Source organism: Athene noctua, chromosome 5, assembly GCF_965140245.1.
Source record: "Athene noctua chromosome 5, bAthNoc1.hap1.1, whole genome shotgun sequence".
NCBI classification, from domain to species: Eukaryota; Metazoa; Chordata; class Aves; order Strigiformes; family Strigidae; genus Athene; species Athene noctua.
Window position 1 is genome coordinate 62833955 of NC_134041.1, and position 72089 is coordinate 62906043.

A 72089-nucleotide genomic window follows, 5' to 3' on the forward strand; every position below is an offset into this window, starting at 1 on the left:
TATAAATAGACTTGAACTTAAAAGAGGGATATGTTCCCCCCTGAGACCTGTGCCAGCTCTGTACAACCTACTGTGCAGGTAGGGACTGAACTAAGGGGCTGCTTTGAACACAGCTGATTTTGGAAAGCTTTGAATTTTGAGCGACTCAGATCTTGCAGGTTTGCTCATATTTACCAAAGTGAAAGGAAACATTAATTTGGTCAATAATTCTGCACTAACCCTGTGCTCTAATTGGTTTCAGCTTTCAGAGTGCTTTGTTAAACTTCAGTGTGTTCCCAGATGGAAATGACGTTGTCAATTAATTTACAAGGATGGTTTGTGTCTAACCATGGAGATATGACCAGTCTCACTCCCTTCTGCAGTGTGCTGGGATCAGAGCCGAGGAGCTGGGGTCAGATCTACCCTTCAACTTGTTGGTCTTGTCCATGCAAGGATTTTTTTTTTTTTTTTCCCAATCCTGCATTTTTAATACAAATAAAAAACTTGATCTCTGCCACTGGGAAACTGCATCCATTTTTTTTCCTAACAGAAAAATGGGAATAGGTTTCCTTTAACTAGTGGAAGGGTCTAGACTCTAAAAAGGTTTTTATTATTGTGTGCCCGGGGTCCTTAGTTTTAGACATTTATCTTCTGGTGAACCAGTAGGGAACTAGAAAGGCAGTATTTTGCAACTCTTAGACCCCCAGCTCTAAATAATGACTCAAAGCTGAAATTGAAGCAGGTGCATCATCTTCTTCATTGTGTCACTTTTAGCACAGACATTATACTTTATGGGCTTCCACTATCAAAATAGTTTGTGCAACGGACCCTAAAAATGGTGATGCATCAATCAATCAGTCACGCTTTATTGCTTCAACTTTCTTTACAGCAGACTTATAAGCCCTATTATAATACACGATGAGTAACACCACAGAATACAAATGCATTGTAATGCAGTACCATTTCTGTGTATTTACTTCGAGGTCTGTAGCTGCACTCTTAGGAATATCCCAGAACATCAGTCACACTGAGCCAAATGCATCCCTGGTGTAACCTCATCGATTCTGCCCTGCCACACCAGCTCGGAGGGACGGATTCAGTCAGCCGTGGTGGCTTGCACAGGCTCCTGGGGTAAGCCATGCGCCGGCTGTGCTGGTGTATAGGATGGGACACGGTGTTTAAAGAGGACTGAAAAATGGAGTGGAGTGGCTGGGCAGGCAACCAAGTGCAGGGCTGGTCTTACTGCAGGGCTGCACCAGAACCCCAAGGTCTTCATCCATCAGCGGGATATTTTCACATTCTGGATTTGGGACGTGTGACCAGTACCCCCTGCTCCTGACCCCTGGGTTTTAGCCACATTAGGAGGTCCTCGTGTATAGCAGCTGCTACTGGGAATTGCCAGGGTTGCCTTTGCCCTTTCCAGTTGGCTGCTTTGGTGTGGAGATACCTGATAGGCTTGCTATAATTATGTGTCGGCATTAGTTTTGTGTGGGACAGACACATCTATAGTGACACTGAAATAAATGCAAATCTAGGTATGACCTTCTTAATGGAAATATGGCCAAAATCCAGGAATATTAAACTATTAGTGTAAGTGAACAAGTGGTCATCGATGAATTATTACTTGGCTATTGCATGAAAACGCTGCAGTCTAGGCCTCAGGTTTTAATGTATGAACGTTGGTTTAAGATGGTAGTGGTTATGCAAGGTGATTGGACCCACATTAATGCTTACATCAGACACACGCACTAATAAACCTTACCTTGAAACTATACGCTGACATCTACACAACTTTGTCATATCAACCACTTACGCAGTTCAGAAGAAATTAGAAAAGGTGAATTAGGAAAAAAAAGATTACTACGGTGAGTGAGAAAAAAAAAATTGTCACTTGAATATAAAATTATGTAGGTTATATTATAAAATAAGTGCAATACAGAATTCGGTGCCTTGGATTTTTTTAAGGAGGAGCATAATTTTAGGTAATATTTTAATAAAAGTTGTTTGTAAATATGTAACCAGTATCTATTCTGCCAAACAGAATATTTTATAATACTTGTCCCTTCCCCAAATACTCATGTTGTTTATATCAGCTCACAGAGTTTATTATAGTATTTGTAGTGGAAATCTCTAATTTGATATTTCTCTAGTGAGTTTAATGAGCCTGAAAAGTGACATTTAGAGCTAGTTTTCTCTTTGTGCTTTGAAAAATGAAATACAAGTAGTTATCTGTTAAATGAGATAATTACATTGCTACTTTGCTAAAGGCACATATTAGTGATTTTTAGCTTGTTTCACTTAATTAAAGCTTTACAAAATGTAGAGTGCCAAACCGTTAATAGACCTGTTGGAACAGTTACTGAGACTGTGAAATAAAACCAGTTGTTCTAAACAAGTCACAAAAAGAGATTGATGAAATGGCTGGCAGCTCAGACATAAATTTAAGCCTTGGCTGCATTAGAGCAAATGTAATAATAGCAGCAAGTAACCAATATTTTTAATTTTACTGATCTTTCTGCAATAATTATAAGGAACTTTTAATGTCTGTAATTAGAACGTTAGAGATAGGGTGACTTAGACCAGTGCTGCACTGTGAAAAATTGGATACTTACCATAATTGAAAATTAATCACTTTTCATTACCAGGAAGGGATGCAGTTATTATTTTGAGTGGGCTGAGATACATCATATTAATTATGGGCAAACAAATTCACATATTTGAAGTTAGCGACTTTGAGGGCAGCCTGTGCCAGAAGTATCTCTGCTGACGTAATATAATGGATAATGAAGATCAGGCTAGGTTTGTTTGACTGGTAATTGCAGCTCAGAATTTTGCTTTGCTAAAAGTTCTGATGAAAGGATCGCTGAGTTTTATCAGTCATCCCTCCAGCAAACAAGCTTTGGGCATCGTCATTTTAGACATCTGGATGGGCAGAATCACCTATAAATCCAGATGAAATCTAAATTAAATTTATGCAGCTCTCCCAGAAGCCTCTGAGCAGATTTGAGGAGTGAGCTAAGGGATAAGCGATGAAGGTTTGTTATATGGGCAGAAAATGGTGCAAGTGCTTTGCTGGAAGTGTGAACCCTTAGCAGTTAATGCTCTGTTTGGTGGCTGTGCAGGAGAGGTGCCTTTCCCTGCTCACATAATGGGAGCATACAGAAAGCCAGCTCCTCACCCTGCGTAAACAGTGAAATCTCTGGAGTTTGGGAAAGTTTGATCTCCCTGACAGATGGAGCTCCACTGGGGAGAAGGCAAAAGCAGCTTGCAGAAGAGAACAGTCTTAGGCATGGTACTCTGATGAAATAGTTTATTTTGTTGGCATTGCATAGTCCAAGCAGAGGAGTCCCTTGTAATTGAGGATGGTACCAAAAATAACATTTCTGGAATGGCAGTGGTTTCATGTGAAAATATATTTTGAAAAGCTAAGCTTTTCAGGTTAAAAATGTAGATGAAAATTAGCTTTTCTTCTGTTTTGCTGAAAAAGGTCTCATTTTTGTTTTAACCATCTCTTTTGCTGTCTGTATTCACTGACACGAGATTTATGACTTTAACCATCATGTGTGGCACCCTCAGCACCCTATAGTGCCTTTACATTTAAAAGGTGGCATTTAATGTTCAAGAGATGATGTGGAAATGTCACCATCTTGCTCAACAATTCTCCTCGCGCATCTGTCACTGATTCCAGCTGCCAAACGCAAGGGCAGCAGGGATACAAACTCTGCTCCAAACATTATTTTGTAAGTCAGAAATAGTCTCTTGCCCAGTGATGAATTTCCCAGAAAACACCTAATTTTTGGAGCAATAAATGGGCATATCTGTGAGAGAGATGCTTCCTTTCTGCTTGGCTCTAACAGTTTTGTTGTGGCTGCAGCAGAAAAGGTAAAATAAAAGCATTGGCTGTCCCTGCATTTCCATATGCACAGCTGTACTGTCCGGGCTATACACCTTCCTTTCCTGTCATTAGGCTGAGCAAGGATGTGGCTGCTCATGACTGGGTGATTGATGTCAAATGTAGTAGCAACATTAAATTTTTCTGAAATGGACAAAGAAAAGCATTATTCACCGTAAAGATCTTGTCTAAAGTTCCGATCTAGCCAGAGCTATTCCTAAATTACATTTGTATGAATTTTAAAATGGTTTTTTACATTTCTTGGCCCATGGTTGTTCCCAAGGTCACAAAATCAGAAAGCTGGGATCTAAGGCTTGTTAAAGTTAGTAGTGAAAAATGTACCTGTAATATATCTTCATATTTGCAAATGTATTTTATTGCTGTCCATATCCTGTGAGAAAAATCCAATGTTCTTAAAAGACAAGCACTGCTTGTTATATAGACACTTATTAATGTTTATTAGAAACTCATCTCACTAACATCCATGGCTTTATTGGAAGTTCCTTAAGTAGCAAATCCAATTTCCTTTCTTATGTTTGTGTTTACTTAATTAACATCAAAAATTGAATGAGGCAAAACGAAGTTTGATATTCATTTTAATAAGTTATATAAAGTTAGCATAATCTCATTGAGGACATTCTTCACTGCTCCAGCTGCATACACAAAGTGCCTTTGCAGCCATTTATAGTTTTACATCATATAGGTTAGATAACCTAGCAACTAATGAGACAACCAGTAGAAGAAAGGAATGAATTTTCAGATAAACCCTTTACCGCCCACATTCTGGGGATACAGGACTTTGTGCTCTGTACTGGTGCGTGCTTGGCAGGCAGCTGGAGATGCTTTGACATAGAAAAGGGCTAGGATCTAATCCTGGGTTATATTTTGCAGAAAATCCTTCAGAAAACCATCAAGGAACCACATAGTATCATGCTTATAAGGATAAAAAGCAGTGATCTACAGCACGTTTCTGATTGTGACACTTTTTGTGTGTGCATCATCCCACCCTGTGGTGAGTTCGGTCCGACACGTGCACCAGAGTAAGACCGCGCTCGCTCCGGCACCTCACTCTTATCAAAATATTTACCTGATCATGTGATGTCTGTTGACCTTAGAACAAGCGTTATCATATCGGAAACTAATGATAAAAAAATACCGTACTACAGTAAAGCTATTATAAGCTGTAGTGTTTGTACCATTACTGGGGAATATGGTATTGATTTTTTAATAAATTATGCCATAGCCTACTTTTTTTGCCTTAGGTTAACAGTTAACACCATAAGCAGAAGAAAGGTTCAATATTATACTGATATCAGAACTAGATTTACCCGACCACACATTTCAGCACGTGTTTTAAAATGAAGAGTGGTGGGGCCTTGGTCACCTTTTTTTGTGATGTTCTCCTGTCCCCTTGCTCCTGGGCAGGGGGTAAGGACACAGAGGAGCAGCAGTGTAGCCCTAAGTAGGTTTGATTACCCTGCTGCCCCATTTCTCTTCCAGGTGGTGCAAGATTCAAAAGCAAATTGCAACTATTCCTTAGCCATAAGATAGCCTTGCTCCAGTAGCGCTGAATTTCAACAAGGGGCATCTGAGAAGTAGTTTTATGGAAGCAAAAGAAAAAAGAAATCCAGCCTGATAACTGTTGTGAGTAGATGTTTTTGTATTAAAGTGAAACGTTTTTTCTGTGAGAGTGTTTAAATGAGGGTTTTCTTGATAACTTTTATTTTTGAAATTTCTTTTTAATTTTGGAAGGAAAAATCTCTACCGTCAACTTTTTCACCCTTCTCTTTTTCCAAGGAAGGGGGGTGAAATAGTTAAGAGTGAGAAAGGAAGTTTTGCACCGTTCTTTTAGTGGCTAAATATAAATATCCGTGTAAACCTTGATCTGTGTCACAAGTATTCTGCTGGTAAATGTGAATTAAACCCGAGAGTCTTTGCTACAAGGGTTTTTAGTGCAAGCTAAAAAGCAGCTCTATCTGTGGGTATCAATATTTATCTCAGAGAGATGGGGAGGGGTCCTCTGTATTAGCAGATATATCTGCTTTGGATGAAGACTTGCTGTGTTGTAACCTTTATTCCTGAGACAAATATTTCAAAAGCTATTTTTGCCTCCCATTTTCCACCCCGTTAGCATCAAACAGCTGCTCTTTTCCTTCTAGGCGATGTGATGTTTTCTTGGAGGTTCTGAGAATATTGCTGCTTTACACAGATTTGTCATCATCTGGGACAGAGGTCCCGTAAGTAGACACAGGTATGAAATTATTGCTTCAAAATGATGGAATAAATGTTTTTATGCAAGTACTTGTGCATATGCTTTCTGTGTTTGTGTATCATGGAAAATTCAGGAGTGCAGATAACCCCGATTTGCAGTAGAAAGGACAAAAATGCAGACCCCTGAGCCTCGTCTTCATTGTCTGAGGAGGCCAGGACACCTGTGGTAACAAGACCAAGTGTCCTAGAAGCTAAAATTCCCGAGAAGTTCGAATGGAAGGTAGTGAGGGATGTGTTTAAATCTATTACATATACCCACATCACGAGAATATGCCATAGGGTAAGCTAGTGAGAAAGCAGCTGAGCAAAGAACGGCAATGAGTGATTCAGAAGATTATGTGAAGAGCTAATGGGTAGAACGGAGATGGACTCACCAACACCGTAAGTGAAGGCATATTTCCTGTTACGAAGGTATCTTATTAATGCTATACTGACAAGGGAATTAACTCTCCAGGATAACAGTTTTGGCTGCAAGATCAAAATCTGCAATCACGAGTACATTTGTCTTTCTAAAACCTGCATTTGTGTATCACCTCTACATGCATACTTAGAGATTACTGTGGAAAATTTTCTCCCCCGCTGTAGAAATAAACTCAGACAGTTTTTAGATACTTACCAAAATATCCTCTAAGTAAAAAATTTAAAAGTCCCCATTAGTATTAAACATTTCCTCTTCATGCTGTCAGTGCTGCCATAGAAAGAGAAATGTACCTCAGCTTGGCTCAAGCTTAAATTCCCTCTTTTCTTGTACTCTTTAAATAGCAGGTTGTCAGCTTAAGAAACTTGTTGCTGTCGATGACTATGATTCATGATCCATCTAAAAGAACTGGGAACTTAATGGCTGTTTTTCATATCCTGATAACCACATTGTACTCTAATCCCCTGGCTTCTAGTTTTAAATTCATTTAGATGTATTGTCGGGGCTGTTTCAGCTTTCAAGCCCCATGGGGCCTAGTTTTATATTCCTCCCAGTGCCAAACCTGGCTTTAGTGGGGCTGCTCCTGGCCTGACATACACTTGTGGAAGAGCTGATCATGAGGCTGTTGGCTTTAATGAAGTCAAAGAGCTGCAACCAAAGCCGGGATTTTTTCCTTTAGTTTAAGATACATGGACAGTTGTGGAGCTGTGTTACTTTGAAATACCTGGCTGTAATATACGGGCCATAACAATCTAAAATTAAAAAATCATATTTGCAAATTCATATTAATTAAAAAGGGACGTCTGATGCCAAACAAAAAAAAAAAAGATCAATGAACTAACTGGTCCTTCCTCAGTTAAGTAACATAATTTGTTCAATTTGTTTTATGTCTTGAAGTGAAGAACCTTTTACTCACTTTGATTCATGGACGGAGGTTAGAAAATGGTACAGTAGAAAGGAAATTAACATTTAACCTGCCTGCCTGCATATCCTAGCTGATGTCTCAATGTGTCTGCAGCTGTGAGTAAATTCTCCCAATAAACTAGACTATCTATAATATTCATATGGCTACCTGTGCCTCGAGGAAAGCTCAGACTCTTTCGTAGCTATTACAGACCAAATTAGGAAAAATAATCTGAACAGGGTGTACTACTACTTGATACATATCATTTTTTTTCAGTTAAAATTTAAGGCACCACACTTAGCCAACATACAACATCACAGCTTCACGGACTTAAACCCTGACAGTGTCTGTGAAAATTGCCAACTGACAGCCTGGAGATTACAAAGTTTTTTTCTAAATACAGTTATATCAAGAAGAAGCAATGGTAAAACAAAACAGTGGCATGACTCCGTAGGATCATACCAATTAAACTTGAACTCTCCTTATTAATCTCAGTTTAGGAACAGACCTATGTAGGTCAGACTTGAGGCCTTCCACATGTTCTTCCTTTCCTCCCCCAAAATGTGTTATAACATGACTGGCTTGACCTTAGAGAGCCAATATGAAATAAATATACTCAATATGATCACATAATAGTTTATGTCATGATCAAGACTTTTACAAGTGGCACATGGGAGACTCGGTATCAGAAAATGTACTGCATCAGTTGCTGGGAGAGTGGCTAATAATTTAAAATAAAAGTGTAGAATACATTTTGATTTCATCAGGAAGCTCTTGAGGATCCTTCATGATGTTTCTCAATCTTGTTAACACTGTCCTGTCCAACATGTCTGCACTGCAGGTACGGTAAAGGCCAGCCCAAGGCATCTGAAGAACAACAGACACATTTTAATTTTTGGGTTTTTTTAAGAAGAACAAAGAGGGATTGTGTGACAAGCATTTTAAAACGAAAAATAGAAAGTTGAATAAAAATCACAAATCCAGCTTCTTTCTGCCTAGCTGCAGCTTGCCATCTCCCTACAGAAACATGACTGAATTTTTCATTGCCAAGTTGGAGATACAGTTTTATTTATTTATTTTTGGTTGTCATTGCCATGGAAGCAATTGCAATACTACATATACTAGATTCTGGCATCTGAGAGAGAATCAGAGAAGAAAAAGAGGGAGATGACTGGTTATAAAAGAAGAAAACTGGTGTTTACACTTAGTGATGTGTACCTTGAGTAATCAACTGTGATGGGGAAAAAGGCAGAAAAGGCCTGTAACAGTTTAATGGGTGTCTTGACAAAATATTACGTATTTTTTTTCAAAGTTTGACAGAGTGAAACTGTGTTTAATAAGCAGGATGATTATGGTCTTTTCATATTCATGTTTATGCCCCCTTCCAGGTAATAGTAGCCTAATCATAGAGTAATAAAAATAGGTTTGCAAAAATCTTATTTCCTTGTAAATTCAAAGCCTGACTGCCTGAGAAGTTGGGGAGGATACAGGAGCCTATTGCTTCTGCAGAGCATTTCTCAGAATGGGTGCAAGACGAGACACGTACCTGGCGCATCTACAAGCAGAGATGCTGCCTACCTATTAAAATTCACAGTGGCTCGAATTTCCCTGACTATCTGTATAATCTTGTGGCCTTCACTGTCCTCCTTGGCTGTACTGCTATGTTTTGTGCCATATTAGCCATATGCTTTTGGAGTTTAGGATCAAGAGCTTGCTCCTAGCCCCTAACAAAACAGCTTCGCATTACTCCAACAACACGTGACAGCCTTAAAATTAGGAAAGCTGTCCCATTTAGGGACTCCCTGCACGTCTCTGATGGAAAAGGTTGTGGTCATCCCCCAAGTCTTTATATTTGGAAATAGATTTGTCCTCCACGCTGCTGGCTGAGCTCTTCAGGTGCGCAGTTCCTCACCCGCTGTTGGTCAACGTGAGCTGGGTGAGCTGGAATGGTTTAAGTAGCAGATCTTTGCCAGCACAGTTACATTTATTGAAAGGCGTTCAGGAACAATCACGCAAGCAGGACAGTTTGCAGATCTGCAGGGTGGTGGCTGTGGCAAGTAGAGACACAAACCAGTACAGTTCTCTCTTGACTTGCTAACTGGAACCTAGGAGGATGCAGTCAGTGGTGTGAGGTATGTGGATATCTTAGCTCAGTGCTGTAGGAAATAAAGAATATCAAAGAGACTTAAGGGTTTCCTCCCTCCACTTTTCTGACTGGAGAGAAGTGATTTTTGTATGACTTTGTATGGTTTTAGGACCGTGCTTGATATACTGGGTGCAGAGTCTTAGCTCTGTTTGTGACCCAGTTCCTACTGAAACACTTTGAGGATGTGGAATGCAGAAAACAAAAATAAGATAATGTCAGGATACAACAGAGTGGCGGCACCTTATACTGTACAAACACATTTCTGTTTCAAATGGATTTTGGTTTTGTTCCTTTGTAACTGTTATTAGAACTAATTTCAAGACAGTAGCTTCCTATGCTGTTTTCAGAGAGACGTTGAGTAAAGTACCTGTCTCTATACATTGCAGAAAAGGAAAAAAAAAAAAAAAAAAGAGAACTACAGAACAGAGAATAATGGTGTTTGAACCAAAAGGAAAAACGTTGTGTATGTGCTGTTAGATGCAGCTTTTTTGTTTGCACTTCATTTGATTATCAGTATTTTCAGCCATCTAACGCATTAATACTTCTCTGCAGGGAGGGGTAGGGTTCATAGCCTTTTCAAAGCAGCCCTAATGAATGCCTTTAACTTAATAAAATGATCATTTGCCAACTACTTACCATAATGTGAACTAGATGCTTTCAGTACAGAGATTAAAAGGAGTTTTCTTTGTAAATGCACTGTAGTTACTATTACTTTGTAAGTCATATGCAGATATATGCTATGTTCATTGGTTATTGTTTCTGAAATCTTGGGATCTCGTAAAATAGGTTGGAAGGAGTTGTTAGAGTCTATATTGTTTCAATAATATATGGATTATCACTCTCTAAATACGCAATGACATAAAAGGCAATAATGCCTTTTATGGATCCCATGTGGCCTATTACACTAATGATCCATGAATAATGGGGTCACGGGATGAGTTTTGAACAGTGCCTTTCTTTGTTGGTTGTTTTTCTCATTTATTTACCCAGGAAAATTCAGTTTTAAGTATCTGCTTTTCAGCAAGGTCCTACCATTTACTGAGTTTTCATGTGGGTTAATGGATACCAAAGAGGTCAAGTGACTTCCCAAAGGTTATACAATGAGTCACTGAATTTATTGAGAATAAAATACAAGAACCTCCTAGTTTTCTGTCTTTTGCTCTGACTGATACTAAAGCAGAGAGATTTCAGATCAGCACGACCTCTACTGAATCCCTGTGCTGCTGCTTTGAGGAGGCATCAAAGGTTGGTGTTGACTGGAGAAATCTGAAGCTCCTGAAGCAACATTTCCCCTATTTCTCACTGAAACAACCAGAAAGAGCAGAAGTGCTGCTATGCAAACAGGCTGCTTTGATCCTTGTAACATAGATTCTCTCTTAAAAAAAAGCCTAAACAACACAGAGTGGAATAAACACACGGAAGCCCACAAGCACAACTGACCTAGTGCTAATCCAACACAAGAAGAGTGTTTGTTTAGAACTAATTACGTTTCCTGTCTTGCTGCAATGGTGTCCCTTTCGCCTCACATGGAAAACCTCCACGTTATTCCTCTTGATTAAGGAGAATGGTTTATCTCCTTCCAAAATGAACCTTGGCATTGCTCCTTCAAGTTCTGTAGACGTGGAGGCTCAGCTGCAGAGGGCAACTGAACTCTGCTGCAGAAAGGAGGAGCGTCCTTGAGAGCATCACCCCTGTTCTGGATGCACTGGTGGATGCGACAAGCACAGTGCCATCACCCTTGTGCTGGCCTTCTACCTTCTTCTCAAGTCCCCGTCGGGAAGAGAAGGGCTCCCGTGTTGAGCTGAGCTTGGGCACTGAGCAGTTACATACCCCTGGGCACGTCTCTTACCTGGCTGTACCCGTTGGCTCAGCTGCAGGAGTGAGGTACCTCTTGCTCTCTGCCTGACTGTGTGTGTATACAGAGCTCTGCAGCTCCAAAGGGTTCACTATTAATTATTATTATTACTAGCTACTGAATATTATTTTATGCATTTAATATAGTATAAAGCAATTACAGAATGTAAGGTACTGCGGAAATACAGAAAGATCTGCCTGGAATGATAATTTGATTTTGAAACTTTGTTGCTAAAAGACTTCAGGGTAAAATTGTAGTACAACATATGAGCTTTTAATGAAATGACTCCCATTACTTCTAGTATAAATGGACAAAACCTACATAACACACGGAAAATTTTCATTTAATTAACAAATAATTTGTAGTAGAATATAGTTGTCAAATTCTAATTCATCAAACTATTCAGCAATGGACTGAAAATGTTTCTAGCATGTACACTTCCATATTTATACACCTCTAAGCTGGAAACCGTAACAGATAAATGCTGTTGCTTATAGGTGTAGAAATAATAGAGAATAGTCACAAGAAATCGGACAACACATCTCTGATCTGATTATATTTTTATGCTGCTGGTATCTGGTGTTTTATGGGGGGGTGGCTGGAATATATTCAGGCAAAGGGGCTGAGGCCATGGAGTGTGTTTTAGCTGTTTCAGATTAGAAGGAGGTCGCAATTAATTAATGTTGCTCATGACTCCTTAAGCTGTGCGAATACTCTGCTTTTTGCGTTGTTTTCCCTTGCCTCTGAACGAGCTGATACTGTCGCTCTCACTGTAAGAGCTGAGTGCCTGCAACCATCTTACTTAAAAATAGATTTAAGACCCACACTGTTGCGAAGTCACACAATGGCTCGCTGACAGCCCATTGCAAACGCTGATCAAGGCACTGGCTTTGAAACAGTTTGGTTTATAATTATATCTTTACAGCTAACTGGGCTACCCAAATGATTTTCTTCTCTCCCCCTCCCCAAGTCTACTGACCTGTGGCTAATGAGATTTGTGTTTCGATTAGTTGTAGAACATAAATTAACTAATCAATGAGAATGGATTCACATCCTTTCTTGTAAAAGAGCTCTGCTGCAGTGATCTGTATTTAATATTCAAATCAATTTGAAATTCTCAGGATGATTCTGATAATATGGCAGGCTGGGACTCACAGCATCTGTATCCTTGCCACAGACTGTAAATATGGAATGTTTATGGAATCTCTCACTGACCTCCAAAGCCTTTTCTGGTCTCATTGATTTACTATTTCACTTAATGGTGATGATGAGAAGCTTAGAGGTTGGCAATGAAGCTTGGAAAGTCATGTGAGAGAGCATTTTCTTTTTACTTACAAGAGTGTTAAGACTAAGCAGAAGTCACAGGACTTTGAAAAAGGCTGTTTGGTTTTGATATGAAAATTTTGGGTCAATTTTATGTTCCAACTCTAATTTCTTCTGTTCTACAGATGAGGGTAAAATATAGCCATTACCAAAAAGCAGTTTTCTAAGGATGAGGTTCTTCAATTTCCTTTCAAGGTAGAGAGAACTTTATCTTTTGCCTTGCTGCAATTGTCTCATCTGTACAATTAACCAGCATCTTGGCATAAAACGTGAAAATTTGTACAGTGTTCAAAGCATCTGTGGCCTTTATGGTACAAGTTCTGTTAGTACTGAAGCCACAGAAAATTAAATGTTCCCCAAAGAACTTCCAGATGTGTTTTATTCTAATAGGGTCATTATACAGTAAATTAAAAAGCAGGGTAAATGGAACTGTAAAATTTAAATTACTCTAAAACCACATCTCTTTGCTTTGAACATTCATTTGTGGGGTTGCATTTGCAATAAATGTGAATTAGGCAGCTGCAATAACTGTTAATCATATATTTATAAAATAGTAATGAGGAAATGAATAGCAGAGTAAGACAGCTGCACATTTCTCTAATAGTATGTCAACTGTGAACATAATAAGATGTAGAAAATTGTTTGGTGCTATGCTGATAATGCAGCCGAATGTAAGAGATCACTTCAACCTCTTAACTTTACAGGAAATTATATATAAAATCCATAAAAAGCCATAATAATACATTAGGCCTCTGAATTGTAGTCAATGTTTTTCTTTGCTTTGATTTTTCTGAAATGGGCCATACTTTTCCCAAAGTAATCTGCCAAAGATCACTAAGGCTTTTGTTTCAGGCTGCACTTTATTCACCATCTTGCAATTTTATTTAAAAGATAGTGCTTCTAAAAGCCCAAAGTGATCTAACTTCCCTGCTCCAGGAGAGCTACGGGAGCTCCCACCTCCCTTTCCTCTCAGAGTTTTGCCACGTCTTGAGCATCCCACCTCTGAGCCCCAGCAATGTTCTCACTGCTGAAACTAGTGTTTCAATTCAGAACCCCACACGAGGCATAGCAAAAGGTGAAATTCAAGTTTTACATACATATATACATGTATATATATATATATATATATATATATATTAGAAAAGTAAAAGGTTGTTGGCATGGCCTGAGTCCATCTGGCTGTCTTTCATAGCCATGGTAAAATTACAAAGAGGTCAAGATAATTGCAAGCCAAATAACCTAAACCCAAGCAATAAATTGAAATATTTGAACAGCCTTTTAGTTTCGCTGCTTGTGCTAGTGGACTTTGCAGCCCACCCTTGTGCCAGGCGCTGCTCACTTACACTTGCAGTTTTTAACCAGCCTTAATTGAATCTTGCAACTGAATTGGGGTGAAGAGGAGAATTAGAAAGCTAACAGGAAAAAAATTAGGCAAGTGTTGGGCTGCAAACAGCTTATCAGCCAAGCAGGGAATAGGTGCTAAATGTGTAATAGGAAGGCTGCCATAGGAAATGTCACTTATCAAAGTGACAGCGTTTTGCAAGGAAAAGCAAGAGAAAGAAATGAGGGACCCAATCCCAGCACTCTCTGACACCACGGTGAAAAGTCCCTGTGATTTAATAAGCCGTACGCTGGGCGTGTGGTTTTGGATGCTGGGTTAAAACTGATGGGTTTTTAACCGGCAGCTGCTGGGCTGTCAGCAAGGTGCTGAGCAGAGCTCGGCGGGGAGCACGGGGATGTGGTGGGCACAGGGAGCCTGACTCCTGAAAAAGCATAATGGGGTAGCAAACATCCTGAATTTGCCATTGAATAAAACCGTGTTTGTTAACGACTCTGCTTTCACTATCCAATATATTTTCTTACTGTAAATGTTTTTTGCTGTACCACATTGCAATGTACTTTTAAGTTTTAGATGCGTTTTCATTTGGAATGACACAATCAGCTCAATTTTTGTTTTTTAAATACATAGAGAAAGGAAGACTTGAAGATCTTCTAATCATCAGTTTCAGAGACTCAAATTTTTTCAGTGCTCAGAATCCACGATACATTTGAAAGGTCAGTCAATGAAGGAGAAATTCTCTCTTGGCAGAAAGAAGTACTTTTCAATTAGTCCTGTATTTTTAAGGGCAAGGTGAGGGGCCACCACAGGTCTGGGTGGACCGGTGGAGGTCAGGAGCTCTGCAGCACCATCAGCTCTTTTAGCCCTTTATAAAACCTTTATGGTCACTTCGTGGACCTGACCTTTAGCCTTCATCAAGCTGTTGCCTTTAATGGACATGGCTTTTTCAAATTTTTTTTTTGGTTAGGAGATGGCACAAATCTTTTCAGCCATCATAAAAACTATAAAGCTATTGCACAGTGGCCAGATAGGAAAGAAAAGCGTCCTTGGTGTTACCCTATCAAAGGAAATATTGTTCTTACAACATCACCATATTATCCCCAGCTGTCGTGGGCAAAAAGAGGCAGAAAGGTGTATACAGATCGAGACATAGATATGGAGAGACGTTGAGGTTGAATTTGTCCTATAAAATTTTGGCCTTCTACTTGCCAAAACAAAGCAAAAAAATGTTCTTCTTATTAAATATAAATTAAAGGAGAAGCAATGGAAAATGGCTTGTTTTCAATTTTTTTTTTTTTTTTTTTTTTCCCTTTCTTTGAAACAGACGGTTCAATTCTCCAGGAGAAGCAAAGTTCAAGCTCTCATTTCCCATTGTACATTTCTGTGTTAGTGCCTCACAAAATAGCAGTTCATTTCTGGAAATCCTATTACTGTCCACACTCAAGCAGCAACTTTAACAGATACATCTGTTACCTGGCAGCTTCTTCCTACACAACTCCCACCTCTGAGAGTTAAAGCTTATAGTTTTAAAAGGAAAATTGAAATAGCCCAATTTTGAGCAATGCACATTTTGGAGGGGGGAAAGAAAAAGAGCACATGCCACTGTCAGCTACGAGAGCCTTATTTTGTCTTCCATTCTGATCTGGACAGATACAGAAAACAGAGTGGTGCATTATCATTATCTTAGAGATGTTTATTTGGTGTGTGGACACTCAACCACAGAGCTAATGCAATCAGAAAGTTAAAATATATGGGCTGGAAATACAAATTCATTAGACGTACACAAAATGTATGCAGCAGTGGATCTGTCATTTAAATTAGATTTTGACAATTATATGGATAGTCTGGTTGAGATGATATACGATTTGCTCACTTTATCTGTGCCATGATTTAATTATTACAAAAGACGTGTAGAGTCAGGACCCTGTTGTTGTCTCACGAACCTAAGCTGAAGTGGAGCTGGGCCCATTTTGCATACTTTGTGTTAGCTGCTCGCAGGATTTTTGTGTGTGTGTATATATATATATATATATTTTTTTTTTTTTTTTTTGTTACATGAAATTACTCTGTGTTTGCACCCACTGGAATTGATGCAAATCTTTCCACTGACCTCAGCGGGGCTGGGCCTCACTCTTTCCCTGCACATCACTTTCTCACCCTGCATGATGCTCCTTGTGTGGAGACCTCACGTTTCAGTGTTCAGGATCCAAAGCAGGCAGTGGGGAGCCAGGTCCCCTCTGGGCTGCTCCCGTCCAAGCCCTGGTGCCTTGCACCCGCGCATGAGCGCAGCCATCCTCTGCCTTGCCCATCCTGGGCCAGCAGAAGGAAAGAATCGGGTCTCCATCCCTTCTGCTCAGAAAGACCCTGGCTTGAAATGCTGGCAGCAAACTCAGCTGGACCATTTCAGACTTCTGGAAACATCTTTTTCCTCCCCGGCATCCTCAGAGGCTTAGAAGAGACATCATCAGCGACATGCTGCCAATTGCTGGTGTGTCATGGTGGAAGCATGGCCAGCTCCGTGTTGGAATCTCCAGATGCTCGTATGTCTCCTGGATGGTAATTGGTGCTAAATACTGCTCTGGCACTAAATACTGCTGGTACCAAGTGCACCTCAGCACCTCTGGCTGCTGGGGGTGGCACCACCCTGCTCTGCCTTGCCCTTGCCTGACACTTATTAGCAGTATTTATTCGTATTGTAAACACGATCATGTGCATTAAAAAAATGCAGCATCAGACATGATCATTTAGGCAGACAAATGGCAGTGATACCTCTCCTCTGAACGTTGAATACGTATTAAAAAACCCCAACTATTAAAATGGAAGCATGATTTGATAACTTCTTACAAATGCAGTAAATGCCACTTCTTACAAATGAACACTAGCAATCAATTTAATTTCTCAAATAAAATGATTAAATTGCGGTTATTGTGGAATCATTATTTTATTGCTAAAACCTTTTAAAATGTTAATTATTGTGCCCCTTGAAAAGCTTTCATCTTGCCTGACTTTGCTCTTGTACAAAAAATGTCTCCTGGTTGTGACTTGTGAATTGAATGAAAATTCATGCTTTACCTTTTCTCTCTCTCTCTCTTTTTTTTTTTTTTTTTTTTAACACCTGCAACTATTCTCCTTTGCTATAATATTTATATGAATTTAACTTTAATTTTTCTTTGCTTTCATCTTCTGAATTAGTCAGTATAAAGCATAGATCACTCCTTCTCTGCTGCTTTCCTGTTTATTTGCTTTAACAATAGATTTATTAACTAGATTTTGGTGCTCAAGCCATGCGGACACATCCATTTCAAAGGAGGCTTTAATGGCATTTCATATTTTTCTACATTAAGGAAGATTAAAGTATATTACAATACCCTTTACTGCTCTATTTTCTTCATTTTAGAAGTGGTCAGTTTTTAAATTTTTTTTCCCCTTTCTTTCATCTGCAGTGTTCAATAAATTGTCCAGGCCTTTCAGATGATAGTTCCAGCAAATTGAGTTCTATATTACAACTCTGAACCATTGTTTAGCCCATCATCAGTCAGATAAAGCACTCCTATTCACACAGGACATCAAAAGAACAAATATATGTTCAAAGTGGCTAAAAAGATTACTGTGACTTGGATATATCATTTCATTAATTGTTAGTGATTATTCTACTAGTTTAGAGGTGGTAAATTTGCTGACTCTGAACTCGTGCTTGTGATGTAATCAGAGTGTAATATATAGATATTCATGGCTGGAAATTACACCATTCAAAAAGGGTCAGGTCTATCATCTTCTAATAGCCGTAGGTGGACTAATAGCAACATTTTAATAAGAAGAAAGTTGCAGACTGATGTCTTCATTTCACATGTACAGTATGTTGCAAAGTGCTCCAGAGAATTTCAGCCGTGCCGGCGCTCGGATGAGTCAGGTGATGACCATGGGGGGTGCTGAGCCAAATTCAGCCTTGGTGCGACTTGAGATTGGTTGGGTTGTACCTGGGAGGAATAAAGGCTGAATAGAGGCTGTTTGTTTGGTGAGAATGACTAAAGTTAATGCATTCAGGTCCTGATCCTGCAGAGATTGATTCACATGTATTTAACGCTCTACGCTCTGAGCAATCCCTCAGAAATTGCTGGCAATATTTTAGGTATTTTAGCAACGCCCAACACCACAGTATCACCGTACACAGACCTGATATGTTTGTCCTCACAGCTCCAGATGCAATGGTGAGGCATTTTAGAAGTGGGAGACAGAGATGCAAAACCTGAGACACTCTGAGGTACTGAGGTGTCCAAATCCCAGCGGCCAGAGAGACACGACTGAGCATCTACCTCTGAGTTAAGGTCACAAAGAAGGTAGCAGAGAAGGGAAAAGAAATGAGCCCATCTGAATTTCCAGCTCCCAGACACTCATGTTTCCTCTGCAATCACTGACACGTGAGTATCTCAATAAAAACGTGCATATTTGCAGCATATAAAGTGACGCAGATCTTTACAGGCTCCTGCTCTTCGAAAGTAATTTCAGAAATCTTGCAAATGCACAAAGTTTAAGATGAAATTTTGACTAGACGCTGCCTACAATTGCATGCTGCATTTCTTTTCTCATGTATTTTCCCCTGCATCGGGTAAAATGTAAAGGCAGCACTAAGGATGCCTGATCATATGTGAGGCTACTGGCTGGAAGACAGATTTTACAACAGAACAATCGCAGGGTGTAGGTTTTAGGCAATAAGCAGGTAGCCTCGTTCTCTCAAAAGAAAAAAGAAAATAATGGAAAACTGTAACATTCATTTGGAGGCCTCAAAGGCATAAAAAACCCAATTCCAACTGTTATAGGTCCCTGCAGGAGTCTACAAAAGAACTAAGCTTTTTAAGTAAGAAAACTAGATTTTGGCCCAGAGGGCCCTGTCATTGCTGCTTAATAGATGAAACTCTTTTGATACAAATATGCTGTTTACTTCTCAGCTTCAGCTTTCATAAAATATAACCTTTTTATGATTTACGACCCCAGAAAAAGTGCAGGATGGATTTTTAGCTCTGAATTGGTTGAATGTCAACAAGAAAAATATAGATAACATACAGAAATAGCAGGGTGTTAATGCCACACAAAATGATGAAATTATTTTTGTTTAGAAAAGTTAAGTTTGTTCTTAAAGTTCCTTGTGAGTGAAACTGAGGAAAGGGTTTGCTGGCAATGCCACAGGAAGCTTTGCATAATGCTTCCTTTTTGCTTTAAGACAGTGTTTGTTGGCCTAGAAATTATAAAACTGAAGGCACAGATTCCAGCTGTGACTTCACGGAGGGACAGATGGTGTCAGTGTGGCTAGTAACCCTTCTGGTAACGGCCAAAACTTGCCCAAGTTTTGCCCAAGTAAGCACTTCAGATTCTGTTCTTTAATGATATTTAAGTTTAAAGACTTGTTCCAAGACTAAAGTGGTATGAAGACTCCTATTACTTGTAGTGATTATTAAAATCAAACAGAATGACATAATCTACCTTCATTCTTTATTTGCCCAAGTTACTATTTTTTCCCTCTTGACAACCATATTGATGCCTATAGACAAGTTGTAATATCTAGACATGTTTTAATGTATTGGTCAGTGATTAAAAAGAAACACAAATCAAATGTTGGTGATGTGAAATGAAAATGAAAGCATCAGAACTCTGAAGACTGAGACAAAAATCTGAAGATGAGGGAATAGCTGTTGTCAAGATGACTGCACACATTTTTATAGTTTTCCACTTCGTGTTATCTTTTTTTGCAGCTTCTTTGCTTAGCATTAGCGATGTGCTTGTTTTTCAGGTGGCTTTTCTCATGTTGTTTGTGAACCTGCTGAACAGAAAAAGGTTGATTTTTCTGGATGCTTGGGGAAATAGCCTGATCCCAGACAAATTGCCCAGGAAGTCTCTGAAATGACTTAGCCTGCCACAGAGGCAAGGTTGTAAAAATTGAAAAGGTTTTCACTTTTGACTCTTCCAAGTGTTGCAGAAAGAGACATTTGCTAGTGTATGTTCTCTGAAAACTGTCACTGAGCAAATTAAAATAACAAAAATATCCATCTGTGAACCCCCACACATCCAGCTTTTCTGCCCTGCTCTGCTACAGGGTATTAATCAGCCAGGGTATGTACGTTATGTTCAGCAAGGGTGGCTGCCAGGAGGGTCAGGCAGCTGATACCCAGCAACTGCAAGGTTTTTACAGGAAATATATGCAAGTATTGGTGCTGGAAAACACCGTACTCCACTGATCTGGATGTTCCCCCCTCATAGATTACAGAAAAGAGAAAAGGAAACTGAAATGACTAGGAAGGCTTGGGAGAAACTTGTGGCAAGGCATGGGAGAAGCAAGGCTGCTGGAGTGTTCTCTGTCCTGCCCAGTTGCTTACACATCTGTGCAACATTTTGATGGGGTCTGAGGATAAGAAAACAACCTGGAGCGCTGATTGCTGAGCAGGAATGGCCTGAGGGACTAGGTAGGTATCTGCAGTAGCCAAACCAAGGCTATCCAGGACAAGATTTTCCACCCATGAGACATCTGGGATCCTGTCCCAAAGCAGGGAGCTGGGCAAGAGCCCTGTGAGTCCAAACTCTTAGTTCTGAGACCTTGACTTGCTTATGGTTGGTTGAAGTAAACAGGATGACTCCTCTCCTAAAAGGCAGTCTCTTTTGGATATCACTCACCTATGTACAGACAAGACAGGCAGCTGCTAGTCTTTCATAAAAAAAATTGAAAATAATGCCCTTGACCTAGCCTTCAGGCTGGAAGAACTAAAAAGAAGCATCTTATATTGTCATTGAACATGCTTTTGAATAGCAGTAGCCAGTCAATCTCCAGAAGCTGGACAGTGTGGCACAATTTATAGTGTATTTTCCTGCAAGTTCCTCAAGGCATCTTACAACAAAGTAATGAAAAATTGGCATAGCTCACCCATAACTTTCAATTTAAAAAACCCTACTAATATTATTTTTACAGCAGATAATAGTGATAGAACAATTTTTTTTTTTTTTTTTTTTTTTCCATAGCTTCAGAAGTGCTTCTGGTTTAAAGCTTTGGTGAAGCCATGACAGAAATCTGAAACCTGTTAATTTTGCAGGGAGCCTCAGCACAACTCCATGAGAACTGGTGGTGCGACAGGAGGGAAGTCCTGACCAGGGTCCTTGTTTCTATACAGCTCATCTGTGGTTAAGAGCCGAAACCAGTCCTCACCTTTGGCTGATGATGGCTGTTGTGGATCAGGTCCTTGGTTCCCTGGGCCAGAGGCACTGAGCAGGGTGGTGCTGAAAGATCTCCAGATGTTGGCTGCTCTGGCTTGTTTGCCACAGGGAACGCTCCCTGTGCATCACACTCTCAGCTTCTTGGGCACAATCTAAAGCCTTTAGGCTGTGTCTATGTTTTGTAGCATGTATTTAAACTGTGAAAAAAGCAAACAAAAATACATCCTTAAAATACACCCCCGAAATACAGACTAAATGAAGAGATGCCATTAATTGCATGCTTCAAACCTTCAGGCTCTTTTTCCTCTTTATTGACTTCTGAAAAGCCTGTTGTTGAGGAAGGTTTTAAGCATGTTGTTGAAGTTTAGTACATAGTTTAAGTGCTCACCTGAATGCCTTTGTTCATTTTCCCATTAGTCAATCAGTCAATATCTGCACAGAGCTTTGAAAAATGCCGTGGAGGAGGAGGAGGAAAGGAGACAGGTAAAGATGGCCATCACCCCGATGTTCAAAGTTACTTGGGAAGCAGACAAGGCAAATATTTGTGCCATTTGATCTCCAAAAGCACGAAAACAAATGAATGCTGCAGAATTAAACTTGCTTTGATACTTGCTGTGCTAACTTGTTGGAAGCGGGGTTTAGAGGATCCCCCAATCTGTCAGGCTGGTGCATGCTCAGTTGGCCAACCCAAGAAAATAACCTCAGAAATGTTCTAGACTGAGCAACGACCAGGCTGGGTTACTATGAGGCACTATACATACTACATAGATAACCTGACTCCCCTTTGACTTCCCACTGCTTTAGTCAACAGTCTAACCATCATGATTAAAACACAGCGTCAAGAAGCTTTTCACCTGTATAATTTTCAGTAATATGCATAATTATAGAACTTCATCCTTTGTGCTTTTATTCTGCCAATCTTTGGACTTTCAACCTTACTTCATCCTCCATAGTGGAAGACTCCATGAATCCCAGTGAGTGTGGCTGTGTGAAAAGACCACTGGGAGGTCAACACCTGCCTTTGAAGGCACCCTGAACCCTCAAAGTTTGCCTGGTCAAGGAAGGAGTTGGAAAGAGGAGACTTTAGACAGTTGTCTGGGGACAAGATCGTTATAGTATTTCTGCAGCTCTTGAGGTAAAGTATAAGTCTACAGTTGGGTCTTGGAGATGAGAAGTGCAGAAAGCTTCAGTTAAAACTATCTTACAAATGTTAATTTCCATTGGGAATACTCTTTTTGAACTTTTCACTGCAGCTGTTTCTCATAAATTAGTCTCTTCCTTGAGTATGTTAGTGAAAGTAAACAAGTACATCTATTCTGTCTCTCTGAAGAGATGTTGTTGACAATTGATGTATTTCTATATGTTTAAATGTAACATTCCATCTGATCTGCTCTCGTGCCTTCCTTAAATGTACAGACATATTCACGGGACATTATAGTCAGCAGCAATATGTATGAAATCAGATTGCATTCAACCTGGAAATGACCTACACCATGAACCCTATAGACAATATAAGTTCATACATATCAGCCTTAGAGCTGTGAAAACAGGAAGGAAATCAGCAGCAGGGTGGTTTATACCTGCATGGAAAAGCAAATATTACCTGAAGGAAAGCAAATGTTACCTGTTCCTTTCAGTAGTCCTTCCCCTGGTCCCAGCCTTCCTTAGTCATCTTGCTTCAGTGTCTTTCTCCCAGGTAGACTGAGGGTCTTTTGGGGATTGTTTGGGAACTATTCCTGAGGAATAGTGTTTTAAGAACATGTGGTTTACTTGAAGTTATACATATGAAAATGCAGTAACTGGCCATTGCAAGACTTTATCGATGGATGCACTTCAATCAAAATCCGAATTGGATGTCATTCTCAGCATTTACTCAGTTCATCCACAAGTTACTGACAGAGAGCAGGGTTTGATTGGTGTGCATAGTCTGGCAGCCTGTGGGGAATCAGACGTAAGAGTGTTTCTTTTTGATCCTACTGTTGGGTACAAATCTGACCTTGTAAGTTTGGCAGGTGGAGCAAGTGACCCTCTCTGATGTTTGCACAGAAGAGTTGCAGGAAAGGCTGTCGCTTTCCATGTCAGGAAGAACTCATCAGTAGTCATTTCAACCAACCTTTCCCACCGTTAGAGCAGCCAGGTGTTGTGATGGGTGCCAAAAAGGTATTTCACCGTTCCTTCCATCCTTTTCTTTATTCCATCCTTTTATTTATTCTTTTTTGTTTTTTACCATTTTCCCCCCAGTTATTTCAAGGTTGCTTTCGATAGGAAAAAGTCTCTGCTTAATAAGAACAAAGCTAAAACCTTACATCTAAATGCTGAATGCCAAAAGGCAAATCTGGTAGTGTGATTCATTGGTACTCGCAGTACTCGTTTTATTTGGGGAACTCATTTAGCTGAAGGCACTGTGCTTATGTCTTGCTCAATGGCCTTTGGATAAAGTGAATTTACTTTACTTGTCTACTTTGAAGACTAGAAATTTGGTAGTTTCATTTTCAGGCAGAAAAGCAAAGAACTGTACAGATATTCTCTTGAAGCTGTCCTGAAAAGTGGCTCATAATGACAAAATCGTAAAGGTCATGTGCTATTTTCTTTCCATAAATCTGGCAGTAGAAACATTACAGGTTTTCCTGGTCTTTATCCTCTCTCTTTCTGCCATGAGGGTGTCAAGATTGTTTTTGGCTCCTGTGAAATCCAAAATGTTGGAAATAAAATGCAGAGCACAGATGAGTGCTGCTGCACCTCCTTGTTGTTAGAGGCTGGGACTGGGAATAGCAACTGGTAGGAACGCAGGCTCATTGCAGCATGAATGTTTGTGGATCCTCACAGCCCGCTCTAAAGAGTTCCTTACACTGCTAGGAATGTGAAAGATGACAAAATGTCTTATAGCATCAGATGCAACAAGGAAAATTAAATGGACATAAGGTTAGGTCTTAAAATTTTGGTGCTAGCCTCTACTGAAATAAACTGGAAGTTATTAGAGCATGTGGTCTGCTAAATCCCAGTAACCTGGTAAATCCTGTAACCAGTTCCTGTGGGAGCACTAGAAAAACCAGCAAAAGTGGATCTGAAATACAGCCATGAGAGAGAAGACACTCAGGAACAGGGCTACCCTTTCATCTCACGTCTGTAGATCACAGTCAGCCATTTCTGAGGACTGTATGTTGAACATTCAAAAACTGAAATCCTGCCTTCAGGCACAAAGCACGTTTCATCTAAGTCTACCAGAACTGCTGGCTGGGCTCAGCTACTGGGAGAAGCTCTGTACTGACATAGTTCTATGTCTTCTGGAGCAACTCAAGGTAAGCAGAGGAGCCCATCTTTGCTTTTTCTTGGACTACCTGTTTTCTTTGAAAAATGAAAGGAAAATGAACTAATGGCTTTGAAAACATTGCTCTTAATATCTGTCAAAAGTCCATATAAAATAAATTGCACTCCTTGTTCTGGAATAATGTGTCTTTTTTTCCCCTAGCTTAGAGCGATATTTTTTTTTTTAATAAGAAGAGCTCGTGTGTAAAAGGGAGTGAGCATGGAAAAAGGGTGGGGTTTAAATTTCAAGCGTGATAATGATTCCTCAGTAACTCCCAGTTTAGACACTTTAATACTGCATTCGAAGTGTCTTTGTGCAGTTTAGCATCATGGACTCCCCAGAGGAGCTTGAAGGAGCTATTGGAACAAGGATGTCCGTAGAGTGGGAGGAGAGAGCCCTTGGAGAATTAGCTGTTCTGCAAGAGCTGCTTGGGATTATTTCTCCAGACAGACAATTTCTAAATCTGGTTTTCCTTGAGTGTTGAGACTACAGTTGTGGCTGGTTGTGTATATGTGAGTGAGTGTAAGTAAACGGCTTTTGGCAGGCAGACAAGCACCGTTGTTTATCCCAGACACAAACCTGGCCAGAAGCATGGGTTTCTTCACATATGTCGCTTCATGGCCATGACCGTGAAGTCTGCCAGATTTATAAACTTATTGGTCAGAGAAGTGAAACATTAATTAAAGGTAGTAACTGTGGTTGATCCTATAAAATACAGCATATGTTTGCATTTTTAGGACTGTATGACTTTTTAAAAATTTGTGGCCTGGTTACAAGTCAATTTGGCTCAGTGTCCAGTTTATTCAATTCCTTCTGTGATCCAGGTCAGCATCCATGCTATTCATGTGGGCTTGGTTAGTGACAAAGAACTAAATTAATCTGAATCTTAATTGATATTTATGGAACTGTGATATCTGATGTGATATATTCTCATAAGTAAGCATGAATGGAGACCAAATTTTGTTTTAGAAGAGATGTCTTATCTTTTGTCTCTTTTTTTTTTTTTTTTTTTTTCCCCCCTGTTTTTCTGTGGTCTGTCATGTGTTCATGGTTTGGATATTCTTAAATTCATTGATTCTCTCATTCTTTGATGGTATAATTATTTATGCCTGAGGGTGAGTAGGTCTAAAAGATAACATTTTTGACCCATCAGTACGGTGTCTGTAATTCACATAGCTCTCTGTAAAGAGGTATTTAGTGATACAGGGGCAGTACCTAAATTCTTGGAAAAAAAATGATGTGTTACAGTTATCCCAAGGGAATCACACTTATTTAATACCAACAGTGAATTTGGTCATTTTTTTCCTGGCTGTTTTTGAGCCAAAGCAAACATCCCAAAATATTTACTCATGGAAGAAGTCCAGGTGAACTGCACAACCTATCTGAGGGTTTCGCTTGGTTTTTCTTTATGTCCTTGAGGATCAGTTACATCACCAGGTCACAGGATAGGCTTTGGTGGTGTTGTAGATACTTTTAAACTTCGTGTCACCACCAGTGTGAACTACAGAGCCAAAGATGTGTCTGGTTATTTTTTTTTTTTTTAACATTTCCCCATGTTTGTAAAAATTAAACAGACCTTTAATATGAAATAATTGTTAAAGCTTTCTTAATGAAATTGGTATGTATTACCCCTGTTTCATGACTACAAGTTCATTCCTGAGACTGAACTATTATAAAGTTTAAGACTCTTCTGTTGATGTGTTTGTTGGTCTGGGAAACACTAGGCTAAATCTTCATCACAATTATCACATCTGTCATCAGTAATGGCATTTTGGAAAAGAGTTCATGGATAGGTTTTACTCCACTCCAAAACTGGAAACATCATTTTATCAGAAATGGTACCACACTGGTAACCTTTCAAGTGCTAGCGTGTCTGCTTATCACAGCTGACCAAGTCAAAAGTTTCTGCACAATAATAACAGTTTAAGCCTTGACAGTTTGTCTGTGGCTCTCACTCTAACAGTGCAATAGGACATAAATAAATGAGATGAAAGCAGCCAATAGCCTAAAGATTACTCCATTCCTTTGCAGCAATATCCTGGAAATCTTCAGTTTATTTAAGACAATTCCACATCTCCCTGACAGAGTAACTCACAATGCTACTATGGCAAAATTGACAAATAACTTACTCTGAGAATTTCCAGTTCTCTTCCGCCGTTGTTATTTCCTGTTGGACTCAGACCTACAATCATTTGCACATGTGAGTAACAAGCATCTTGCATATATTTACTCTCTCTTGCAAGCATTTGTGGTTTGAGGTTTTTAAGAGTAAATGCAACTCAGACAGGATTTTTGTTCTCTTTGTAGGGAAGTGCTTAATCTTGGACCTGAATCTGGCCCTTACAGTAGAAACAATATATATATAAAGGAAATGCTGAGAAGAGTAATAAAGAGCAATCTTCCTGTGAGTAAATAAAAATTACAAAAGGAAACAATAATCAATACATTTTACAGTTCAAGAGTTCAGTGTACGCTGTTTCAGTACAGTACAATGGATAGGCGGCATCTGTGGATTATGAATTCCCACGTTTATGTGGAAACAGAAGTAAATAACTGAAACAAGAGTCATGTTGCAAGAATGTAAAACCAAGCTGGACGTAATGGCGTGCTATATTTAAAAGAGTGATGTGGTCCAAGGAGTATTCACTTCATCTTTTCCTTCAAGCTTGGCTGCCTGCAACCTGCTAGGACCAGCTAATTCAAAAGAAATAATTTCTTCTCTATTTCAATCACCAGTAAAATACAATATGCATTACACTTTGTTGCCCTGAATCCCAGAGCCTGATGTTACCAAACAGCAATGTGTTATGGATGTAAATAAATGGTGCTTCTCCTTTGAGTTGGGAGAACCATTCCTCAGACCAGATATAGGGGAAGAGCAGGACAATGCGGTGGTGCCATATACTCTTTGCAATAATTTTTTTGGAGGGAGCAGATGGCTGACAGCTTTTTGACATCTTGTAAAACCTTTTAGCTTTACGAATCAGGTGCAGAAACACCATCAGAAGCCTGGTTTTAGATCACTTATTCAAAATCCGACTTTGTGCATGCTTCGTCACCTCTCCTCCTTTCCCAACTTGCTTCTCCCCCTTTTCCTGCTTCACATGCTGCTGCAATTATCAGCCAGGGGGTGGTTGATAATTTGTGCCCTTTCATCTCTCCATCGGTATAAGGGAAGTGTTTTAACTGGCCCATCAGTGATTCCTCTAAGCAAGAAGGATCTTCCAGAGGGTTTGAAGTGGTGTAATTAGCTGCCAGTCTTGCCTGCCATGAACGCTCTTGGTCAGGCAACACGCAAAGGGACTACTCATCCCCAGGAGGAAAGCAAGGGTGGGTGGATCTGATGTCACCTGGGAAGCAAGGGATGTGGGTGGCGGGTTGCCCTAATGCATCATGGATGAAGGGTGCGGATCAAATGTTCAACAGCATTTTGGTCTGGAAAGGCTGGTTAGTAAGCCTTTCGTATAACTATAAATCTCATTAGCAGAGGGTTGCCAGCACCTTGCAAGAGAAAAAGGTGAAATCCTGGTTTGGTTAAAATGTTCCTGTTGCCAGGGGTAGATCCATTTTGCTCTAGTTGATGGTCTTGTTCCAAACTGAGGCGTCTCATGCATAATGTGAATTTTGATTTGATGATACATGTCCCATTTTCCAGGTTAGCATGTGTTTTATACAGTAAAGGCTATATCTTCTCCCACATTAAGGGTCTAGGCTTGTACATCATGTCTATGTGATAATGCAATCCAGGACATTATACACGAAAAAAATTCTGACATAAATGTACTTTCTAAAACCTATATTAAAAAAGCTATAATTTAGAAAAGTAGTTCTTGCAATGCCATGTTAAGAATGAACAATTCTGAATTAGAAACCACAAAAAAGAATAAATTTTGAGTGCTTGGCATTGTCAGACAAATACCATTCCTATAATCTTCATCAAAATCAATCTTTTACAGATAGTAACAGTTGTGCCCTTGTTCTAATATAGTAGAACCATTTTGTTAATTTCCCTGTATTTTGTGAGGTGCATGGAAAATACATTTTATGAGCAGGTGCTCTCTTACTTTATATAGGAAGTATTAAATTTGATACCACTTTCCTTTAATAAGACCAGATAATGGCACAAAATCTGAATCTATTATCACAAGGAAGAAAGTAACAAGGACAGAAAACGAAACAAATGTAATTTTTTCTTATTACAACATTCACATTTCAAACTTGTGGAGTGTCCGTGCTTTACTATGTAATAACTACTGTGACTACATAATACTAGGATAGATATTGTTTAAAAAAAAATAATCACTGATAGCCTATTCAGGGCTGTGTCTTTGTGTTCTCATGGTAGCCCATCTCTTTAAGTAGGTTGAGTTGAACAACTACCCAGCAGGTGAAAAAATGTTCTGCTACTAGCATATTGCAATCTTTCATTAAATGGTTACCAAATAATCTTATATAGCAGTGAGAAAGGAATGCATTTCTACCTGCTGGCAGATATCTTTACAAAGTGCAAGGTAACAGTATTGTGTGGATATAGAATGATGCCTGCAATGAAACTATGTGCATTTTCTCTGGTTCCCCCTCTCCCCCAGCACCTGTAACATGCTATGAAAATCAGCCAGCAGAAATAACGCAAATGAATGCAGGCAATGATTTTTTTTTTTTCTTTTTTTTTTTTTCCAGTGCATACAGTATTAGCCATTAGGCTGCAAGCAACGATGGTGCATTCATATTTAGGGTAATTTTCACACTAGTGTGGTATATGCAAGCCAGATCTCTCACCAGAATGAGAGGTTTAATGGCAGAGTTTAAGCAAAGAAAAGAAGTCTGATATTTATTGGCAGATTTTGCTTTCAGGAGTGGCATAAATTTGTGGTTTACATTTTTTATGGGAAAAAACCCCAAAGTTCCTTCATCTGCAGAAGTGAATGAAACTTATGTGAAATTAAAAATAAATAAATATAGAGGACGTTTTGTGCATGAAATTTTACTACTACATACCATTTCTTCTCCATATTGTGTGAGAGATGCCATTTGGTAAGGTCTTTCATTTTAAATTCCTAAGAAAAGACCAATAAAAATGTTAACACAAGTGATAAAAGGTATAGTTTGCTCCTGTGATGAATGAGATTTGTGCCATAGAGTCTGCAGAGACCTCTACACCGTCTTTCTGTGCTCTTAGTTTATTTCTCAACGGAGTCCCAGGGCTTGACAAGGTTGCTTGATGTGATCCCAGATTCTGGCTCCTGTACTCAGATAAACCCTTCTTGGAAACTCATCCCTGTTGAAAGCTGGGCTCTAAGTCCTGGTGCTTTAACCTCACGCCTTACAGCTGCTGGTTAGGCTGGACCTCTGGGATCAGTCCCACTTGTAGATGAGTACAGCTCTTAGCTGTGACAAAACTGTGTGTCTTCCTCTCCCAGTTTTCATATTCACATTCTCCCATATCCACTCTCTGCAGGACTGCAAAGGGAAGCTGGATGCCCTGAAACTGTAGTAACCTTGATCCATTTAACCGTCTATCCACACACTCAAAACTGATGTCTTTCCATGCCTTGAAAAAAACCAAATCAATTCAGAAATATGGGTAACAAAGGAAACAAAAGAAAAAAAAATAAATTAATGTCTATGCTGAGAACTTCAACATAAAGTTTTGCCCATTAGGAAATTTTGGCTGACTGAATTATTACCTCTCAAAAAATCAGCATTCATAATGGAAATCCTGACACAGCCTTAACCACGGCTGTGTGAGTGGCACAGCTATAATTAACTCTGCCTTCAGACGCCTTCCATTAATATTTTAAGGATTTTTTAATTAAAATAATTGTATTAGTTTATGAAAAATACTCTCTCCCTCAAGTTGCTTCATACAGAAAATATTCCAAACACTTTTCTTCTCCCTCCTTTTGCTTTCTAATTCCCATCTGCACAACAGGTTTCCTCCTTCTCTTCATTTAATTCTATTGCTAGATCCCCATAGTTTCCCCCCAGACCCCCAAACATGAAGGTTTTCCCTTTGATTTTGTGTCTTTTCAATTTTTTAAAGCTCTGTGGGACAAACCCCATGCGTACTTTCTCTGAATCGTTCTGTTCTCTGCTCAGAAGCCTGGTATTGGACATCTGGGGTCTTACACATCCATCCATCCATCCATCCATCCATCCATCCATCCATCCATCCATCTCTGCTCTGGGGCCTGCACTGGGACCTGGGCGTTTCTGGGCAGAGAGGATGTATTGCTTTTCCTCATAAAGCTTGGAGAACCTTGCTCCGTGAGAGCTCTTTCCTTCTCAGTTCATTTGTGGAGGAATTGTCACTGGGTTTATGTCACAGCGGAGAGGTGGCATTTGCAGGCTTCATCTGGGATGTCCTCAAGCCCTGGAAACAATCTCTTTTCTCTTCAGTTCTCCTTGGCAAGGTCTAAATCTCATGTGCCATGATAAAGGAATAGATCTACTAATAACAACCATGCAAACCTGTTGCTTGTACTTTAAATATTAGTGGTTATTTCTTTACCTACCAGGCCATGAAACCCATTATTTTTAGCTTGACATTTGCCTTTTTTACTAATTCGAATATGACTAGAACTCAGAATATGCCTTTAATATTTCACTTATAAACAAGACCATATTGATCATCCTTGGTGCAGATGAAGCAAGGCAAAGATTATCTAGGAGAAGTGATGTTTTGTTTTGGAAGAAAAACTTCACGCGTACAAAGTCTTCAGAGAACTCTGTGTTCGACTTTTCAGTATATCACTAAAATGGTGCTAAAACAACATTACACAGTGCTGACATGTAGGTGGGCAAGTGAAATGGTCACAGGCACATAATAAATTGCACCAGTATATAATAAATCTGTTTCTCATATACCTACAACCTGTACAACTTCTCATACAGATAATACTTCAGTATATGATAATTTATTGAGAGACTACACTTCTGATACATAAAACTATTTGTACACAAGAAAAAGCCCAACAGGAATAATTTAACCAGCCACTACAAACTGATATAAAGCAGAGTCTGCCATCCAAAACAAATGAGACCCCATACAGATGCTTCTATTGACTTATACTTGAATTCATTTCATCTTTATTTCATTTCAACTCTACCTCAAATTTTTTTTTTTGGTAATCCTCTGTCCAGAATATGACACGGGTAACTTTTGAGCCGGCTCATCATTTGAATAATCAGCCATTTAGTGACATGTCTAGTCCTGTTTAATGACTGAATCTGTAAAAGTATGACCTCAAGCACTGGTTAACTTTAAAATAGCTGTGCCCACTGCATGACATAGCCAACAGGAAGCCATTAGAGCTCCAGCAATTACCATTTACATCCATTGACGAAGTCCCTATTTTATTTTAATCTGCTTAAGTACATTTTCTGCACGAGGTTAAAATATAAATCCCTTCTCCTGAACAAGACTGGTTTTCTGGCTGACTTGAGAGCACAATTTACAACTGATTTAATTTGTTCTTCACAAACATTCCTAATGACATTACCCTGGTGCATATACTGACTGCCTCCTCTTATTCCATTAACTCCCAAATCGGGTTTAAAGACCATATTGATGCTAGATGTTATTATGGGTGATTATCAAAACAACAGACAATGGGGCAAAGTGTTTACTAACTGGTTTATATATAATTTCTGTAATAACTACAACAGATGGTAATGCTACAAACAATAAATCAAGCTTTTCACTGCTGAAATAAATTGGCAGCCTGCAGTACAGAAATGCTGTATGTAACTATATACAGATGCTTCAGTCATCAACTGTATTGTTCATCTTATTAGAAAATGGGTCTGTTACTGCTATTACAGGAAATCTTTCCATTTGCAATTACAAATGTATATTTTCAATTAAAATTGTTTTTAACTGCCAAACTGGTTTAAGTATACTTTAACCTTTAATTACAAATAGAGTTATCACGTACTGCCAAACTGGTTTGAGGCATTTGTTTGTGTCTGTGGAAGTTCCTCTTCAAATTGGGTTTCCAATCCATAAATATATTTCTGCCCTTCAAGAATCCTCTGGCCAAAAGGCATTTGCAGTAACTTTAGGAAGTTAATTCAATAGTAGCTGTGTAAAAGGTTGCTTTATTCGACAGTGCTTAAAACAGTATCAAACCTGCAATTAATTCCATTCACTTTTGTTTGTAGTAATTTATCAAAACATTTGTCTCCCTACACTGCTTTTTTTCCAGCTCCTTTGTGGCGAGCTGATTCCACGTCTCCGTACTCATGTCACCATCTTCTGGTGTTTCAGAGCTCTGGGGCTGCAGGGAGATGCCCTGCGGCTGCTCTACCACAGACTGTGGGTTTGAAGTTTTGGTCCCCAAGTTGGGAGCAAATGATGGCAAGCTTCAGGGATCTGCAGTAGTCTGATGTGAACCACAGGAATGTTGGCCCACTCAGAAATGAGAATTTTATTACAAATGAGAATTTTCTTACCATTCCAAAAATGGGTAGGATTTTCAGTGTCTTTCCCTGTTTTGTGGCTCCTTTGAATTGTTCTTTGTGTAAAGGTAGGGCCAGGAAGGAAGAGGGAAATAGTGAGCACAATGTTTTCACTAGCAAGCTTGCAACTGAGAACCGATTGAGTTCCAGGTGCTTAATTTACACCTGTTTTTATTTTGACTTTGACACCATTCACTGCTGAAAGGATGATTTAAATTACTCTAAGTACCAACCTGCAATTTTACGTGGTTTTTTTTTTTCTCTTTACAAACATAGGTGCTGTCCCATAAAACTTTTGGTCTAGATTCTGCTCCCTGATCTCAGGTCTGTCTTTTGCAATGATATCCAAACCTTTGAGCTTTTGCACACACACTTGGAGCCCTCACACTCTATGAAATCCCTTAAGAAGCTGGGATTTGAGGGTTATAGGAACATGATGCATCTCAAAGAAACCTGAGATCTTCCATCATGGAGAGATGAAAAAGGTAAAACCAGCCCAAAGCACATATTGAACATTGTGTAAGAGACAGGACACACAATAAGACAAAATAAAATATTTGTCAGAATATTCAAAATTAATTGTAATGAATCATTCATGAATAATCTGTCAATAAAATCGTGATTCTTTATTCCCAAAATAACCACAGAATAATTTCAAGGAGTGAATTAATCCATGAAAGTCATGATTGCTTTATGAACAATTTACTAACAGAAAGATAATTGACATTTGAATTAACTTTTCAGGAGTAGCGAGAAAAATATATTAGCTCTTACATAATTTTTGTCCTACTTGTGATCTCACCGATATTAACTGTGCTTTGGTGTTTCTGTTGGCCTCAATAGACACCTGCATGAAAGAACGAAAAAAATGCCACTTACTGGTTGATCTTTTTGTAAGCGTGAAGGAAGAGTTTTATTTCTAATTCTAATAGGATGAGATAGAAGTAAAATGACCCGCCCAAAATCTGGTTGCTGACAAATATTGAATCCAGGCTCCTTTGCCTTCAACTCATCTAAAATGAAAATATCTGTAAAGAAATTTCTTCGACAACTTCAGCTTTTAAGGTTGCTTTAGCAGGAGCCCAAACACATGTCCCATGAACGGTGTCACTTTTGGACTGCCAGGACTGGAGGTGATGCCCACTTTGTGATTTTTTCCCGCCACTGTTGTGGTGAGAAAACATCGGGGGGGATGGCTTGCCTTCTGCACATGGAGTATGTGTTTGCTGTGTGTTCACACAGGTCACCAAGAACCAGACTGGAGCCTGGCAGTGAATTTTGTGGGGCATCAGCAGTGCATCCTCCACTCTTGTAGAGGACTAAGGGGCAGGAGGGGCCATCACGCTGTCTACTCACACCGGTCCATGGTTGAGGGCAGCACGAATCTATATGTATCCTGCTGCCCCCGCCACCAGCTCAGAAGTCACAGCTGTTTGCCCTGGCTTCATTTCTTGCCTCTTTACCAAGTTGCCTATTGCTTGGACAGTCACCCAGTTGCCAGAGGTTGCTGCTGCATGATGAGGGTTTTTTGTGTGACGGCAGCCTGCAGGATAACTCCCACTGGAGAACATCACGCATATACTACAAACCCTTCCCCTTCCATCACTGGTTATATGTATGTTTGCACAACGCTGTACGAACGCAAGCGATGCAAATTATATCTGCTGTATATAATAAAGATTAAAAAAATGCATTCCCAACATTATAAAGATCTTTAATTAGAATTCTGCAAAGGTGCAATCTGATTATTTGCTAATTGCCTTTCCATATTTTTTCAGGGCCTCACAAAGCATCAGGGATACTAAAGAGCAAACAGTGCTTTAAGGCCACAGTACAATGTGACAACAGTGATAGATATGCTAATTTCTTCATTCACTCCACTTCACTTCTTTTATTCTTTCCAATTAAAGCAAATGCTACTGAAACTGTAATTAAGCTAGTGCCGTAGCCCTGATTGCCTGCTGTTTTAATGAAACCCTATTGATTTTTCTTTTATTTCTAATGGCCACACATTACGTTCAATGGTCAAACACATGGATGTTACAATGTGCAGCCAAACTTAATTTTTGTTCTCTAAAAGGGTGGCCTTATCGGTAAGAATATAAAAAGGGCTATTTGTGTGAGGTCTCTATAGTTTTTCCTCTCTCTGCCCTGAAGAGACGCACTTTGAGCAAACATATTGCCATTAAAAAGAAATGAGTTATATTTTATAGAGAACAAAAATTACTATTAGTCTCCTGTAGTGGCCATAAGTTGCACACAGATTTGGCATATTCATGATTTCAGCATACTTTTAAGTTTTGTTATTTTTTATGAAGAAAAAAATCTATCTGGAAGAGAACATGGGGAACATTATATTCTCTCTGTGAGAGACTGCAAATCACACCAGCAACTTAAGATATAAGAGGCTATGAGCACTTGCAGATTTGTTGATAATTTTATTGAAGAATTCATTTTCTCTGGTAAATCTCACTGAATTGTTTTCTGGTTTGCCCAGAAGTAGTGAAAAAGATAAGGAAAAGTTCTTAGAATCCCATAAAACACATAGTATACCCACAATTATTACTCAACAATTGGATTGTTTGGCTCAGGAATTAGGTATTTAGCTGTGTATAACTTTTCTGTGGCTTCATATTCATGCTTAGGAGCCGGTGTGGACAAATCAGTGCACTGGAAGAAGCCACTGAGTCTCACTGCAAACGAATCGATCCAACCCCTTATAACACACCACTGCAGAAACTCACTGCCATGTACTAGGCATGTCTACAGGAAGATTGAAGATTTTAATTCACAAAACATGAATATACGTGACCCTGTTCTAGTTTTGCTTGAGGAAAATAAATGGTAATAAGGAAATACGGTTTCCTACCATTCCTTACCTAAAAATGTTTCTCTTATGACTGCTGCGGACAAAGTCAGCAGTCAGCTTAGCAAATGCACAAAACACTCATGAACTAAGGCCCTGAAAGGCAAGAGGTTTTTTCCCTGCATTTGTCCAACTTTAAACATTCACATTTTTTCATGGACCAAGGCCATAATTTGCTGGTTGTACAGTCAAAATTGCGCTCTCTCCTTACAGTCCCTTAATCAGCATCTCTAAATCACAAATCGTGTGTTAAAGTATTGGCAATCTGTGGGGGAAGCATCTTCTCATGATAAATAATAAGTTGGGATATAATTTGTTTCACGTACAGAACGTGACTGTATGTGGTCTGAGCCAGTTAAGTGAGTCCCTAGAGCACGGGCCTATATTGCTCTTGTTCTCAATTAATTTCGTGACACATTATGGAAAAATATTTATCTGGTGTCCTAGGTTCTCTCACCCTGCAGTCTGATCTGCGTGAGCACATCCTTAGGCTTGCCAAGAACTACAGTGAAAACCTCTGTGGTGTTTCCTTCATGGACCAGCTTGTGGGATCACAGTCAGGGGCAAAAGTTACATCAACCCTAAAGCAGCTAAATGGGACCTCAGGAACTGGCCAGACTGGACTTGAACGAGGCTTAATGCCTCCCTTGCTCCTCCCAAGGGTGTGTGATGGACCAAGAGGGGCTGTCTTGGTATGACAGGGACTGCTTGTCTCATATGAAGAGCCTGTGGGCTCAGGTCAGCCTAGTAAGCTCATGCCAGGATCCACCACTATAACATTCCTGATGGTTTCTTTGGGAAAGTGACTATAAAATCCTGTAGCAATATACATAAATGACACTGTAGATGCTGTATTAGACTGATATGTTTGAGAAAAAAAATGCAGAAAGACTATGAGTGGTTGAAAGCAAACCATACAGGGTTTAGTATCAAGAAATGGATTTGGGCACTTTCTCCTTACTTGCTCAGTGCCCACCTCCATTCCCCTTAGTTTACAACAACAGTAGATCTCATTTTCAAGGTGCATATCAATATGGGGTTCCCATGAAACTGGTCTAACCACACAGTTATTGTAGCCCCACACATCAGTTCTCCACAACACAGACCAAAACCAGCAGAAGGGGTTGAGCAGTGTGAGAAAAGGCTTCGACCCCACAAGTAGAGGTCAACCAGACCAAACGCAGCGTAAATGCAGCGTAAATGTCAAAGTTTCCAGTTCAGCCAGTTGGGGGTCACACCATTTGCACCCAGGTCAGCCACAGAGGCAAAAGAAGTTGTCCTCACTGGCCCGTCTTGGCTTGTCTGTTGTTTGGCTCTGCACGTTGCATGAGAAATCTTTCCTCAGCACTAAGTTCACTTCCAAGAATTAAAAAAAAATGTGCAGATGTCATATTTTTTATTGCATTTGATATTGTGAATTTTTATTGATGGAGTTACTTTCCAAATTTTAGCCACATCTTGAAGAAAGCTCAGCTCTTTGCCATAGCCATGATATTAGCACAATTTTAGGTAAGTAAACAGAAGATGTGAAACAGGAAAACATATTACCGTTTTCCCCACATTAACCAAGAAGTCTTGCCTGCCTTATTTCCCAGCCTTCCCCAGCTACAGTTCTGAATCACCTTCTGTTTGTGACCACTGAATGCTAAATACACTTTTATTTTACCTGTAGGCACTAAATTTTTCAAAAGCCTCACATTACTATTAGCCTGCCAGCAAACCAGGAACATCAGCTCTTTTTAATTAGATTTCCTAACTGTGATGTTCATTCAACAAGGGATAAATTCCCTTTAGTGGAAGCTGCAGAGTACACTTGGACTTGTTAGCTCTGGAGAAGTGAAAATAATAAATAAAATCTGTCAGGGAAAAGGCAACAGTAGGAATAGCAGAAAATAAGATACCAGCATGTCACTACTCAGCCCTGTCAACTGTTATGCTAATCAGCACAGAATTAAAAACACATTTTCTCCCAAGATGTTTCACAGCCAAACCGGTTAAATACAGATTTTAACAAAATTGAAAGCATATTATACGGAGATTTGTGGTTTCCAGCTCTGTGAGTGAGTGCTGAAAGTGTGATGAAATAACAAAATTGCAGCCTAATAATCTATAGAATAATATTGTCAACTAATGGATTATAATAAAATAAAAGCTATTATTAGGGTAAAACATTATAACAAAAAAAAATCCAACTTTTATTTGTAGCACCTCCCCCTTAATGGTTTCAAGCATTTTGAAAGGTAATTTAAACAAGTACATTGGGTCCTTATTGAAACTGTTTCATCTCGCTAGCTGCTGAAAATGGCTTTAACCATCTCTCTGAACAAAAGCTCGCTAATAAGACAACAAAAAGCCTACAAAAGCACTGGCTCAGCATCACTGCAGAAAGGCAACTAAAGACAGCCTGCAAATGGTCTGTTTCTTTTTTCTTGCATGTAATTAGATGAATTAAAAGGACAAAGTAGTTAATGTTACTGTTGTCCAAGGCCCCCGGTTCTTTTCATACCATCCGCTCTAGACAAGAGCCCGTGGCTCTCGCTCCAGCAATGTGGTGAAGAATGTTGGCAATAAGTAAAATTAACAAGCTTAATCTGTGAAGAATCTGGTCTGAGTCATAGATGAAATGTATCTCTAGCAACGAAAGGCTAGTAATTCCTGGTCTCCCTTTATATGCCTAATAAAACTTACAATAAATTAACTGCATTTTAGTTTGCAGCGCTGGCTCTATTAATCAGGGCTGAGATGTGTAGTCAAGTTACAATAGAAAGAACTCAACTGGGTGCATTTCAGTTATGCAATTAGGGCCCATTGGCCCGGCTCTAATTAGGCCAGGGATGTTGATATTTCAAGTACTGTTTTATCATTAGGTTTCATTTCCTTGGAACATCCTCAATGGCCAAGTAGTGAAAAGGGTGGAGGATATTATAAGCACGGGTCATCAGAAAGTCATTAATGGGAGTTAGGAAGGGAAGGGCTGACATTAATACCTCGCCCTGTGAAATGTTGAGCTGTCTCTGGGAGACTCTGAGCCCTGCCATCTCTCAGAGGAATCGGTGGCACCTGGGAGCAGCAGGATCAGGCTCCCAGCAAAGGACCTCCCTCAGAGATGGTATTGTTGTTTAATTGTTAGCTGCTAGGTTGGCATGCCCTGACAGCAGGTACTGCAGAGAGGGGTGACCCTAACACAGGTTATTTCTCATCCACTGCAAGCTGCTGGGGTCAAAACCAAAAAGAAACAACCATTTCTGGCCAGTAATGGAGAGAGATGGGCTTATTAGGATAATTCCGGTGATGTTGCTTGGTCAATCCCACTCTGCTTCCTCCAGACATGAGACTTGCTCTCAGTTATTGGCTCCACCACATAGACTGAGGATGACATGCTGGAGGTGGCTCACCTTCCACCAGCCCCACAGGCTGTGAACATGAACTTTCCTATGTTTAGCTCAGTTGTAGTTGTGGTCCCTGCATGGACAAATCCAAACAATGAAGGTCAGATAAAACCAGAATGGACAAAAAAAAAAAAAAGAGAAGAGCCATCAGCCCTTAGTTGTGCTTTTCTTGCCAAACGTTAGCTTAAATCTGTAACTCCAAACAATACTTTGCCTGTTTGTAAAATATGACTTTGTTTCATTATGAAAAAAGAAATTACATAATTAAATTCATTATATCCAATTACTATATGATTCATCTGGCGGCTTAATGAAGCTTCACATTATACTAACAAGATAAAGCAAAAGAATAACATTTTATGAGACTGCAGGCATTCTGTGTACAGCAGACTAGCTAGTTTATGAGTTATATACAGTGCATTTCCTAATAGTACATATTGTATTAGCTCGAGTAGGGAAGTTATTGCTTGGTCCTGTGATATCTCACCCACCTTATTCTGAAAATTTGCTAAAACAAAAGTTCAACTTTATTTTCATTTCTATCCAGTCCTAGACCTCTCCTCTGGGTGGTGTGCCAGGTTTTATCCAAGAGGACTATACGATTCAAGGAGGAAGCTTAACGTGATCATAACAAAGAAATCTAGGCAAGTCTACAGCTGTCAGAAGGCAACATGTTTTGGATGTAAAAGAGCTGGTTTGGTTTTGAACCAGTGACCCAGGGGTGAATTACCTCAGTGTCTCCGTTGATAGGTATATAAATATTTTAAATACGATTTTGCAGAAGTGTAAAACTGCCTTTTCTTTCAAAGTACATTATCAGCCTAAAGAAGTCTATCAACTCTGTCCTCCCAATAATTTATGATCTAATAAAAGGCTTCTGTCTTTGGTAAAACTGACAAAAGCCCATAGTTTTTTTCTTTTGGGAATAAGATCTGTCAATATAGTGAAGCCTTGTCTTTCAAATGTGTGTGCAAAACTATTTGAAATGTTCAAAATTTTGAAATTAGTCACTAATACGGGAAAGGGACAAATTAAAGACATTCAGCCTCCTTTTTCTTCCATGTATGAGTGCCCTTCACCTTTTCTCATCACTGTTTAGTATTTCTGGACAACTACTGATATTCAATGGGAATGTAAATGGGATTGAAAATCATAAATTGTGAAAAATAGATTTTAGAGACATCAGAAAAGTTTGAGGAAAAAAGACATTTGTCTATGTGGGAGAACAACGGGAATGCTTTCACTTTGTTATTGGAGGATAAGGCTGATGTGTCTTGAAGCTGGAGGCTTTGGCTAGTTACTGGGTGAAATTTCTGATTTCAGCCTTCTCAACTGAGCAAACCTTGAAGACTCAGAGGAAAAGGGAGCAATGAGTTCCAGCATAATTAAGAATCTCGGTTTATTACTACTGGCAATTTACTCTCGTGAACAATCTATGTTTGTGCTTGCTAGTTACTTTTGGAAAGGGATGTGCTGAAAGCCATCAATGAGGGATTTAAAAATCTCTCCTCTAAATCAAAATTTATCAGCCCATGAATAAAAATGGAAATATTTCCTGTGGCTATGTCTTCATCATCTCCCAATTTCTTTAATTAATGTAAGAAAAACCATATCTGCCTCTGGGCAAGTTTCAGTTTTGGTCATTTGTCTTACCTTCTGTAAGTAGGAATTGCTTGGCAATATAAGCACACATGGTGGAAAGGAGTGCAAGTGCAAAAGGCAGGATTGAAATAAAGCACAGTAATGGGTGGCTGACAGAGCATTCTCAGCTGTATTTTTATCTGCTCCAACCCAGAGATTTCAGAACTACCCATACAGTTAAAAAAAAAATATCCCTTCTTCCAGAAGGGCTGATAATGAGTAAACCTATCCTTGTTACCCTTGTATCTGAACTGAGAGCTAAGGACACTTCTGTTAAACTCAGAGACAAGCTCCTAGAGAGACCCAGTTGCTTCAGCAAACACCAAAAGGAAGGCTCTCACCCAAGGCGTGGCCTTGCTACCATGTTTTACTTCTTTCCCTAGTCAGGTCCAACTGGTGGGACTCACAGTGGATTTAACATGTCAAGAAATGTTCTTCAGCCCTAAGATCAAGTGATCCAGTATGGCTTATGTCTGGACTGGTTAAACCAGTAACAACCAAAACAGAGGTTAATTGGGACTTGTAAACCATGGAGAGAGCCTGTCTCCCAGCTCACATGCCCACCAAGGGTACAATGTGTGCTTTTGCTCCATGTGCCACATGCCATCATGCCTGTAAGGAACTGGAAGGGCCTCGTGCCCTGCACCCTCAGTTCCCCCAAGAATTCTCATGTGTCTGCTGCCCCCGGGATCAAATCCTGCCCCACCTGAGGATTTGTGCAACACTCTTTTCCTTCCTGCAATGCTGGACAAGGTTGAGCCTCCATTTGTCCTGCGTGTGCAGCAGTCCTGCTTGTGTGTAGGGAATTACGCCATTCTGAGCTATTCAGCTTTTCCCCGTGCAGGGGATGAAGCCGAGCTCAGCTCTGGGGGTGCGTGCAGCATGGCTTGCAGCACATCATGCAGGGACAGCACGGGACCGAGTGTCCCACAGCCACCCTGTGCTGCCTGCTGGGACCGTGCCTGTCCTCTGCCCTCCTTGGGCACGGCCATCACTGGGTGAAGGCTGGTTTGCTGAGGCCGCAGCTCTCCCCAGAGATCCTAGAGCCATCAACCAGAGGGCTCAAGCACATGGTTGGTGCTCTATCATTATAACTCTTTTTCCCAGTCACATCAGAGCAGTTTGCTGTTTGTTATTATGACATTCCTGCAAATCTGCTCTGCCGTCCCCTCGAAGCCCCTGGAAGCAGGGAGGCTGTTGTTCCCTTTGTCTGCTTTTTGACACAGCAAGGGAGCCTTGACTGGTTAAAACACACGTGTGCAATGCATATCAGTGTTAGATCTGGTGACACACACAGCTGATGGATAGAACACGGTCTGGCATATCTATAGCCATTATAAACATATTATGCATCTCCATTCAAAATAAGATAACAATACAAATTGTACAGCTCTTTAACCAGTTGCCATGAGTGACAACCACGAATAGCTTCTGGGATATCTTGAGAGACTTGCCTCTGCCTCTTTACAAGGAGCAATCAAAGGTGCTTCTTATTTCTGGGGCAGAAAAGTGAATCAAGGGAGCTATCAGATAACCGAGGTTCTTCCTCGCCTCCCATAGCAGCTGCTGCTTACAACAGCGTCGTCATGTAATTGTAAAATGAGTACGGTAAACATGATGCATAATTAAGTAACAAAGTGTGGAGAACCTTTAGAAAATGTACTAAAGGCATAAATAGAGAGCGGGATGAGATTTCTGCCAGCAGTGAATATCTTTATTAAAAGGTTGTAGTTTCTGGAAATTATTGTTTAACCAAATTATCAATGTGAATGAAATCAGGCTTTGGGGGAACTTCTAATTCCTGCAATACATCAGGTGTTATTTAACTGTTGTTTATACTGTGTGGCAAAAAGCAGCACCATCACATTGTTTATCACTAGGAAAAACCCTGATTTTTTGGGGACTAATCTGTGGTTGTCATGATGAAAAATATGAATAATTTAATGCAAAGCTACTTAGAAATATGTCTCCTGAATCTACATATGTTTTCTGGGTGTTGTTTGATGTTTTGTTTTGTTTTGGTTTTTTTAAAGAATTTGTTTCGGCAAAAGGGTCTGAAACCAACAGTAAATATTATAGTGGTTTTAGTGGATACATCATTAGTTACAAATATCCATTAAATCAAGTATTTGGAAACAGCAGTAATAATACAATTATGTAAAAGTAGCTTGATATCAGCATAGGCGGTAAAGAAACTGGATCCAGACATGGAGCGTGACAGGGTAAACATTAAGAGTACGTAAGGATTATTGTAAAGTGTACATAAGGATGATTCTGCAGAAGATGCTAACTCCTCCCAGTATGATTTTCCAAAATACTTCGATTTCTGCTGGAGAACCCTCAGTATGTGCTTTTGGATTTGCTCAAATCACCAAAGTCTTGATGGCACAGTACAGATGAACATCTGTTGCCAAGTCTGTGAAGGACAAATCCAGATTTCCAGATACAGGCGTGCATCTGAGTTTACAGTTCTGGCACGGGACATCACTGGTAGGGTACTAAGCTGTGCTCTATTTTCATCTTTCTTGGATGTTTCTTGTGAGATATTTGCGGATAGAAGGGCACACTACAGCTATCTGCTCTCCTTTGCTGATTTGAGACTTTTTCTGCCTTCCCATCATAAAAATATCCACAGCCAAAGTATCCCTGCTGAAAAAAAAGAGAGAGATTTATTCTTGGTTTCTTTAACTACTTCATTATGTGAAAGAGCTGTGGAAAGGCTTACAGCCTCAAGAGGAAAGATGAAGCTGAGAGATACAAAGAGGAGAGTGAGAAAAAGGATGTACACAAAATAACAAAAGGTGTGTTGCACATCAACTGAATGTCTGTATTTTTCACTGATCAATCCATTAACAATGAGACATATTTGTGATAAGAATAGAAATTTTTTAACACTGGTATAACACCAAAGACCAGTAATTATCCTTAGAACAATTATTTAGAGAGGGTACTAATCAAACACATGCAAACACAGTGACACAAATTTTCTAGAAACGGGTAGGATTTTATTTTATTTTAAACCACACACCTATCTGACCCTCTTTGAATCTTCTGGGATCATCTTGACATTCATCCCAATTCTCAGGGAAAGGGAGATCTCCACAAAAATATCATAAAAGTGTCATCATGTAGAAACAACTTAACAGAGAACAGAATTCCACTCTCTCCATCGTCGGATGCTCGGTTGATTCAGATTCACAAAAGATGACTCATATCAGCCTATGTCTTTCTTCTACAAAAATACTTTACATTTCTATGATCTGTGTGGCACAGCAATCTTTTTGTTGAGAAGAATAAAAGTCTTTTGTCACAGGGATGGGTTTATCTATGAGTCTCAATCAGCCTCAATCAAATTTCTTCAAAGTTTGCCAGTTCCTGTGGATTAACAGTCTGTACTTCTGGCTTATAGTAATTTTGAAATTGTTGCCAAGATGATATATAATCAGAGTATTTGTCTTTTAAAGGCAGAGTTAATAGGTGCTCTGCAAGGATCTTTTGCACACATTTTGCCCTGTCGGTGGTTCAGCTTGTTCCCTAAATCTGACCTGCTTGAATATCAAAGGTGGCAGCAAACGGCAAACGTTTACTCATGCCTTTCTCCAAGTGCAGTGTCTGAAACTAAAATGAGCACAACATAGGGATTCAGATCCCCAGCAATTGCAGGTGGCCCGAAGAGCTACATCAGAGACTCTTATGAGACGGCTTTCTGTCTTAAGAAACCGGACTGTTCCTAAACAATTTTTCTCCATCTTTATTAGAATGTCAAATGTCTGAAATAGCTGCCTTCTCTTCTGTCCTTCAAGTGATAATGTAAAACAGACTTTGCTGTACAAATAGCAAGTACCTTAAAGAAAAGCAACAAAAGGAGTTTCATTTCTTCATACATTGCTGCTCTCCAATATGATACATAAGCTGCAGTGAGACTAAAACACAGTTATGGGGGAAGAAAATTACTGCAACATTGGAAGATGTCCCGGAGGGGATTCTCACACCAAAGCGGATTTATTCTTCCTATAGTGACTGCTACCACAGCACCATTTTTACAGCTCCGTGCTAGTTTCCCAATTGAACTGCACATATTCTGCAATTATGTGAAGTAATTGAGCAAAAACTACACTGGCTGTCTTTATGTAAGGAAGAAAGAGGAACACCAGGGAAAGAAAGCGTGGCTCACATGGCAAAGCAGGGGAAGCAGGTTGGGGGGATTTGCTTGGGGATTGACAAGAACAGCAATAGTGGTTTCCCATGGCTTCTCACTTTGCTGCCTGGAAGGTTTCTGAGCAGTAAACCACCCGTTTTGGTAAATCCAATGGTATGTTCTGAAACTTAGCAAGAGAGAAGAAAAATAGAACTATTATTCATTAAGAAATTTCCTTGTTTAAGGTCAAAAAATGCAAGTTACTTCAAAGGGTAAAGTTGCATGGCTTAAAAATACATTAGGAAATACCTGTCAAAAAACTGATTTGGAAAACAGCCCCAAAGCTCTTCTACGTTCTCTGTTCTCTGTGGCAATGTGTGCCGCTAATAAAGGTTCAGATGCTGCAGCCAGTTTGGCACATGCCCAATTGCGATGACTTCTGCTGGAAGGATGTCCTGAAGACCCCTCCGTGGCAACCAGGCCAAAGTTAGTCAGAAATCTCCACCTGGAAAGTGAGCTGGTATCTTTGACTTCAATGGCAGCTCTTGTTTGGCTGTTGGCTTAATGTAAACCCTGAGTCTTTCTTCAGGATATAAGCCAAAAAATAGGGGTAGTCTGCAGTGCGTTTGGTCAATATGCAGTGGGGACCTTGGAATGGCAATGGGAAGGGGCAGCATGATGGAAAGCAAGTCTGTGCAGCAGCACAGCTCAGCTCTTCCTGATAGAGGAGTTAGCTACATAGGAGCATCTATTTTGGTGCTTCACTGGTAATAATAATATTTTCAGAATTTTGTTGGTGCTGAGCTCCAAATTAATTTGGCCCACAGCCCTTTGTATCACCTGAGGACTTACCCCTTGGGGACCTTCTTGACGTATGTCCAGTACTTTGAAAATCGTATTTGTGTCCCATATCATATTATCTGTGAAAATTTACCTTTGAAATCATCAAATAGTTTTTTTATTTGGGTGCTAAAATTCAACAGCTCAAAAAGTGAATTTTTTCCGCACAGTTCTTGAAACTTCTTATGTGTTCTCACTTACTATCTTTCATCATTCTGAAATTGAAATGATTGTGCTTTGAGCGAGCATTCACCTCAGCATAAGGGAACAATCTTTATGATTTTCAGTGTCCTGAAATATGGGGATGAATAGTTCAGGTGGTAATAAATTTTACTGCCATATACATAGAGAACACATTTGCCAGTGCAAAAATTTTAAAGTAAAGACCAATTAATTTTCATAGAAAGAATATTTTCCATATAAAAGAACTTCCCACCTACTTTACTCTTCATTGCATTTTACTAGATCTAATTTATATTTGGAAAGGAAAATTAAATTTTTCTTTTATATGAAATAAAACAAATACGTGTTGAAAACAACACAGTTAAATATTATATCTGTGAACATAATTATTCCATGCAAAATAAAAAAGCCAACATCCTTCAGTCTACAAAATTATGTGGGTATTTATTTAACTGCCAAATAAAATTCTATTGAGGGAAGGAGTAAATAAAAGAAGAGCTGTCTCGCATGTGAATGACATTTGTCATATGCAAGGCTAATTGTAACATCCCAAAATACATTCCAATAATAATTTTTATAATGACTAGTTACACAGAATTATGTGTTGAAGCAGTTCAAAAGCAGAACTTTTGGTACCGCTGAGTCTGTGTTGGGGCTGGGAGCCCATCGGGGCATCTTTCTCTGGGTATACATGAAGCTAGTCTCCAAGACATAAGTCCTCATGTGACTTATGGCTGCCATTACACCACCCTGTCGACCTAATGTCTTAAACATGATGGACTCTTATCTGGAAGATAATTATCACAATCATCGGAAATATGCTTTAACTTTAGAAAATATAAATCACTTTAATTTGACAGTTGAAAAAAAAAAAAGTGTAATGAAGGTCAGTAGCAAAAATCGTAAAGGCTTGATCTGAATTTTAAACCCAGGAATTAAAAAAAAATCAGTGATCAAATATGGGAGAAAAATATGAAAGAAAACATTTTTTTCTTGTGATGTGAATGCTAAAGGCTCAAGCAAGCTTAAAATCAGATAGAGTCAGGTTTCCAATTCTCATTGCTTACTGTGGATTTCAGCTCAAGCTTTTAAATCCAACAACTATGTGATTTAAAGGGAAAAAACCCATGTGGAGCTGTGGAAGTCTGTGTTTTAGTCCAGCCTGCCAATACCACCAAGAATTTTGCACTTGCTATCATTGAAGTCAAATACATATTTTAAAACTCTCTGGTCCTTCTGTCCATGATTTTAGCTACCAGCTGATGGCATTTAGAGTTTTATGTATTCTTTATGTTTATGCACAGTCATGGATTTTTGCCAGCGAGACTAACAGTGACAGGAAAAGAAACATAAATGGTAAAGAAACTGGTTTGTGATTAAATATTTTTATGTTCCTTAAACCAGCCCTTGTCTTCAAAGGAGAAATAACAACAGGACATCGGGAAGTCACTTGCTTATGGGAATGCAGGACAAGAGTCACTTGATGAAGGGTTTCTAGAGATAGTTCTGCTTTAGATGGAAAATGTCACTTCATTAAACTCAGCTTTTCTTAAGCTCAGACACATGGTAAAAAGACGCTCCTGTTGTGGAAGAAGGACTGCACCAACCCACCCAAGAGACCAAGGGACACAGAGAGATGCCGTGTTATCAGCTGCTCTTAACTGAGTCATAAACATTCATATAAACAGTGAAGGTCTTCTCTAAAGATTTACGGTCTTGTACATATAAGCTTGAGGATCGTTATCGCTTAAGCTACAAAAATTAAAGCAAAATAAGATCAACCTCCTCACAACGCATGAGAGCACCTCCTGTGTCATAGGCCAACAGAGCAGACCAAGGCTCCTCAGCCTTGGGTAGAAGACAAGCTAGGGATAACCCTGCTGGTGCTGGAGCCCCTGGTTCCCAAAAATGCCCCGTGTCCCATCATTGATGTCCCAAAGGCTGTGTAAGCCTGAAGCTCCCCACATGTTCTTCACTCTTCTCCACACTTGAGCACTGCAGGTCAGGGGGTCCCACCTGGAAAAAACACCTCACTCATGGTCAGTGCAGACAAAACCCTCACAAACACACACACACACAAACCCTTCCCAAAGGTGACAGTCTTAAATCAGGCTGGGAAGTCACCCCTCCACCCCCTCACACCTTTTATCAGCCTTACAGTGTGCCAGGCAAAATTTGCCTGAGATCCCTTTTTGGATGCATAATCGCTGTTTGCCAACTCCTGGCTCACGCTCTCTGCAAACTGCGGATTTCCTCTCTTTTGTTAGCCACCAGTTCAAATGGCAAGGTTGATCAGAGCAGTAAACAGATGAGCTATTATTTACTTGTTCCTGTGGCAGCAGCACATAATTCAGGCTGGACATGCTGCAGCAATTAGGATGCCATTTTCATTCACTCGAATCAATCACTTGCGTGTGAACAAGAAGTAACAAACCAAAAAACAGATAAAAAATAATAATAAAAAAAAACCAGATGCAAACGCTTGTTGGGCTTATAAACAGAGAGACAGTTTGTTTTATAAGACCAACATTTACATGAAATTATCTTCTTATATAATTAACAGCCCCTGGTTAATAACCATTCTGCAAAATAACTATGTATCTATTGAAATGCACAGATGAATCATTACCATTTAGCACTTATAGGATAATAGCAGGATCTAAACACTATCAAAAAAGAGAATACTTGAAAATCTACCCGAAAGTGGCACCTCCAGAATAATATGAATGTGAAAAACGGAAAGATAGAAAAAAATTTAAACATGCAAAACACCAGAATCTCTGCAGCCTGGTTCATGCTTGAACTGAGTTGATGGTTTTAGGTGCTGTTTGCACACCCAGGAACAAACTGCTCGTACCTACAAAGGTGGGGACAAATTAAAAAGTTAAGAAAGCCAAAAGTGGAGGAAAAGGGATATAATTATGTCTGGCTATAGGCCTCCGAAGGCTGTATGCATGACTGGCACAGTTATATAGCATCTTCTGTTCAAAGCCATCTGGGATCACTCCCAAGACCCAAGCAGAGCTGAGAGGTTTTCTAACCTGAGCATGTGCAGCTTGCCCAGCTACATACAAGAAAACTGTGAACAAAAATTAATTTCTCCTGCATGCCATGTTCTTGCTGTCACAATAAGATTCCCTCCACCTTTTCAAAGAGGAAAAAAATGAGCCAAAAAAATGATATAGCTAATTTCAGAAATAACTCTAATTTAGACTTAAAGCCTCTGAAGCCATAATGGGGCTGTATTATGAATATGATTGTCTGAAGTTAACGTTCTCTTTTTATTCATTTGTCTAGCAATTTATTTGTAAAAAGTAAGCAAACTGAAATGAGCAGGCAATCAGCTGCCCTGACACAGTATTTTACCCAAGGGTATTCTCCAGGAACGGAGGCAGCCTATTTCAGCCATACAATGTAATATTTATACCTCCATCATCAGAAGAACTCACGACCTTACTCCTAGTTGTAATGAAAAGGTATATATTAAAAAAATAACCCTCTCTTTATAATGAAAGACGTTGCAATACCCCAAACTCTAATACAGGTGGACAGAGATATTTTGAAGTATTGCAGGATGTATTCCGTTGGAGAAATTATCAGCCGGTGTGTACGTACAAAGAACACCTGTACGAAGCAGCGTTTGGGAGAGTTTGCTTACGTTTGGAGAGCTGTGAATTCATCTTGTACAATCACCTGTACTGAGACAGATCAGCCTGACCTGTTTTATGTGAATCTTTGCTTTTTTTATAAAGTTAATTTGTGGGCAGACAAAAGTAGTCATTGTTGAGAAGCAGCTCTCCTCCTTTCCCAAACCCAACCAGGCTGCAGAAAAAATGCCTCGTGGCTTCAGTGCCCGCTCACACGCGGCGACTAATCAGGGGTAACTAGACTAATGGAGCAGTTTGTGGGCGGTCCAAAAGATGAAGAAAAATCAGATATGGCATTTTCTCTTGGGAAGAGCTTTTTGAGGGCTGCCTCTCTCACTGTTACAGTGGCAGGATGGGGTGGATCCTCACCAGGTTGCTACAAACAGCAGGGGCTTTTTTAATTGTCCAGGGTAAGAAGGAATAATCTAAGGCTTTACATTCATTGGAATGGACATTATGCAGGTGATGCCTTGTAAAAATACCCTGCGGAAGATACCATCATGTCTCCGCTGTTAGTATAACTTACTCCTCATGCAAAAGGCAACATTTTGCTCTTGCTTACCCCTGTGCTAATTCTGTAGGGTTTCTCCTGACTGACATGGCAATAGCTCAAAACAGAATTTGGCCCAGTATGCGTGCATCTGTAAAAGGTCTGAGAGTGGTGGATAAGCACCGAACATGAGCCAGAGGCGCAGGAAAGTCTCTGCTGGAATGAAAGAACAGCCCTTTCGAAATAATAATACTGGCCCTAGGCACAAAACGAGAGAGGATTGTGGTAATATGCCAAGACCGCGCTGTGCTCCCTCCTCCATCCCTGTGCACAGCCCAGAGCCCGCTCACGGCTCACGAACACCTCTTTTAGGGTAATTCTGGGGCAGAAGGAAAAGACACACAATAAGATGAAAGACAGTCTGCACCAGTGTTTCTCCTTGCTGGAGTCACGACCACTGAAAAGAGAATATTGTTCCTGTAACAAAGGTGGATATTGTGAACCCAAGCAGATGATGATGAACATTGGCAACAGATTTCCTGTATCAGCGAGCAGGAAGGCTAAATTATACTGGGGGAAAATTAGGATTAAAATAACTATATGATTAATTCCGTATTCTACCTGGAATAAATAAACCTTTACCTCTGTAACTGTTGTTATAATAGCTGGGCTGGTATGCTGGTACCTGCTAAAGAGCTAACATATTTAGTTTTATTGTTTTGTCAAAATATTAAGAATATCAATATATCTCCATAATTCAGTGTTATACAAAGGAGCATTTTTGTGCCATATATAGCAAAGATTGTATTATACTTTTGAGATCATAGGTAATGATGACAAAGTGATCTGTGTTCAATTTCAGCATTAATGTCTGGTTTGAACAAAGCCTGAAATATGGTCTGGGAGCTAAGAGGCTTTAATATTAAGATCTTTAACTGTAATTTATGTGACAGAAGATAGGGTTTAGCATAATAAAATGTAATGGGCTCCTCGAATGAAGAGGACTAAGAGACAATTGAAAACAAGGTAAAAATGGTAAATTATAAATAACAGTAAATTTACCTTTATGTTGTTACTTCATTTATTTTTGATTTGTTAGACAGGCTCTGTAATTTCTCATTTTGCTACATTTGGAACCAGGCATTTCTGCACCTCAGGAATAAAGGGTTGAAGGCACAGCAATACTGTTGGGCCACTCTTATGAAAGCTGTATTAGGGCTCCAAATAGAAACTCTCTTTTTCTCCAGAGATTGTAATTTACCTGTAAAAATTCAGCCTGAGTTGAATTTCAACACAAAAACATGTGGGGAGCAAATGTATTTGCTTGTTTTACCTCCAAAACTCATTCTGGATTTTTTTGAAGTTGCTTAAGTGTAAAAAATGAAGAACATCTGTGACATTTTTCAATATTTGTTGGAAATCAGTGCGTTGAAAGGAAAATAACTTTAGTAATGAGCTGGCCCTTTTGTAAGGTGTGTTTTGCAAAATGTTTGGAGATGGTGACAACTGACTGAAGCCTCTCTCCGTTACAGCTGAGATTCTGCACAGGTAGCACTGCACACGAAAATGAAAAATGGGCCATGAGAATATATCGGAAAGTTTATTGAAATGCATGGAAAGCTCTTCGCTTCTTTAAACATCTCTGGACCAGGGCCTGTGAGCCCTGCAGTGGCATGTCTGCAGGAAATCAGGTATATCAGGGGAAAAATCCAATCTGTTTTGCCTCTTTTGTGGTTCTCCAGCTCTGGGACTTCTAGCAGCTCAGCATCCTTTATCTTTTTTTTTTTTTTTTTTCCCTTGTGGAGGACACAGCTAAAAGGGCAGTCTGCTTTGCAGATGACCAGCTTCAGTCTCTGCATGTCTCCTTTTTTACAATAGCTTATTAATGGTTTATTCTTTGAAGGCTCTGGAGATTAAAATAATTTTTCCCCTTCAGATTTCCGTCTAATACCTGCCCTTCCTGATGTTCAACTCTTGATTTTGGTCTCCAGATTTGGCATTGCTCTCTCAAAGCAAGCTGTGCAGAGCCTTTGCAAGTCCTCTCTACATTTTTTTCCCTAATATAAATACAATTAATTTTATATTACTGATATATATGTAAACTGCTCACATTTCTTATGGTTAAAGACAGAGTCTTCTTTCAGTGGCAAAGAATTGGGATTTCCTTTTTCATCATTTCTTAGAATTTTGACTCATTTGGTTCTTGTCTGGTCCAAAATTGGTGATAGAAAGGAATGAGACTGTATGTGTGCAGTACTTGTAAAGAAACATGGTGTTTACTAAAGGTAGATTTTTTTTTCAATGGTAACATTCCATAAAAACTCCCAAGGGAAAATACAAATCTTACAGGGAACAGAGTTTTCTTTCTTTCTAACAGCAGAATGTTGCAGCAGAAGAACCAGCAGAATAACATGACATAAAATAGGAAGGTAAAGCAGATCCTTGCGTTAAAGAATTAAAGAAGTCAATGACACAGTAACAGTCATAGTCCTGAGTAAGGATCCTACTCCTCCAGGTCTTGGGCATGTACAGAAGTGATGGTTCCTACCCCACATTGCTCTCCAGGGACTGGCTTTGGTCATTCTCAGGTACATGAAGTGGGCAAAGCTCAGTGACTCTTGAGGGTAGTTCCACCTCTACCTTCTATGTTACAAATTATTACATATATGCCTGGTCTAGGCCAACGACCTAATAATATCCTTTTGTGTATAACTGGCCTGATCTGTAGACCATTGAAATAGTTGAAAAGCCTCCTGTTGTCTTCTGTAGAAAATGAACTGGAGTCTCACTGAAACAGAAATCAGGTCCGAGATTAGAGAAGGTTAAAGATAAAGTCTATGACATTTCAAAGAAGTAACCCTGATGAAATATAAATTAAAATAAATACAAGGTTTTAATAGTAATTAATAAAACATGCTGTGAATACCTTATAAATGACTGATACATAATAAATGAATCATACAAATGTATTCATTAGCTAAAATTATCATACATAATAATTACATTTTCTGAAAAATTTATGATATGGGGAAACTCCTGTCCTCAGATATATTTGTGCAGCTTTCGTTGACTTCTGTGCAAACCTGCATGTGTACTCAAGGCTGGGATTTGGCCCTGGGTGTGAGTGTATTATTACATTAATAATGCTGGAAAGGGAGTTCCATGCTCTAAGAAGTATATAAATTCATCCTGCTGTATTTCTTATTTAAAAACCATGCTGTGCATTAAATGAAATTCTGTAGCCCAAGGAATCTTTGCTGCAACCCTGCATTCTGCTAAAGTGGAAACTGTTGCTATAGGAAACATGATTTATGGGAAAAAAGTTTTCTTTGTTTCGGTTCAGTTTTCTTAGACTTCAGTTGTCCATGTATATAGGCATATAGCATCCGTGATCACGCTGTTTAGGCAAGAGTTTTATTAAATCTGCTTCTGAAGCAAGTGAGAACTTTGTTTAGAAATGCACTGACTTCTGTTGGGTGCAGAGTCCCAAAAGCTGATCACAGGGATGATCAACTCTTCAGTAGCTTGTTCTGGCCACGACTTCCAGATGGTTCAGCGGGACAATGAGTTGCGATTTAGTATTTTATCACATGAAAGGCTGCTTCTGTGTTTGGGATATTGTGTAAAATCGAGGTCTTGGCCAGGAAAGTTTTGCATAGGTGCCGCTAGAAAGGACATCTGTCCAAGCTGACTCTGGGTCAAATAAATAGATCTATAAATGGAACTAAATTCTCAAATAGTTAGGCCCAGCAACTGCCATCATGGTTTTCTGCCAGTCGGCGATGGTCCCTGGCTTTCTACAATGTCAGTATCTGTGTGATCAAGGTACCTGTCTCTCGAGTGCTGAATTTTCCCCAGTTCCTTTTGAGATTCTTCTCCTAGGCATGCCTACAAAGAGCATGAGTTCCCTCCGTGGGAGAACCTGCAATATCAGATAGGTAGGTACCATTCAAAAGTTAAGCAGAAATAGGCAGGCCTGGAGAGGAGATCAAAGGTTATCAACAGCAGCAAGCTTTAATGAAGATTGTTGAGGAGAAAAGTAAGGGCTGATTTCAGGACATGGCCATTGTATTCAGTTACAAAATAGGGGAATTTGAGGATCAGATATGCAAGTGCAGGTGGTGGAGGACTGTAGCAACAAAGTCAAAGTGTTTGAAAGAAATCCAAGGAGTTTTTTTGAAAACAGAATTCTTATAATTTATTCACTTGGGAAATGATATTCCTTTCCTGTCTTATCAGCTGATCGCGTTTCTGCTCCTGTGAAATCCGACCCCTGGGTGGAACACACAAGGTAACACAGACGGAGGAATTTTGCTTTGCTTACCTAAAATGAGAGATGTTCATTCCCTGTGCTATAGCTAAATTACCCCGCAGGCCTATGGCCACGGAGCCTGATTGACATGAGAAAAGATCCACAAGCCATTTCTCTGCAAGACATGTAAAGCACACGCTACATATTTCTTTGGATTGTTTCAGCATCTTACCTAGACCATTACCGCTTCCGATTAATAAGTATGTTTTAAGCGCAGTAACACCTGTCTTTAAAATAAACATGCTTTCTTTATTAATTGCAGAAATTTGCCGTGACACATATCTAAGTGGCTCTGGCGTAACAGGTTTTAGGATTTGATTACAGCACCATCTACTGGGTATTGAACTTCTTATTTCCCCAGACCCTTCCTGGCATCTCTTTCTGTTGCAGTTAAAGTAGAAAATCACTTTCAGAAGACGATTCCAGGAAAAAAAAAAAAAAAAGTAATTTCATTAGGGCCTAAATTCAAAGGCTCTTAAAATCAGTATAAAGATTCATTAACTTCAGTGGGATTTGGCTCTTTCCAGTGATGCTCAGCTAGAGTTGCATTTAAATTACCATCTTGGACACGACGATGAAAACAGATCTAAAGAGTGAGACAGCATGTTTACTGCAATACATTTCATATAGTTATCACAAGGAGTTATCCTGCAATACATTTCATATAGTTATAAAAAGGAATTATCCGTTTAACTAATAAGGGCATTATAGCACTGAATGGGTGTGCCTAGGCAGGTAAGAGTGGGCAAACAAATGTGATGTCCTCAGGCAAAACAACTGAATGGCAGCAGAAAGCGTTGAATTAATTTAAAGAAAGAAATTTTGCTTAAGGGATTAATCAGTTAGATTTAATTCATACCATGTAATAGGAATCCCTGGTATTACTTGCAAAAAAATTGATTTCCTCCTGGAGAGGGGTTATGTTTAAAAGCTGATTAGTGGAAGCAATGTTTAGAATATTTTCATTCCCTGATGATTGTTCATTTTGCACATAATCCAGGCTCCCACTGACTTTTACTCAGCTGTAAGTGTTCTGGACATAACGCTGCTCACATCTGAGTAATGCTGTATGCCATCTGTTAGTACCATAATCCTGACGTGACTAACTGCTCGTGTAAGGTGCTATTCAACACAATCCAGTAATGCAAAATCTTTTGTAGGAGGTGATGCTCTTATTTTGTGCCCTTAAATGGACTTCTTGTACCCTTTAGCTGAGAAATTTGGGGGAAAGACTGTCATATACCTGTTACTAAGCCGGCAAAAGCAGCTGACCCATGAAGTCTCCTCCTGATGGACCTCTGGGTCCATCCAAAATTTGCATTTTGGACCACCTGGATGGCAAGTCTGACAACCCCAGCCCTGAGGCGCTACCTGAAAACCACCTCAAAACCCTTCTCCTCTCCATTCCCATTTGCTATTACCTAGAGAGACTGACCACAGCATTGTGCTGTGCTGTGATGGATGAACGAGTACAAAAATGTCCCCTCCTGACTGCCCTTGTTCTCCATCACTTCTAGTCGTGTATCAGATCTAGTCATGCCCCAGATCTAAACTGGCCAAGGCACTATATGACCAAAACCCAAAAGGTGGTCTGAGTCCAAAAGGGCAGACTCACTTGCCCTTTTCATATACTAACACTCGATGAATTCTTCCTTGATATTCTGCATTGCTGGATGACAAATTCACCCTTTCCAATGGAAAAACAACAACAACAACAACAAAAACCACAAAAAAAACCCCAACCTGAAAAATCTACTAAATAAGACTTTGCAATCACACCGAGTAGGGAAGTGAGGTGGTAAAAATACTATGCAAGTAGGAAAATGAAACCCTGTGCACAATGAAGTAGACGGTAATATTTCACCTATGGTTGTTAGGGATGAGCTGTCACTCCTGTGTCTTCATAGGTGTGATTATTTTTGCTAATTTCAGAACAGCCAGGAGTAGCAATCCCAGTTGTCGGAGCTGAAAGACAACTGATAAAGGTAGCCTAAGCAGCCATCCTCAGCATCAGCACTGTCACCTTTTCCTCAGCCTCCTTAGGACTGATACCAGATGAAAGCTAGAAGTGCTGCAAGGCATCCTCATCTCACACCGAATCCAAGCCTTGCATAGGATTATGGAGTGCCTCTGTCCTTGTTGCTGATAGTCTTGGCTGTGTGCAGTCCTGAAAAACCATCCAAGGGGCCTCCCTTGACTGAGTGTGACTCCAGATCTCCCTCAGTTTCCACCAGAACATTCCTCCTGATGTCTAAACCCTCCATTTCTGCAATTTAACTTGATTATTATTTCACTAAACACATCAAGTTTCTCATCTTCCTTTTTTTTTTTTTTTTTTTTTTTTTTTTTTGTGAAATGCTTCAACATGTTTGAAAGCTGTTATATGTTTCTGACCCATTAATCTGTGTTTTCACTGCTGGTGAATACCTCACATGAAAGGTTATATTCTTTGCATAAGATAACCCAATATTTCATGAAGGCTGGTTTTAGTGTGAATGAAGGATGAACCCAGCCTCAAACCAAGCTTTTTTTGGGGTTGTGCTCATGAAAGAGAAACTGTAAGGTCAAGCTTCAAATTTTGAAAATGCTTGCATGCCAATTTTGATATATTCCAGTGAGAAACATTTTATATTTGTTCAAGTATAAATATATCAGTTGGACTAAGGTATTTATTGTTGAGGTTTTATTGTCTGAATAACATTAATTTTCTCTTTGTTTTACTAGAAAGGTTTGTGTGTTTTTTTTTTTTTTTTTTTTTTTTTTTTTTCCCTTACATGTGATTAGTAGAGAGGTTTGTAGTGAATAAGGCAATGGTACAGCAGACCTTTGATTTGGGGCACTAAATTGTGGAAGTCTGTTTATTAATATAAGCATATTTTGTTACTAGATGCCTGATATCAGCTAAAGACTGAATGTTGTATTTCAGGATCCTTTTGAAATTAATCTGTTCCAAAAAGCTTATGAGCCATTTTGGAAGTATATTGTTAATTCCCTTTTGATTATAGTAAAGCAGAGCTTTTGCTGGCCAAAATGTATGTTTACATCTTGCTTGCTTCTTGGTAGCCTACTGTGACAGAATTCTAGGTATTCCTGTCACCCTGTACATGAGAAGAAAGACAACCATGTGCCTGAAATAAGTTGATCTCCGCTGCTATACCATAGGAGGGGATGTATGAGACCTGGTGGAGCTGTTTGTCCTGGGCTTGCCCCCGGAGCAGGGGTGGGTTGCAAAGGCAAAGATAGGATGCGTATGGCTAATGGCAATGAGAGACAAAAACCACTGGAGGAACTCAAATGGGAATACTAAGGAAAGTCTAATTCTCACAGCAATAGAGCCATGGTAATTAAGTGATGACAATAGGAGGGTTTGTCCTATAAACCCTGTGTACAACTGTAATGCATTTGTCTTGCCGTTTTTGAAAGCATGCTACATTTACATCTAGTTTTAGAATTCTAGTTTTGTAATTCTTACTGTCCTCCGAGGCATTCTAAGAGCTGAAGGAAAATCTAGGAGAGCTGAAGCTTTCCTGAAAGGCCTTTTAGCTTGATGGAAAGCAAAGGGATGATGGTGATTGTGTTGATGAGGATTGTAGCTGCCGTGACAAATGGCAGTTCACTGATGTTTGGTAGCCTCACTAGACAGGAACTTCACACTTGTTATTTTCAGGATTATTTTGTCCCAGATTCCACCCTGCAATAGATCCTTTCTGAAAGGTATTATAACACATTTTTCTTAACAGAGGCTGAAACGGGTGGAGGAAATGGGGCTACCTGATGAAATACCCTGTTTAGTTCACTGGTGGTAGAAACTTTAAACCCTGCACCTCCAAAACAGAACATCAAAATTTGCTAGAAGTAAGTGGCCTTGCCTGTGCCTTCAGAGAGGTACATAACAGAGTGATGCTTGATCTGAGGCAATCCAATGAAAAATATTCAGGACCGTAGGAAGATGAAATGCCTCCTTCCATATGTATGAGTTTTACTAAGCTAGTAATCCACAGTTTAAAGAACTTTTTTTTTTTTTTAAATTTAATAAAGAGGTTATTTTAAACTTAGATCTGCAAAACACTCATACCTCCAGCACATTGCCTCAGTGAAATATCCCTCTACATGAAAATATAGACAGTTAGTTTTTTCTTCCAAAGTGAAACACTGCAAGGTCTTTCATTACTGGTTTATTATGCTTTCTGTATCTTTGCTCATTTTTCACCAGTATTGCATTAAGTATTGATATTGATTTCTTGTAAATGGTACTGAAATGGATGGCTCACAGTTTTTGTTATTGTTCTGTAGCACTTGTATGTAATTTATTATAGCTGCAATGGAACCTGCCCCTTGCTGCCAGGGTTTAAATTAAATGTACCATGTTTTGGCCCGTAGTAGTCACATACATTTCTCATTCTAGATCTGAAAGTGTTATGTATAAAGTTACTTTTATAATTACTTCCTTGATATTATTAAAAAAGTTTATTTCAATAATGTTGGTAATTAGTATGTAATATATTGGTTGAATTAATAGTATTTCTCTTTTCCATTACAGAAGAAAATTTCTGTCCTGTAAGAGTAACATGGTGTAGCTGGTAGTTGTGACTGTCTTTTCTCTTTCTAAGAGAAAAAGGGCAAATCAGCTCCCGACATTTTCAGTGTGTGGAGGATCTAAGTCTTTACTCATGCATGGACTCCCAAAAGTTCAGAATGGAAGAAAAAAAAATGATATTGACACTGAGGAAGGGCAGCCCTGCTGGAAGGGCATTTCTCTGGACCACACCTTAATGCAGTGGAGCTTACTTTTGCCGCAAAACCTGACTCAGAAACATCAATTAAGTTGATTTTCTGAGAATAAAGCTATAGCAGTGACAAAAATGAAGTAAAGCAAAGAAACTCCGCCCACCAAATATCTCTGAACACATGCTTCCTTCACGTAGGGTTTGTAGAGATGGTAATAGAGACCGAGAGAACACTAGTGGTGTTAAAGAAAAAAACCTGATCGATTGGACGGTATCAATGGCATTGGTATTGAAAGAGACTTACTGCATATTTCTCAGCGTTAGCTCCTGCCATTTTTAACAGAAATAAACTTTGCTATTCTGACAGGGTGTTTGCATTTTATCAGTCTGTCCGTGAACAATCTTCTGTCCCGAGATTTTGAAAGGATTAGGATGAAGGAAGGAGAGACACTTGGTTCTTCATTCCAGAGTCTCTACTTTTTTGTCCTCTTGCTGGTTTTCTGTGGGTGCATCTCTGGCTCTGGACTCGTGGATGTTACTAGGCTATTAATGTTGCATTCATGAAATTATATTGGTTTAAAGTGCATGACTTTTAAGTTGTTTTAGAAGTCATTTATAATGAAACTCAGAGCTTTTGAGAACGAGGAAAAGTCTTCGTTCCTGTTCACTGAATAAATCCGAATGCCGTTTCACAAGCTATCCTTGGACTTTTCCTCCCCTTGATTTTGGGCCATGTCCCTTACTCTTCCCCTGACATCTTTAAATAGGTCTGTCCCCCTCAATTCCCTCTGCTGATCCTGAAGAGTATCTGGACTCATACTCCAGGCTTTATGAGGCCTTTGAAGCAAGCCAGGAATATTTTCACAAGCGAGTTCACAGTCACATTTCCAAAATTCAACATTTATACAATGAAGTGGCTGAAATCCCTGTTTTCAAGACAAGGTTTCAGCAAGGCAAGGACTTGCTGCTCCACCCTTATATGTGTGCTGGGAGGGGCTCTCTACTCATGAAATGGCATTGCATTTACCAAAAAAGCATCTTTAAGGCATGTTATGTAGCTCTATAGTTTACTGACTCAGCCAGGTTATGGCCAGATCCTCCACCCTTATGCTGGCAAATCTTTCAACAAGATCTATAGGACAAGTTCTCAGCTGCATGTATGGGTGATATTTTGGCGTCTTTGGTCTAAGACTTGGTTGAGCAGTAATCAAGGGGGAATTGTAGCTTGGGAGCCTGGCTGGGTAGAGCAGCATCCTGCTGACAGGGACGTTGGTGAAAGGGAGAGGGAAACTGGGGCAGGGAAACGAGCAATCTCCTGGATACGGGGGAGATGCTGGGGTTTCACCTCATCCTTGGGAGTTTGCTTCAGGGCTGGCTTGAAAGTGGCAAAGCCTGGCAGAGTTCAAGATTACTCTTTCAGGGGAAGTGGGTGGGAATAGTCAGAATATTGTGCAGGTGTTGCAGCAGGGCCAGAAGTGGGCTGAGCTCCAATGGAGATAGAGGACAGTTCTGTTTGCTGTCAAGGGTAGGTGCATCACTGATATGAACATGCCTTGAACTTAAGCATTTTCCTAGAGCTATTTATGACCTTAAACCGACCTTAAATTCATCCTCAGGATTAGTCAAGTAGAGCGGCTCTCTGGGTTTGATGAACAAGCCTGGCCTGATGCAGGGCTGGACACCTAGACTGGGAAAGGAGTGAACGAAGGACATTTAAACTTCCACACAGCATCAGCCCACACCGTAAAACAGAGGAAAGACAACAAGGTGAATATTGCTAGTTAACAATAGAATATAAAATTTTATATAGTTGTGAAATCCCTCACTGGTGCATAGCTGAAGTGACTTGTTTTCATCCATGAAATCCTTATATAAACACACAATATAAGTCTTGGTTGTGTAATGCATTTCTGTCAGCTGTAACAGTGAGTACTGCGCATTTTGTCATGAACTACTGTCCTCTTGTGGTTAATCTGGAACCACCAAAAAAAAACAACCCTGAGCTGCAAAAGTCTGATTTATATTAATTTAAGCTTCCCAGGTTTAAACTCAATATTTAGCTTTTTTGCTTATAGTTATTTCATTACGTGGAAATCCAGGGACAAGGCTGTTCTGGTGATTTACTCATGGGTTCTTTGTCTGGCACCTCACATGTTTACAATTACACTGATAAAAAGTACTGCTTAGCTGGGACTTCACTCATCGGTTACCTGGCACTGAAAGGCTGAGCCATAGGTAGGGGACAAGTCACCCAACTGTCATCTCAAAGGATAAAAACCCCTTTGGGTTTAGAGCAAAGCATCGCTTCGTTGTTTGCCAACCATTGCAACGCGCAATACAAATGGAGTAAAGTTGGCTTCCATTGGTTTTGTTCTTTTAATACTGCCACAGGCAAAGAATGAATAAAAAGGGAGGACGAAATATTTTTCTTCTGACTGAGGTTTTCAGCTGAGGAAGACTGGAAGGTAGAAGCAGTGGACGTGTCCAGGTCTGATCTAGCTTTCTCCTGCACATGGAGCACCATGGATGCAATGGTGAACGACAGTACAATGTGTAGAAATGGGGTGCCCTGGTCATCGCGATTTACACCTCAGTGAGGTGGCCATGGAAGGTGTGCAGCAGCTCAGCAGCGTAGTGCTGTACAAACAAAATGGGAGTCTTGACTTTTCTTGGATGTTTTAAGGAATGATCATATTATTTTGCCGTATCTGCGGGCTTTGCATTTTCTCGGCCTTTCATCGTATTAAAAAGCAGGTACAAAAAGAGAGGTAGAGCCTGATTAATAAAGAAATAAACCTTAAACAGGGGTAGTGTCTGGATTATTTAGCAGTATAGCTGAATGATTGCATGTACAAGGAAAACCTCCCCTTCAGGGAGCTGGTCCTACACTTTCTTTGACTCTTGGCAGTTTGTTATTCACATTTCTACAGTCATAAAGGCTAAGGGACACAGCAAGGTAAGGACCATAACCCTACATTAATAGCTGAGAAATTTGTCTCTTAGCAAATTCCCATTTCTGAAAAGCTCTCTGGGGCATTTGCAGTGATGTGAAATAACCAGTGCTGTGGTGGGCAGTGCGGTGGTGCAGAGGAGGCAGCTGAGCTCTGAAGACCACCATTCAGGAGGGGACAATGTGCGGAAGAGGTAACACAGAGCAATGGGGTGAAACTGGGCAAGGCAAACTCTGTATCAAATAGGGAAAATCTTTGCTTGGTTTTCCCAATGACCCATGAAACTCTACCGTGCACATCTCAGCTACCTGATGGTTGGAGACCGGACTGAGAGAAATGAAATCCCTTCATCTCTCAAGGAAAATTGGGAATTGAAGTCATATGGCTATTGATGAGATAGTTCAACCCAGATGATTGCATTGTTTTGTATAGATATACTCTAAGAAATCAGGTACTACAACATTTGCAAATCCTACATATTTTTCCTGTCTTACCATAGGATAATGTGCAAGTTTAGCAACAGGACCAGTCTCTGGAGAATGCTGCTGTCACAACACCATGAAACAATTGTCTCCTGTGTTGTGACTTCAGGGATGTTTGTGGAACCACTCGCATCTCTCAAGATTTGTTCTCTAGAGCTCTTGGCTAGCACAATTAATTTTCCGCGTGTTTTCTTAATCAGCTGCTATATTAAAATTCAGAATCTTAATAAAATTCAGACATTCAGAAAAATTGTCATGATGAAACAGGATGAACCTCAGAAATATCCTCTTTTAGATGGGTACTAGGTTATACGAAGCCTTTGTTTTTCAAAAATTCTCCTTGTCCACAAATACAGACAACTTCTAAAATCTATCATATACATTTTATTTTCCCCTTCAACACTCTGTAAACATCAAGGAGAGTTAATTACTGAACAAACTGCAAGCACTGCAAGGCAAGGCTTAGTCTGCTCTTGGGCTGTCTAAGCCCACCTCTATGAAATCATGGTCCCTGGGTCTGAGAGCTGGATGGTACTGTTGTGCTATGGATAATAGCTGACTTCCCAATTTTTTTTTTTTTTTTTCCCCCTATGTCTCTTGTTTTACCCTAAATGAAAGCCTGTTTTAAACAGCAGCATTCTGTGTGTAACATATCAAATAATGTGCCAAAAGTTCTTTGCTTGGTAATCACACATATAATTTTTGCTGGACCTTAGACCTTGGTTGTCAAACCACAGTCTGTATTGCAGGACAACTACAATACCCCCCTCAGTCTCCATCCTGTGATTAATTTCAGCAGCTATATTCACACTGAGCTTTTCACTGCAGTTACCAGATTTGTATGGAGCCTTGCATTGTAGAGAGAAAATGGATTTATTGAGAAGATAAAGAAGAAAAAGTCATCTCCTTCTTGAGTTTTGGTTGTTTGTTGTTTTTTTTTTCCCCAAAAGGCAAATCAACAACCCATATGGCTTAGTTTCCCCATCGGAAGGAATCGATTATGTTCTTTTTGCTTTATGTTAGCTTGCTCAAGCCCCCTGAGAGCAACAGGTCCAGAATCCAGAGCTCATATTGCAACGGTGATGATGTGTTTTGCAGTAGCGTGGTGGAAAATCTGAGCATCAGAGGTGTTAATCTGATCTATCAGTATTGGTGTCCCACACCTCAGCCCCAGTGCAGGAAATTAAAGAATGAGATCTACAAGGGAACTATTTCATAATGCTTTAAGCAAATGAACTTCTTAACATTTTATGATCTCTGGAAGATTGTTTTGTTGGTAGCAATACTGGCTGCAGTGCAAAGCGTTTGCTGAAAAAATCAGTGGTGTGGCAGTCGTGTCAGCTACATCCCAGAAAAACTACACTGGGGACTCTTACTTGAGCTTTATCATTACAGAAATTACTCAATCATCATCAATTTTCATCTGGGCTAAGTTTTATGAGAAGAACTGGCCCAAAGCTAGGACTGCAGCTTGGTTTATATGGAAAAATCACCCACTTCACCCAATGTCTCTCCCAGGTGACACCAGGATCATTTCACTGATGTGGGCAGTTCACAAATCAAGTAACCTCCCACATTTTTCCCCCTGTTTGGTTCAGAAGGGTTTGTGATGATACGTGACCATTAAAGCTTTTTGCTCGTTTATGCTATTTAGAGTCTCGTCCCTTCCTTTTATACCATTTCCAGGAAATTTCAATTCACTTTACTGCCCCTTTGTCGTCCTCTGAACTGCAGAGGGGTAGAGGGAGACATCCAGCCCTGAATCAGCAGGCTACGGCTCTCTTCAGGAGCACCAGATCATGTCTGAAGAGAAATAAATGCAGTCTGTGCTCAGCGAGAGGCTCTGGCAAAGCTTCAGACTAACGCCTCCTGTTAATTTCAGCGTCCCCTCAAGAGAAAAAAGGCATATAAAAAGGAAGCAGAAATTCCTCAAGGATAACGGTAATGTACCCTATCCACAAATTACCAGCAGACCTTTACAGTAGCTTATCGCCTATAAAAAGCTTCAGAGTAGTCATTACAGTCATTGAGCTGATGGTAGTTTTATGACTTTTACTCACCATAAGACAAGGCAGCGGTAGCCTGATGCAAAACTGCTTCGAAGGGGCTGGCAGGAGTGGGCATCCCTGGGGTGTCCTGCACCAGCAGTGTCACCCACTGGCTGCTGAGACTGGGAAGGATGGGGAGATGGAGCTGTAAACCCCCAACCGTCCATGTGTAGAGAGCTGCAAGGGGCTCAGAGGCTGACAGTGTGCCTGAAAGCTGCCATCAGCCCAGTTTTGCATAGCGGGGATGAGTTCTGCAATGATTTGCACCCCAGAGGTCTAGGGACATTTGTTCTTCCCACATCCCTGCTCCTCCGGGGTTTTATTCTGTGTCTGTCCCCCGGGCAGACATTTTACAGGTGAGTCCCGGCTTGGTTGTTTGTGTGCCTTGGGGCTGGTGCCTGCAGACAATGGATGCGATAAATTCTCCTGCCACATTTCTGCCCACATGCTGCTGGAGCTGCTCTTCTGCCTCTCTGCCATGTGGGCATCACACCTTTCTGTCACCAGCCTCCTCCTCTCCATTGCTTCTTGCAGGCAGGTGTCTGCAAAATTCCCTAATTCAGCTTTGGTCTCTCCTAAACGCTGTGCTATTTGAGACGATTGCAAATAATTTCACTTGAATAGCGAAAAAAACCCCAACAACCTAGGCTGTGCTTCGCATATGGTCAAACTGTCCCCCAAGGTCTGTGTAACCGAACCCAAGGAGCACCCAGAGGTGGGTTACTGGAGTGTAACTGGTTTTAAAAGAAATGATTGGCTCTAACAACAGCACATACAGACACTTTGATGTACATGGCCAGTTGTTTTTTTTGAAATGCAGCCTGTGGCAGACACGATGTTTTGTCAGGTGTCTCATCTCTAGGGGATTTCTTGTGGGGCTGCTACTCATGACTCTGTGAGCATCAGGCTGTTCAGCCCTGCCACAGGCTCCACAACTGATTAGGTGTCAGCGGCCCCGCACGGCTCTGTGTGTGCTGTCTTACATCAAGAACCGGCATGGAAGAACCATCCTCCTGTAGCTCATAATTAATGCGTGGCTCATCAGGCATAATCATCCGAGGTGTTGCTTACGTGGAGGGGAACAGAGCGTACGTTGTTGCTGCAGTGCTCGTGCCTCTTTGCACGGATGAGCAGTGTGAAGGATGCGGAGGCTGCAGTGCTGCTGCTGCCGTCAGCTCCAGCAGGTCCAGCCCTGGGTGCTGGGACAACAGGTCTTTCTGGGGGTGAGCGGCTTTCCAGGAGGCTGTGCACTAGGTTGAAACAGCACACTGGCTAAAGTCCAGGAAATAAATTGTTATATTAATTATTAGGGTGTCTGGGCAACAGTGTTCCTGCGCATTGGGCAGAAAAAAGAAAAGCCCCCAAGAGTGGGTATTCACTGAATAAATGAGACTAGACGTGACCAAAGCTGAATAGGGAGGAGACGGAGCTAGTCAGCGGTTCTGCTGGTTTTCTGTCCCCGGGACTGTAAGGTGGTTTTACAGACCTTTAAGAAGCTGTGTCAGGTACGAGGGGAGCGCTGGAGAAAGCACGAAGGCTGTCTATGTGGAAGGTGATGGGCATGAAAGCTGGTCTCCCAGGAACGTGGGGGAGAGTTGGTACCTCACCATGATGGGGAGGATGATGAAGACCAGCTGTCAAGGGCTTTGCCAACAAGGTTACGTAGTTTCTTATGTATATGATGGAAGGGGGGAACCTGTTTAGACCATGACACGATATTGTGCTTATATGTGAGACGAAGAGATGAGAGGCAAGTTAATTAGAAATAGGTCTCTGGGTGTTCCTGGTTAGTTAACCCCCAGTTTTGGATAGGATCCATTTATATTTTATTTGTACGTTCTTCAGGTCTTTGTATGTGAAAAAAGAGGCTTCTGGGAATGAGCTGATAATGTCTCCCCTTTTTCACTCTTCTTTTGGAGGGGAGGGAGATGAACTGATTAAAAAGATGGAACGTTTCAGATAAATTATAGCAGACACATTAGATATAGTTAACCATCGGAGTGTATTGGATATTGCTGTTCTATTTGTTATGCAATCAATGACAATAAAACTAAAAAGTGCAATTGAACACAAGCTCTGCAACGGAATACAGATGAAGTTTCTATGCATGTTCTGCAAAGGAATTACTGTTATTATCCTTGCTGTTAGGCTCCATTTTATTTCAGTTCTGTACTGTAACATAAAAAAGCATGGTTCTGTAATGACCCACGTAAGGAATTTTTAAATTTGAATGTATTCTTATCCCTTGCCGTCCAATGCTTACCTTCCTTTTTTATAACCAGAGTATTACAGTGGTGTCTATCCAATTTCACTTCACTCATTGTGTTACATTTTAGTTTTATTTGCTAGCAGGGAGATATCACTGGCCTGAGAATATTACAAAAACAAATCATATGGAAGAATATAGTTCTACCAGGATAGGTTAAGAAACAACCCATGACCCCACATAGGTTCACCAGACTTAATTTTCATTCCAGTGCGACAAAAGCTTTTACAAAGAAAGAGGGAAAACCAAATATTTTAAATAGAAAACAAATCTTCAATGTATATTACACACATAAAATCCTGAGCAAATGTTTACTGACTACAACACCTGGAACAATTAAGATACTGCAGTGGAGCAGCATTTGATTTAAGAGGGTGAGCCTTGCAGATGTGTGCTGAGCACAATACCTGTGTCCTCGAAACACAGAATTGCTCTAGCTTCTACCCCTCAGTTGCTCTTCTTGAACTAATCTTGTACTTAGAAATAATTGATGCTCTCCACTGAAGGGAATGGGATGGAAAAAGGTGGAGATGTAGCATCTGTGTTTGCTGCACTTATTTTTACTTACTTTCGCTCTAGTGTGTATTGAATAAGGGTCAGACATTTCACTGCCCAGCAGTATAGGGAAATGTGCATTTCATTAAGGAAAGACAGGCAAGTGGTAGTGTTTCACCCATTTCATGGCCAGATGCAGTAGATAATTATTTATAAGACAGTTAATCCAATAAATGGTTATTAAAAAAAAAAAAAAAAAAGAAGTCATTGTTCAAAGTTATTTTTAGATTTATGACTCCAAAGGGAGAAAACCTGCAGTTTTCCCTGAGCTCCCTTCACATTTTCCTTCTTTTCCTTGTTATCACCTTGGCCAACACAGAGGTGCCATGTGAAGTTCTGTGAGGGCACTGGAGGAGGAGACCAGGAGAAGTCCCCTTCCAGTGTTTGCCCTGGGGGAATGCAGCACACACTGTCTTTTGCAGGAGCGGCTCCTTAAAGTCCTTGCCACATGTCAGAAGGCAGCGGACTATAAAAATAAACCTTACCCATCAACAATCCATAAAAGAGAGGAAATGAAAACATTGTGTTGCTGCTACAAACCTGAGCTAAGCAATGCAAGGAGAGCGGAACGAGTTGTTCTCAAGATATGATGTTCATAATTTTGTGTGTGCCTCGTGAAAACTATCCCATGGCTCATCCTTCTTCCCCTTCCTTAAGACAGCCTTGAGAAATCAGGTGCTGCCAGTCCAGGTTGTGGCAGAACATCACATAATTAAAGCCAATTTACACACACAACCGAGGAGCTTCTTTTGAGGATTCCTTGCCTGTGGTGAGGTTTTGCTCTGTTTGGGATGGGGAGGTGACACCAGCCTGTCTAAGGCTTGCTCAGTGGCCTCGTGATTAACCTGCATGTGTCCCAGTGATGAGCCCCAGATGTGTCAGAGATTTACAGATCAAAAAATGAAACCTTGCAACTGGTTTTAGCAACTGTGTTACAGTCGAGGCAAGGATGGGGAAAGGACTAAATCTGATAAAATTATTCTGATTTTATAAATGGCTTTCAAATTTCATAACAGCTTCTCAAAGATTGATTTTGCTGTCAAGACATTCAACACGATTTAATAAAGGTATCATTAAATTCATGGAAATCGTACAGTCAAACGAACTATAATAGATATGTATATATACATATATGAAATAAAAAGTAATTTAAAATAAAATTTAGCTTACTTTATCCTACTGGTGGAAAGCAATCTTGAAGAAACCACTTAGGACAGTTGGTTGTGTCTATATGCACTCCATCATTTGTATGTTCTTGTAAAATGATATCACAGGTATTTTGCAGACATAACTTTGTATGTCATGCATAATAATCTGCACAAAATTTACACAAAATCAGATTAGATTGAAGCCATTTGGAAATTTGGTCTTCCCTCAGTCTAGCATGTGCTTTGGATAATTGACTGTAAGATCTCAAAGACATTGGGAAAACTAATTAAATAAAACTCAGCAAATCATTATATATTTTAGCAATATATATTATATATTTTAGCAATATACTTTAGATTCTTATATAGATGTAACTATATAGATGAGGACAGCAAGGCATAACCTGTATGATGAAAACACTATTCCAATCAAGTAATAGGGATATTACATTTGTACATTTACCTATTACAAAGGTAATAGGTAAATTACATTTATGTTACATTGTCAGCGGACTTGTTATTGAGAAATATGGGTAAGAAATGTAAAGCATTTGTGAATCTGTTATTTTTTCACTTTGATAATTCCCAGGAATGACTCCTGGCCAATGAAATGTTTGCATGTAGTATGTACCTGGCAACTTGAAATTTAAGATGCACTGGTTAGTCTTTACTGGACATATCACTCATATATTGCTAATTCAGTGTCCTCTAAGCAGGTTTTCAGAGTAAACTCCTGCTTTGATGCAAGAACTAACTCCTTTCTCCATGGGAGGGAAGTAGCAGTAGAAAATCATGAAGCCAGGAGAGCGAAACCAGAGCTGAGGTAAGACCTGTTTTCATTCAGGTGAATATTCATGTTCTTTTAGGTTTTTACTCGATTCTGTTCCATCATATTTCTCACAGTGGATTAGATTTTCTAGCTGATGACAATATTTTTTTAGAAAACTGATGTGTTCAATGCATCCTCCCTGGAAGGCTTGCTTGGTCTAAATATCGATTGGATTTTACTACCAGCCAAGGTCAGAAACTGAAAAGGTTCTTGCTGCAGCGAGCTGTATATTAATCTCAATATCAACTAAAGTACCTAAACAGTTATTGGAATTTGATGATCAATTACATCTTTGAAAAGTACTTAGTATGACATTTGTTGGGCTTCCATATTTCGTGTTATACAGTCACACCTGATAGTTCAATAACTGGAAAAATACCAGCCGAGGATCTCCTCAGTTCTTTGTGCAGACAATATCTGCTTTATAATTCCCATTTCTTGCTTCTATCCACATTAATAGTCATTACACACCATTAAAAGGTTTTCTTGCTGCCTCACTTGCAATATGTTATTAGAGAATATACTGCTGTTACACATATTTAGACAAACAAACACACAAAGCCTTATTCCAGAATAGGAAAAGAATATTTAATTCCTCACCCTGCAACCTTTATGTTTGGAAATGCCACCATTAAATACAACTGTACCGACTCAGGCTGTTCCCCTGCCATTAACTGTTCTGCTATAGTCTGCAGGAATGTGGAGCCACACAGCATCACTCAGGGGGATATTTGCACAACCTGTGTGCAGTGGGGAAGGGTCATTCTCTCTAGTCACGGATTTTTTTCCTGTTCTAGACTAATCTAGTGTTGTAGGAGTAAAATCATCAAAGCCTATGCTGTGACACCATCCTCTAAAAACTTTTAAATATTTATCAGTCCATTTCCTTCCTCACTTGTTTCCCAAGATAGATTTTCAGTGAATTAAAACAACTTTCCAATAATCAAATCAACATAATCATACTCAAAAGTTATCATAGCACAAGATGAAGGCCATCATAAACATTCATACATGCACAGGGCAACAGTTCATGCCAGACCTGAAAACTACACCAAAGTGAAAGAACAGCTCTCAACACACTCTTAAGTCTTTTCTTTTAATAAAGTCTGTTCACTCTTTATTAAAAAGCAAGGCAGGGCAAAAGACTTACAGAAGTCAGTAGATCACAGATATCTTTAAAGTTCATAACTGTCTCAGTCTCAGTCACAAACCTGCTCCTGTGGTTTTGTTTTTGTTTTTGTTTTTTTTTTTAAATTTATTTTGTTTACCTGCACCAGTCTGGTATTTCTCTGTTTGTTTTACTTCCCAGTAAAGGGAGCCACTCACCAGCAGTGGGAGTAATGCAGGAGTTTTGCTTATTTTAATCATAATCTGCAATGACATAATTTAAAAAAAAAAAATCAGCATCATTACAACTACAAGGACCTTCTACTTTCAAAGCACACAAAACATTATAAGTGAACTTCTGTCTTGTGACATATGTGTTGCACCCTCCGAATGAGATGAAAAGAAAGCAGAAAGGAAAGATTTATCAGGCATCAAGTTCAGCCATCCAAATATTCCAAACCTCATTTTTGTTGCTATCTGTACTTAATATTGAAATGGTTTGTAAATTTAATTGTCCATGTACGAGGTGTGCGCAGGCCATGCACAATCAACAGCATTGCCAAGATTAGCAGCTTTATTTCTTAGACAAGTAGGTGTAATGTGCTTTATTGGAAGCAAAATACACCCTGAGGCATTTTAAGCATAGTAGCAGCCAGATAGGGTGAGACTCACTGCAGTGAGTATGTTTTAGTAGGTCAAAAATGAAAGTGCTTTTGGGATGTCAGTCACACCAGTTAAACTTTGGAGAACAGTTATCTGGTGCAGTTATCTGTTGTTACTACTGTGCTTCAGGAGATGAAAATGGAGAATCCCTTTCCTGCCCTGCTCCACACTCCCCTTGTGTTATGTAAAAATGATAATTAATGGTGCTGTTTCATTTTTCAGGCTGATGAGAATCAGCATTTTGGGATATTTGCTGTTGATGGGCAGGTACTTACATTGCCCCTGTACTTGGCGCTGGTGAGGCTGCACCTTGATTACTGTGTTCAGTTTTGGGCCCCTCAGCCCAAAAAGGCCATTGAATGACTCGAGCGGGGCCAGAGAAGGGCAACGGAGCTGGGGCAGGGTCTGGAGCACAGGTCTGCTGGGGAGCGGCTGGGGGAACTGGGGGGGTTCAGTCTGGAGGAGGCTGAGGGGAGACCTCCTGGCCCTCTGCAACTACCTGACAGGAGGGTGCAGAGAGCTGGGATGAGCCTCTTTAGCCTCGTAGAAAGCGACAGGACAAGAGTAAATGGCCTCAAGTTGTGCCAGGGAAAGTTCAGACTAGATATTAGGAAGGATTTCTTTGCAGAAGGGGCTGTTGGGCGTTGGAATGGGCTGCCCAGGGAGGTGGTGGAGTCCCCATCCCTGGAGGGGTTCAAGAGTCGGGTCAATTTGGA